Genomic DNA, 72,089 nt, shown 5'->3' on the forward strand with positions numbered 1-72,089 from the left:
AAAAATCATGCAGATCAACGAGGCCATAGGTGAAATGGCCAACTGGTATGTTGGAATAGACCACAACCGAGTGCGCATTGACATTTTAACCACCTACATCAATGCTGCTGACTGTTACGAGGAATTCGAGAGGAAACTGACCAATATACAACTCGCGAAAGATGGTAGGCTAGATTTACATAGCCTCGTCACGGGAAGAATTCTCCAAGACACCATTCAAAGGACATTGAGGCACATCGGTCCAGACTTTGATATACCCCGAAGGCAACGAGAGCCAAGTGACTATATCTTTCTGGACGGTGAACTTGTCATCTTCGGGAAATTCCCCATTCTCGAAAAGGATGAGTTTCACCTCATTCACATAACACCAATTCCCGTTGCAGTGGAAAACGGCACATTCATCGTGCCAGAAATAGAAGCAGACACAATGGGAATCGATTTCAACAAACAGATTTACTTCACATTAGAGGATGGACACAATCAGTGTTCTCCTATCGGTTCCGGGAAATACTACTGTGACTACTGTAGACTAAGTCTCTTGCACAACCTGGACCAGAACCCTAATTGCGTAATCGACGAAATATATCATCGACACCCAAAAACCAAATATGAGATGACAGCCGTACGCTTAGAGGGGACGTTGTGGAAGAGGTTAGCAATGGAAAACACGTGGCTGTTCATTGCTTCACAACCTACGTCCGTTGCAGTTATCTGTAAGGGGCATCGAGAAGAGAAGCTGCTGAAGAATGCTGGAATTCTCCGGATTAAAGAAGGCTGCATTATCAAAACCAAGAGGCAAACCCTTCATTCAACGATAGAACACCATATGAAGGCTTCTGCTACATACATTAAGCCTTTAGAGTTTGCAGTCGTAGAGTCTTCCGGACTCAGAAAGATCGCTATAATTGATCCGAAGCCAATCATCAATGGGCAGAACTTATTCCACCAAGCCAAAAATGTGGAAGTGCCCGAACCACCAACATACGGAAAAGTTATAACCCATCCAGCCGTGAGCAGTGGATCCGTCTTGCTCATCATTAGTCTACTTTGATGGATATCCCGGAAGCAGTGGAAAAGGCTCTGGAGCAAATGCCACAAACCAAAGGAAACACTGGCCGAGAAGTTTGGAAAGCTGCGGATTTCTGAACCAGCTCATACTGCCCCCGGCCAGGATGTTCATACTAGTGAGCAAAGAGAAGGGAATTTATTAGCCCCTTGCGGTGCAACGACGAATTTATTAGCCCCTTGCGGTGCAATGACAATTGACACCGCACGGGCTTTCCTCTATGACGCGCGCGGCTACTTGAGCCATTTGTTTTTCTCTTCTCTTTGCTCATCATGCACTTTTTTAAATAATTTTCCCACAATAAAAATGGATTAGTTAGCAAAATTATTTGTATATAAACCCGAAATTTTGAATCAATAAATCACTTCCACTTCCACAATCAGATATTCTGAATAATAACCATATTAGCCCTCTTGGAGGACATGTGGGTCAAAACAGACTTCTTAAAAAAATAAAGGAGTTGTATAGATGGAGAGGAATGGGAAAGGACATCGCTGAGTATGTCAAATCTTGTGAATCATGTCAGCGTAATAAAAGTAGCGTGTTGACTAAGGAACAGATGGTACTAACTAGTACTCCTTAAAGTAGTTTCGATATAGTATCAATAGATACTATAGGGCCATTCATTCGATCAAATCGATGTAATAGGTACGCGTTAACAATGCAATGCGATTTGACGAAATTTATTTGCATTGTAGCAATACCTGATAAAGAGGCCAATACTCTCGCTAGAGCATTTACTGAAAATTTCATACTAAAATATGGAATTATGAAATGTATCAAAAGTGACATGGGAACAGAAATTGTAAATGAAGTATTCCATAGAGTCTGTGAAATGCTTCAAATAAATCAAGTAAATTCCACCCCGTATCACCATCAAACTCTAGGAGGTATCGAACGAAATCATAAACTTTGAATGAATATCTAAGATCCTATATCAATGAACATGGAGATGATTGGGACAGTTGGCTCTCATATTTTGAGTTTTGTTATAATACTACGCCTACTGTTCATAATTATTCACCATTTCAGCTGATATACGGAAAGGAAGCTCGCCTACCACAAAATCTAACGAATGATAATGTACAACCAATTTACAATTTTGACTTATATTCCGCTGAATTACAGCATAAATTACAAAATTCGTGGATTTTTTTCAGAAAAACTTTAGATAAGGACAAAATTGTATCTAAAAAATACTATTATAGGAATGAGAATCCTATTAATTTCTCAGTTAGTGATCTTGTTTTAGTAAAAAACTTTAATAATAAAAAATTAGAATCTCTATACCAAGGACCATTCAGGATAATAGACAGAATGGGAGTCAATTCAAAGATTATGAACTTAAATAATGGTAAAATAAAAATGGTACATAATAACTTACTAAAATTATATTATTCTAATCAATAAAAAAAACATAAACTTAAAAAAAAAATAGTATTGAAAAAATAGTATAATATTATATAATAGTTATGACAAATCTATATTCATTACATCGAATTTTTACTCTTATTCACCTCTATTATTATTATATATACAAGAAATATAAAAAAAAAGATTTGAGTTTATTAAAATTATATGGGTAAAAAAAAACAAACATTATAACAAAAACAAAAACATCAAAAAAAAATTATTAATAATCTTTTTTTTCCTTTTTGGGGGGAGGTGTTGTATATGGATATATGTGTGTGTGTGTGTATGATCGATGTACCTTGCACTCAATCAATTAATAAATGAGTATTACACCGACCGTCAATGGATAAAGTTGTTTCATTAAAGTGCGATCCCGACAGTACTTCTACAAAACACAACGGTCATCAAGGCAACTGGGAACTGTCTCATTTAAACCAGACTAACTACTCTAAGGACTACAATGGAGATGACATCCAAGGCGACATCGAGTTACATCAAGCCACTAGCCTTGGAAACCAGAAAACTCAACACCACCATCCATAAAATTAAGGTCGTGGACATGAACCCTGAGATGACGATTGATCCAACTATCCAGTTCGAAACCAACACGAGCAAGGCATTTATGTTACATAAACTATCCCGACATCCTGGTTTTACCATCTTCAGTGCAATCATAGGATGCGTTGCTCTATTCACCCTATGGCAAACTCGAAAATACTGGAACAAACTTATCCTACGGGTACGGAAGCAATCTGAGACAACAGAAAAGGGAATCAGCTTAGCAGAACGAATCAACCGGCTTCGCCAGCATCGCTCTTCACCAGTTTCGCCCGGCCAAGATGTTCAGACCTGAACATGAGGAAGTTAAAGAAAAACTTCGAGGAACTATATGAAAGGTTATTTAAAGATTGCACAAGTACTAACAAAACATACACTCAATTAAATTTAGGTAATCCACTTATCACTTCGTCACTCATGAAGAAGAACGAGTAAGTCTTTCTCTTATACGTGAGGCAGGGATTTTGAGCGCATTTTCATTAATTCGCTCAGTAACTACCTCACAATCACTAAGAATATCACTGTAGAGCTGTTGTGACGCATTTTGTGGATCACAACTCGGTTTTCAAATATTCACGATCGCGCTGGTTCTTTCGTGAAATATCAAGAAGAGACATGATAGATCATGTCTAGCGCCGCGAGAGTTTTCTATCCAATTATCCTTACGAAATTTATAGCCCAGAGACAAAGTAACATTTTAAGCCATTAGGCAGGTGTTCGTAAGATCACGATGGGCGAGATATGAGTGACCAAAAAGGGGATGCATTTGTTGGCTTAAGCAAACAAAGGCATCCTCTATTCCTGGAAAACTCGTAAAGTGGGTGATCTATGGTGACAAGCTTTTAAGATTACTTTCTCTTCGAGACGGTCGTAAAATAAGAGCTCGCGCCAAGAAAGCCATAAAAGCCCGAAAAGAAATAGGGACAAAGATAACAAAGATCGAAAAGGTGTGTGGTCCTCGGTCATCTTAATTAAGCATCCCCTTTCTTAAGGATATAGAAAGTGTTGGAGAAAACTCTAGAGAAAGCGAAAGTGGATAGTTGGATATTTTTATAGGCACTTAACGATCGTCTCCAGACGATCGTTATCTAGAGGTTCGTCCTGAATCACTAATTGGACACCTTCCCACGGGAAATAATGTCGAATAGAATTAGGGTGCGAGTGGAGGATTTTAGTATAAAAAGAGTAGCTAGATTCAAGAGGTTGGTTCAGTCACTGTGTAAACGTAGCCCATGCCATTGGGCAGTGTAATAATCTTCCTTAATAAAAAAATATAGCAACTCAAAAAAATAGTGTATTGAGGAAACATCATCATCTGGATCCGGAGGCAACAAGGTGGCCTCAATTGGGGTCACCACAGAGCAAACAGCTCGTAATCTTTTTGGCAACACTGGACTCACCCTATACAACCAAATTCTTGAGCACCCACTCTTCCACTCTATACCTTGTCCTCTACCTAACCGTCTATAAGATCCATCCCCTATACACTGCCTTTTTCCAGGACACCCTCTCCTGTCCATCTAAGCTATTGAAGAGCCGTTATATCAGCCTTGTATTTGGACAGGACATCGGCTAGCTGCTGAGCAGCTCCAGCTCTGTACAGAGTGCATTCGTTCCAGGTGAAGTCTTTTAAATCGTTGTCCGTTTTTGCTTTGCTGGGTCGTCGACGTTGGCTCAATCCGTATCCGAGGCTCCTTCTGTCTTTCTGAACAATCTTGCTTTTACGGGGAAAGGTTGTCAGGCCCTCGCCCAACCCTCTCTAGAAGGACCAGATCCCTTGTTCGTCTGCCCCAGATTTGTGACATCCAACTGGGGTTGGTTACCCAATCTTCCGTCACGCATCTGGGTGTGCCGGGGTCTACCAGGCATCTCGCCCTGTTGGAGGTGAACATCCGAATTGAGGGGAAGATGCTATACGTTACGCATTCACCCCCTTTAGACCCCTCTATATTTTACAGTTAATAAATATAGGAACCGTTCCAAGGCAATCCGGTGTTGGAGAGCAACCTGGAGCTGAAAGTTCTGGATAATTTATTGCTCGAGGGAAACTAGGAAATAGAGGATCAGAACAAATTATTTATCAAGGACATACGGCTAGTTCGTTTAACTGTTCTCATTCTTATTCTTCTGAGGGCGTTACAGTCAATCACCCAAATATTCCTGTCCCATACGATCTAAAAACTCCAGGAATGGATTAGGATGAATCTGAGGTGCAATGCAAATTTTAAAACTCATATATAATTACAAAAAGCCTGTGGAATTGGCAATTGAGGCACATCATTAAGAAAAAAGATATGAGCGTAGTACTAATGTTACCGCAGATGAATATGTAATTACCCGACTTTAAGGGTTACTTTCAATGAGAAAACTTTATCATCTTAGAATTTTTCTAGTAATAGAACTAGTAAAATAATTTACTTTAATTATGAAATAGTTCGACAAAAAATATAATTAAAAAGTTTTTGTCACACCAAAAGTGTGAAGTAATTAAATAAAGGTGAGACTCTTATCACGAAATAATGGTGAGGAGTCTAAGCAACGCAAAATTTCAAATCAAATCGTGGGACAATTTAGGCACCAAGAATAAAATAATATAATAAGAGTGGAGCCTCCGAAAATATCAGTCACAACATTGCCTAATTACAATCTTTCGAGGAAAAAATATAAAAGAAGGTGAACTAGAAGGAATAGTCAGTCTACTCTCAACACCAGTTGCGGATGGGACATTCGAGTAGGGCGGCTGATTGCGGAAGAGGTCTCGACGATGGAACTTAGAGAGGTTTTTGGACAGACAATCTTTCGCATCTAATTTTTATATCTTTTTAGCCTGCCAAAAGATTTTGATGGAACTTTCAAATTGCCATTCAAAGTATTATGGATATTTTCTTGTATTGCTTTAATAGTGGATGGTGAACAGTGCTTAATAATTGCCTTTCTCATCTCTTTCGGGGCATCTTTAAGCGTGTATAAAATATATTTGTTTTCCATCAATTTCTGTAAAGGGTTTTTCGAGCTCTTCTTCTTCTTCTTCCTCACTACCTTTGTTCGTGTCTCATGACTATTTAAATCTTCTTCAGTTCTAAAACAAGTTCTAAAAAAGTTTTTGTTGAAAATATTTGTACGCGGTGGCAGCCAAAATCCCGAAAGTCAAAATCCCGAAAGCCAAAATCCCGAAAAAGCCAAAATCCCTAGAGCCAAAATCTCGAAAACCAAAATCCCGAATTTTTAAAATCCTGAAAGGGATGAAATTATATGGAGGAAAATGTTTAGAATAATTTCCAAAGACACAAGAAATTTCCCTTTACCTCCAGCAAGCGCGAGTGCAATCGTGGGAGTAGCTATGTCACTTTTAAGTATTCGGGATTTTGGCTTTCGGGATTTTGGCTTTCAGGATTTTGACCGGGACCCATTTGCACGGTATCTGAATATATTAGGTGTTTCCAGATTTAAATATATCATGAGATAGCGGAAAGGTTGCTTAGTGCATTCCATATATACACTAAGAAGATAATTTGGATTTTCAGGATGCAAATGTCGGGCCAAAGAAAAAAATTGAGATATATCTCGAACATTTTTAAATATCGCAATGTATTTCGCATTCAATTATGTTGTACGAGAGAATTGTGATTGATAAAAAATATTTTGGTAAATAAAAATTATTGATATATTTTTATGATGTGACTCTTTAAGAAAGAGATCACAGATGCGCGAATCATATTTTTTATATGTCATCAAATCATCGATAACAATTAATATTGGGGATTTATCATTTGCCCCTATTTTGTCCGGAATACCTTTATATACTTTAGATTGGGATTGTCGGGAGATCTCCTACACTTACACTACCGTGCTCGGAAGAGCACCAGAGTACTGTCTCGAAATCTGTGTCTGTTAGCTTCCTAAGATTTCTTAAAATGTCTGTGAAAAATGTATACTTTCCACATACCGAAGGTCCCGCCAAAATAATTGAAAAAGGGACTCTGAATCTAATCATCTTGCAGGGGCTGATGTGGGAGTGTTAGCTCACCTATAAGATATGGTGAAATACACCTGATTAAACCCAAATTGCTCAGATAATACTCCCTTGGATTCTCACCCACCTATTAAATATAGTGAAAAATACCCGATAAAATCCTAATGTCCAATAGCTTCTCCCTCTCTCTCATACACACCTGATGGAAGATAGAAAAAGAGATTAAATGCCGGAAATCCGGGCGAAGGGCGAAAATTTTCCCTCCGAGTATTTGCAGAGGCTCTCGGAAAGCCTAAATGCCAAGAAAATCCTGGAGCGACTGCGCAGTGGGGCCTCAATCGAATCGACGCCACAGCCACAAATTGCCGCCAAAAGTTCCAGACTCCAATTTCCTTTGTCTGAACGCCTCGTGCAAATTTTCACCACAGGTTCAGTCGATTAAAACTCGGTTCGCGGAAACCTCGTATTTTACATTTCGTATTTTACATCTTCGTATTGCACATTTCGTATTGCGGAAACTTCGTATTTCAGCACATTTCGTATTTTACCATTTCGTATTTCACATTTCGTCTTTCATACATTTTGTACAAAAATTGAACAATTCGTCTGCCATACATTTCATACAAGCATATCAACCAATAAAATAATAGAATTGTAGTTTTATAAGGTCAAGGGCGCTATGCGCCTCGGGTCTAAGTTTGAAGTCGAACATCATGCTTTTTAATTATTCATTTATTTAAAATTTTTATGAAAATTTCCAACTGCTTCAGCAAATATTTCAAATTTTACCACCAAGTCTGAGAAATATTGGTAAATGTTTACAATATGCTCTTAAAACCCATTTGAGCCTTTTATTCATAACTTTATCAAGACATTAGATGGAGATTTTATAAAAGGGAAACGTGACCATTAAAATGGATTTTATAATAATTCCTTAAGTTTTTTTGTAGATATATCTTGTGTAGCCGGGCTTTTGCCCTGAAAGATTCCTTATGGAGACCAAAGCTTTTCGCGGCCAATTGCCCAGCACCGCCCAGGCTCTATGCCTCCATCCGATCTCTTCCAGGCCATGTTACCGACTGACTGACAGTTATCTCTTGTCTTATCTCCTGTTATCCTGTTAACCAAGGCCAAGCTCACAGACGACGAGCAACCGAACCAGTAAAAGGCCTTGCTTGGAGCGGGAGGCGGGAAATATGAAGTTGCTGCGAACAGGGAAGGGATAGCCGAGCCATTGCCCTTAATTCGGGTCTACCCCCAGCAACGAAAGTTCCCTGTTTGAACACCATTCAGCAAACGCGTTCGGAACAGGGTTCGCTTCAATGTAAATCCTTACGGCGTGGGAAAAAACGAACGCGGTTGAAGCAATAGTTCTCCTTGGTGGCCACCACTTTCGGAACATTTGGGAGGCCGCGACCGTCGGGAAATGTGGAACAGGGAACTCTTTCGTTGCTGGGCCGCTCAGACCTTGCCGATGAGGGCTAAAATTTTTCCTAAACCAGGGCGTTAATTAATGGCTCAATGCTGGGTCCCCTTACCCTGTGTCAGACGTGTCGTTTTTATTTTTTTTTTATTTTATATTCTTTTTATTTCTTTCGTTTTGTTTTTCTATATTTTTGTTTCCGTGCCTTTGGTTTTTTTCATATCTGAATGCGGAATACGACGAAGTTGAAAGAAAATAAAATTCGTAAATTTTACTTTATATAGAAAAATTTTATTGCTAAGATAGTGAAAACTGAAAATTTTGAGAAATTCCGCGCAAAAATTTAATTATAGATCGGTTCGAATAGTCGTTTACGACTACTTTAATGCAATTTCCGACAGCCGCATACTTTTTCTTGCACGGATTTCATTAAAAAAAAAATGTTTGGCAAAAAAAACGTAATATATAAATAGGCTGCAGTTTTATGTGATAAAAAATACAAATTTTTAAGTGTTAGAGAAACTTTCCTCCTGATAGCGAAATTGAGCTCGGCCATTGCCGCTCTGAATAAGGATAGGGAAGTGAGCGTGTATGACAGCCTGCTGATGACAGCTGCGTTAGTGTGCGACTTTGAGAATGCTCAGTTGTTTGCATGCGAAATGCTCCCACATTTTCTTAGTTTTTCGATAATTTCTTAAGTTTTTGTGAAAAAATAACATTCAAATGTGGAGGTAAAATCCACTTTTGCCCGCCCTATAGGCAGAACTGGGGCTTGCTCTCGCTTGCTCGCAACCCCTCCTCGCTTGTTCCCGAAACTAATCTGACTGAATGGGCAGTATAAGAGAACTCCTTTCTCGAACTTTTAGAGAGAATGTCTTCTTCTTCTTCTTCTCTTTATTGAACGGGACGTCATCCATTGGATGGTTTCCCGTGAAGGAGAGAATGTCTTCTTCTCTCGCTGTCTTGTGATCGACTAACACTGAGGGTGAGCGAGGATCGAACCCAGCAAGCGGCGCTAGCCGGCGATGATAACATCACAAAAGGGAAGAATGCCACAAGCGAGAGATTTTAAGCTTTAGGTGTCGGGGGAACTACCACACAAAGTCCTTAAAACAAGTAATTTTTTAACATATAGTGATGAAAAACTAGTGAAAACAGTCCAAGAAATGATTAAAATCGCTAAAAGAACGAAACATAACCTAAATTTTGAAATGTCAAATGGACTCCGATATTTTGCTTTGAAAATGGGGCCTAAGTTATTAAATGGGGCTTCGAAATTGGTAAAACTTGGTTCTGTGATTCATGTCCAATTAGTCTTCAGTGATTTTTGCTCGAAATCTAGTCAATTTTTAATAGTTTTAACGAAATCAAAATGCACGGTATCAAAGGACGAAATATTCACTTGGACTACCTCTATCACATATCCAATAATAATAATACAGAGCGGCAATGGCTCGGCTATCCCTTCCCTGTTCGCAGCAAATTCATATTTCCCGCCTCCCGCTCCAAGCAAGGCCTTTTACTGGTTCGGTTGCTCGTCGTCTGTGAGCTTGGCCTTGGTTAACAGGATAACAGGAGATAAGACAAGAGATAACTGTCAGTCAGTCGGTAACATGGCCTGGAAGAGATCGGATGGAGGCACAGAGCCTGGGCGGTGCTGGGCAATTGGCCGCGAAAAGCTTTGGTCTCCATAAGGAATCTTTCAGGGCAAAAGCCCGGCTACACAAGATATATCTACAAAAAAAACTTAAGGAATTATTATAAAATCCATTTTAATGGTCACGTTTCCCTTTTATAAAATCTCCATCTAATGTCTTGATAAAGTTATGAATAAAAGGCTCAAATGGGTTTTAAGAGCATATTGTAAACATTTACCAATACTTCTCAGACTTGGTGGTAAAATTTGAAATATTTGCTGAAGCAGTTGGAAATTTACATAAAAATTTTAAATAAATGAATAATTAAAAAGCATGATGTTCGACTTCAAACTTAGACCCGAGGCGCATAGCGCCCTTGACCTTATAAAACTACAATTCTATTATTTTATTGGTTGATATGCTTGTATGAAATGTATGGCAGACGAATTGTTCAATTTTTGTACAAAATGTATGAAAGACGAAATGTGAAATACGAAATGGTAAAATACGAAATGTGCTGAAATACGAAGTTTCCGCAATACGAAATGTGCAATACGAAGATGTAAAATACGAAATGTAAAATACGAGCTTTCCCAATCCCTAAAACTCACTATTAGGTGAGATTCTTAACAATCTCACCTACTATAATCCTAACAAAATTTCATGTCGTCCGATCGACCTCAAATTTGGCCAAAATGTGTTTCAGCACTTCCTGATCACGAATATATATGTGGCTAATTTACGTTCCCGGCCGGCCGGCCGGCCGGCCGCTCTTTGGAGCTTAATAGCTCCTAAACTAAAAAAGATATCGACTTGAGGTTTTCGGCAAAGGTTATATATCGGGTGAAAATTGCAACTTGGTGCATAGACCCCCCACCCCCCACCCCTCCTTCCGACATTTTGAAGACCCCCCTTTTTTTGTTTTCTCAATAGCTCCGCCCCTATGGCATTCAGCGGACTCAAATTTTAGTATGTTATAGCTGGGCCTTAGAGCTTTCCATCAATACCAAACTTAAGGCCCCCGACCCCCCTGACCCGAGCTATAAGGGTCCAAAAAAAATTTCTTAAAATGGCCATAACTCCGGTTCTAATTGTCAGAATTTAAAAAGTGAGTGCTTTTTGGAAAGCTCTCGTGAAATGCCACTTCCCCTTCTAACATCGCAAGTTCATAAAACCACTGCTAGGGGCGCTTTTTTTAAAAAGAAAATTTTTAAATCTTAAAAGTTAAATAACTCAAAAATTCCATTGTGCATCGGGCTGAAAATTTAGTATGTTGTAGCCGTTGATTATACCTATCAAACAAAAAAAACCTTAAGTCGATCTAAAACCCCTGACCCGAGCTATAAGGGGTCAAAGTTCGAACATTGACCGGCCTCTATCTCCGGTTCTAATTAACATAGCGACCTAAATTTTACCTTTTTGGTTTCGTCTCGATGAGCACTTTCAGATGGAAGTTCAAAAAGTCACCACAGGTGGCGCTGTGATAGCGTCAAAATTCATCGAAATTCAAAGTCACTTTTCTAAAAAACGGCATTGTGCAAGTTAATGAAATTTTAGTATGTTGTAGTCCAGTCTAGGACGTTTCCAAAATGGTGCGTAAGTGCGCTGTGGTTTCAATAGAACCGGAGATATGAGGGGTCAAAGTTCACGAAATTCAAAAAATCATATCTCCGGTTCTATGTGACCGATTTTGATGAATGAGGGCTTAAACGAAAGATCTCACCAAATGCTACAACTTTCTAGAATGTTTGAACTTCGTGGGACCAACACCAGGGGCGCCACAGTCGAAAAACCAATTTCAATATCACATAACCTCAATTATCTCGACTGTCGCTGAACCGATTTTGATGATTACTTCAACATAATTGTAGAGGACATTTGTCTCTATATTTCGTCCATACATCATTTTCCGCTCAGACTACGCTATCACTCCGATTTTGCCGTTTAAGTGTGAAAAAATTGATTTTTCCCATAATAACGCTTTGAAATCACTCAGATGCCAATTTTACTGCCTCTACTCCACCAAGACACTTAAAATAGGGTTTTAAATGGAAAGTCCCATAGAACACAACAATTCTTTGATATAGTTGAAGTTCAACAAATGACTACTTGGGGAACTCTGATGGATGAAACAACGAGTTAAGAAACAAAAAACCTCGATTATCTTGGCTTCTGAGTAATCGATGAGATCATGTTCTATAGAAAAATTATAGAGAACATTCTGGTCTACATTTCACCCATATAACACTTTTCTGTCAGTTCATCCAAATCCTTGACATTTTGGTTCAAATACAAAACTTGTATAATTTCACGAATTTGATTCAAGATAACTGAATGGCGTCTCCCTACTTCAGCATCAAATCGTATTTGCATGCACTCCGAGTTAGCTCACGTTAAGAATCTCACCTACATAAGCCGGTTAGGATTATCTGTCCCTTTTGTCCCTTCACCAGTTTTATTTTCACAGTCCCTTTTTTCCACCACGTCATCGCACACTTCTAACAATTTCCTTTAAATTTTCTTTTATATTTCCCACACAAAAAAATGACTTTTCGAGCACAACCAAAAATTTGCAAACTTCTTCACAGCCATCAAATACATAAGAAAAAGACCCGCTAAACAGCTGATTATATAGGGCAAAAAATATGAAAGAGAAGGGAGCATGGATAAAAGAAATTGTTTGGATAAAGCTCCCTTTTTGAACTCAACTGACTTATTTAAATTAACTGAATTTTAAAGTGAAATAGAATATTAATTAAATGAATTAAATTGACTTGAAATAAATTGAAATTATTAAATGATTCGAAAATAAATTGAAATTAATTATTTAACAAATTGAACTTAAGCAGAATGCTTAACAGGGAGTAATACTTAAAATTTGTGTCATGTCCTATTTATAGATTTTCCACCTTTTACAATAAAGCTCAGTGTTAAGAGAAGAAAATCGATGATAAAATTCAATGCTGAGGGAAGACATACTGTGAAAAGAATGGAGTTCCATTGAGAAAGGGGGAAATTAAAAGTATTGTATTTTATGCAAAATTTATGCACTTATTTCATAAGGGGGCCGGTGATTTTTCCTCTACAAGGGTAAAATCATCATCACGCCAATCTGCCTGTTGAGAAGGTACACCGGTATCCACGGCTCTCACATCGAAACGGGCTTTTGTGTAGCGGTTGCACATCAGCTGCATCCCCTGGAAGAACAGTCCCCATTTACTAGGCTGTATGGCCGAAATAAAATTGTCGCACAAATCCCTTGAAAATGATTGGGGCAACCAGACATTTTGTCCCATTGTAAATGTATCGAGGACCTATTCCTCGAAACGGGTTGTCCTCCGCTCCATCCTTTCAATTGAGAAATATTCTCCCACCGGCAGTGAAGTGGCCGATTTGGTTGGTGGAACAGTATTAGCCCTGGTAAAAGCAGCTTTAAGATCCTGTGAGAAAATGAAATCATGAACTCACCATAGATATAAAAAGGATATTTAAGATATTGAATCTTACCATTTTTTTAAATTGAATAAGTTAAAGATCTAGAGATGTAGCTGGAGAATTGAAGATTGTCTTGTCCCTTAGATGGCCAGATGAGTTAATGAGCTTCAACACATATTCAGTTTACAAGAAACCTGGGTCTCTATGCACATTTGGTAAAATAATTTCTTTCCCATGAAAATTCATTTGGTATTAAATTTCGCCTATCTTAGCTGAAAAAATGCTAAAGTTCACGATGAGGTCAATAATTTCACCATAAAGAGAAATATTGTGAAATTATTTTTCGTCACCATTTGATTTTTTTCCCACCAAAAAGTGCAATTAAATATGTGTTAACACCTGCGACTTTTCCCAGGATGATCATTATGGTCTTAGCACGTCGCTACGTGCCTATATTCAAAACTAAGAATGTTCTCATGGGAACTTTATAGGATAATCCAACTCAATTTTTATATATTATAAGGTCAATTTTATTTGGAAGCTCAGTAATAAATCGATCATCAAAGAAGAAGCATCTTCTTATTATTGCTCCACCACCTTAATTAATTGTGCAAATCGCCATCGAGGAAAACAGAGTGGGCAAAAAAATCCTCGAGATTTGAACCGGTGCATATTACACATGCGCGAGGTGAACTTGATCGTCTTTTTCCTTTCTGTGTCTCCCAATCAGAGTGCATTATTTCTATTGTCGCTTCGGGGGCTGTCAGAGCTGTCCAGCGGAAAAGAATTTTACACAACCCCTCAAAATAGTCCTCATCAGTCATACCATCCGAGAGGTTATACAAAAGCAGTTTTATTTTCTGCTTATTTCATAATATAACACCGTTTTCTACTGCTTCATAGATCTTTTTTATAATTTCACTTTGCAGGGGCCATGCATCACATTCCTGTAATAATCAGATCAACTCATTTATGGATTGCTAATAGTAGTAGTAGTTGCTAATACGATGCCATCGTGTGAGGACGCTTGTGGTTTTTGTGACCGATCCGTGCGAGATCGTGAGAAGGCGTCAAAGTCAATTCAGTGCAAAAAGTGTCAAAAACCTTATCACATAAAATGTGGTGGGTTGGATGCCAAAAGATATGCTGAAATAGTCTCTAAGGGCTTCTCATGGTATTGTGATAGTTGCAAGAGGCAAAGTATGAATAAAGACAATAATTTGCGCGCCAAGTCTGTGTCTGATGATACAATACACGACTCATTCCTCGAAAAATCGTCAGAGGATATAATACTTGAGGAGCTTCAACAAATCGACAGCAGACTAAGTGTAGTGAAAAAAACTGTCAAGAACCGCGAAGAAGCTGGAGCGAATGAGCCCTCGGATGAACCTGACAAGGAAAAGAAATGGAAGTTGATCAGTAAGAAAGTCGACGATTTGAGGAACGAGATTTCCACTCTGCAAAAAACCATACGAGATCAAAATGCAAAAATTGCACAGTTAGAGAACTCGATTGTGCAACAATGTGATGATAACGAAAAGCTAAAAGCTGAACTAGTTTCAGTAAAAATATCTCTCGAAATGGACAAGCAGAAGAGGAGGACGGGTGATTTCATTATCTGTGGACTCCCAGTGGAAACTACAATAGATCCAGAGCAGGTTTTTGATAACATGTGCTCAAAACTCAGCATTGATGTGAACACTCTTTCTAATATCAGACCGTACTGGAAAGTAATAAAAGTTGAGAATAATGCAGTGAGGGAGCTAAAGTTGGAAGTAAACAATCTCGATTTGGGAATAACAAACATGATCATCAAAAAATACAGACAGACGAGGAAGAAAAAAAACCCTCTCGTGGCTGGTGATCTAGTGAATGAAGGAGGTGCAAAACCAATTTATATCAATGAGTCACTCACAGGCTACTTCCAACTGCTATACAAAAAGGCCAGGGATATGAGAAGAAAAGGACATCTAAAATATGTTTGGACGAGTGGGGGAGTGCTTCTTGCGAGAAAGGAGGAGAAAGGCAAAGTTTTTCAAATAAAACACCAAAATGATCTGGAAAAATTTAAACAGTGATCTCGATTGCAGTTTGAAACTTACTCATGACCCAAACATTGAAACTAATAAGGATATATATGAAATAGTGCTAAGAAAAGGAGCCTGGAACTTCGTGTATTTAAACGCAAGAAGTGTTAAAAATAAATTGGATGAAATACAAACCCTTACAAAAATTAGTGGAATAAAAATTGACATTATCATAATTGCAGAATCTTGGATAAAAGTGCATGAGGAAAAATATATAAAGCTACAGGACTATGACTTGTATAACGCAGGAAGAAATGAAAGAACAGGTGGTGGTTCGTCTTTATTAGTTCATAAAAGTATCAATAGTAAAATAATTTCGAGTTATTGTGATGAAAAAAATAGTGTTTTGATAGTGGAAGTAGGAGAAGGAGAAAAATGGAACATTGTTTCAGTTTATAGACCACCGGGCTACAATAAATCTCAAATTGAAATCTTTCAAAATATTTTAAAAACAGAGTGTGAGAAATTGAAGGCTAAAAAAACGCTAATATTCGGTGATTTTAACATAGACATCAACTCTAATGACAAAAAGATTAAGAGTGCAGCTGAAGAAGTCTCTAATACACTTATAAAAGAGGGATTTATTTTGTGTAATGGTGGTCCGGCAACTAGACTTCAAACGAATGCTCTACTGGATCATATCTACACCAATGAAATAAATTTAGAAATGGATCTTTCCTATATTGAAATGGACATTTCTGATCATATGGTGATAGTAGGAGCGTTCGGAATAGGGAACAGTGAAAACGCTAGTGAAGATAATAATAGAACTTGTCAAATTAAAATAATAAATTATAGTAAAATTGTAAATAGTCTAATAAAATATCCTATAAAAATCGGTGATAGTGACCTAGAAGGAAAAACTACTCAATTTTTAAAATCTATTCAAAACCTACAAATAAATAATACAAAAGTGATTGAAACTAAAAAAAAGGATAATGAAACATGGATTGATAATAAATACAAAGATCTAGTTTTAAGAAAACAAGTGTGGTACGGGAAGTGGAGAAAAGATAAACAAAACACTACCTTAAAAATCGAATACCAGTATTGGAAAAAAGAGGCTTAAAAGTATAAAGAAATATGTAAGTCAAACTATTACAATAATAAATTTCAGAAACATAAATATGACATTAAAAAATCCTGGTCTACTCTAAATGAATTAGTAAATAACCAAAAGAAATCAAAAAACGTGATTAAAGTTATAGAACATGCAAAAACAAATTCTAATAAAATTGAAATACTAAATAATATAAATAAATATTTTGCAAATATGGGAAATAATCTTATAAAATCATATAATACTATTACAATAATAAAATATGTGGCTCCAGTTTGCAATGTGTTTAGATTCCAAACAATTACTGTTAGGGAAGTCGACAAAATAATTTCAAATCTAAAAAATACTCAATCAATGGGTCCTGATGAGATAAAGACGACAACATTTAAAAAGTGTGTAAAAATGTTGTCAAGAGACATATGTACAATTGTAAATGACAGTTTACATGCTGGAAAGGTGCCTTTAATGCTAAAAAGTTCGGTGATAACGCCAATTTACAAGGGTGGTGATGAAAATGACTGGTCTAACTATAGACCAATAAATGTCATCTCAGTTATGGCAAAAATTCTTGAAGCAGTAGTAGCGGAACAACTGCGTCACCACATGGATGTACAGCAGATCCTTTCCAGACACCAGTATGGCTTTCGCCCTAACTCATCTACGAATGCGGCACTGTATGATCTAGTGAGTGAGCTACAGGGAGCTAGGGACTTAGGAATGGAGGCTCTTGCAATATTCGTGGATATACGCAAAGCCTTCGATTCTGTTGATCACGCAATCCTATTGCGTAAGCTGCACAGATATGGCTGTATAGGTGTCACGAAGGACTGGCTACGAGACTACTTGTCAGAAAGGAAACAGCGAGTGCAATATGGAGATCTGGTGTCTGCAGAAGTCGTTTGTCCGGCAGGTGTACCACAAGGAAGTCGGCTGGGCCCCATACTCTTCACACTTTTTATAAACGATATAGAGGAAGCTGGGTTCCATGGAAAACTATTTGTTTACGCAGACGATATATGCATATTAAATATAGGAAGAAGCAAAGAAACTATATTCGAAAAATCGCAAAGTGATCTAAATAAACTCAATGCATGGGCAAGTGCAAATAAAATGACAATTAACGAACAAAAAACTAAGTATATGTATTTTGGGAAGAAGGATATTGGTGCCAAATTAGAATATAATAACAAAAATCTTGAAAGAGTATCAAACTTTAAATATCTAGGAGTAATATTGGATGATAAGCTATGTTTCGAAGAACATTTGAAAAGTCTCATAAAAAAACTATCGTCGCTGCTAGGAACCATAGCAAGGAATAAATACAGAGGTATTCCTAAAGATATTAGGCGTACAATATATCATTCTTTGTGTGAGCCGATTTTAAGCTATGGAGCTCAGATATGGGGATGTGCCAACAAAGATATGTTAAATAAAGTCAGTAGAATACAAAATAAAATTGTTAAAATAATTTTTAAGTATAGGAGACTCACAAAATCTGAAACTTTGTATAAAGAACTAAAGTTACTTCCAATTAAAAAAATAATCAAGGTACAACAAATATTACACATTCACAAAATAAAACACAAATTAATTCACACACAATCTAATTTACTAGAACTTGCACAAGATAGTAGAAGACAGGGAGATATAATAAATATTCGACCTAGGACTACAAAATATGGTACTAAATCTATTTCATTCAACTCAATAGCTAATTACAATAACCTTCCTATAAAATTAAAAAGAAATTCTGAAGAATACACACTAAAGAAATTTAAAAAAAAACTGTAATTGAACTTATGTAAAAGAAATATCACACAAATCTATACAAAATTAAAACTTATGGTGAGTTTTGTATAGCCTTAAATAGGAACAGCATTGTATCTTTAGGCATGAAATAAACTTCAAATTGAATTGAATTGATTTATTGGCTCCGTACAGTAATAACCTCTCGATGAGCAAAGCCACTCTAAGGCCAAGCCAAATCTGTTTGAAAATCTACCGGAATCCTAAAGTGTAAGTTCATATACCCGCCACTTTAGCGCTGATTGTTCTGCCATTTCCAATTTGGATATTCTTGACACTTTAATCGTCAATAATGTCAACAACAGTGTAGAGGAAAGCACTCTCCCTTCGAACCTTTACACCTTTGTATAATGTAAATTTTCTTTTACTTTCCTAAGAGACATGCACATTTCTATTAAATATTAGTTAGCTTATCGTCAATTATTGACAATTACGTGATAATTAATAGTAAATATTTTAGGAAAACTAAGAGAAATTCACATTATTCACACGTATGAATGTTAGAAGGGAGAGTACTTTCCCCTACAAATACTTGCTGCAAAAAAATGAATTTTTGTGTAGTTTTGTGGAATTTCAGGATGACAGAACGTTCTAATCGCAATGCCATTAAAAGCCAGTGATAAGCCTAAATGGGCTTATGGTACGTGTGATTCTTTCATTGAAAATTCTGATTGGGGGCAAATTTGAAGTCCAGATAAGCTTATGTTAGCTGAGATTCCATACAGACAACCTCGAAATGCGTGCAACTCGAGGTTCATTGCAAATTGGAAACCATGCTTATGCGATTGCCAGTGGAACTTCAGAAGTAAGAAGTCGACACAGTTGTGTTAGTTTCGGCCGTCGAAAACTGTTTGCTCAAGTATTTTTTGCCAAAAACCTGCAAAATGAATTAAACAATGGAAGTATAATAAAAGCAGTGAAAGTAAAGAAAACTTAGAATTTGAGTGATTTAGTGATGGTTCAAGAATATTCACAACATAGTCATGGTACAACGATTACGCAAGCTGCTCTTTCCTGGAGTTCAAGCAGTTAAGATAAATTATTTGTTTTCACTGCAAAATTAAAATTTTTTCCGTGCCTTAACCAAAATAAGTTTTCTTAATTGATGGCGGATGAGGTTCTATACAAGATGTATTGCATTACTCTATTCGTACAATCCTCGTATGGTAATACATGTCCACACGACAGGAACGCCTTGGACACATCATTAGAGAAGCATATCCATATTATCTGTTGAATGGAGGACTGAGCTACATCTGAATCGATGACACCATGGATGAGCACCTGACACAGCTCCGAAAAACTTTCTTCAACAGTAGTCCTTCTACTGAAGACATTTAGCAAAAGATGCTTTTTTTGATTAGGAGTTAAAATGGTGTCGCTCCGCAGCATTTCCTCCAAATTATTCATTAACAAAGTGTAGAGGATCGGAATCTCACATCCTTTGAGGTGTTCGATGAGTTCATCTAGTGTTTCTTCCACGACTATTAAAGTCACCACTTCACTGCGGATCACAGTGGCGCAATAGGTAAGAGCATTGGCTCTTGGGCGAATGAGATCACTGACTCAACTGTCACAATTGTGAGTTTGAGTTCTACCCGATGTAAAGGATTTGAATATCTGACATAGACAATTTTCACATGTAACAATAACATGCGATTTTGCCTAACAACTCCGGGAGGATGGAAAAATGCATCTGCATTGCAGGGAAGGTGCTTCTGGGCGGTCAACAACGGGCTTAGTAGATTCGTCCACTACGAGAATTAACATTGTAAAAATGATTACCTTGTATATCTCAATATTATTAATAACAATTTACCACACCACTTTCACTTTTGCCGTTAGCAAAAAATTTGACCAGCCGATATTCAATTATTTGGCGCGATATCTTCGTAATTTACCGGTCTGAGAGTGGAACAAATCTAATATCTTTTTTCAGAATTCAACCTCATTAATCATTCAGGATGTCTACCAATGGTGGAGAATTTAAAACGGATTAAATAATAAAAAAGTGTTAGATGTCCATTTACATACAGACTAGACGCATAAGTCGTCTCAAATAATATTCCGAAAAAATATATTGTTGTGGATGGGATTTTAGAAGTGAGGCAGCTGAGGTTCTTGCTGAACTTGAGGACGGACAATGCACCACTGAAAGCGGAAACAGTCAAAAAACACTCAACTCTCTTCTTAGTAGCACTTATTTATTATCGAATTTCGGTAGGGGGCACAGCCAGTTTAGATGTCAATGTCAATTTGACGTGTGATACAATTTTATTGGGTAGTGTTTGTTTACAAGTTCCAAGATTGACAAAAAAGGGATGGCAAAGCGTCCGAGGCTTTGCGAGCTGCTCGAACTCCCGAGAAAGAGCTCTCCCTTATATACCTTTTAGCAAGCTTTCTGATGTATAGAAAATTATTGTCGAATTTAATTTGTCTGTAAATCACCACAAAACCATCTTGAAGTTGAAAATTGTTCAAGAAGAGGGTCTCAAAAAATCATTAATCTTTTAATTAATTATTTGAACAAATCGGGTGAAAATTAAGTTTTAACCTTCAATAATTCAAGATGGCGATTTTTCCGGTGAAAAGTGTCTAAGGACGAAATGTTCAGCTGGACTACCTCCATAACATATCTAAAAATGAAGGAAATCGTCAGGGCCAATTTTTTTTTTAAATTAGAAAAACCTCATTTTTTGCCTATTTTTGGGGGATAGGGAGCGTATGAAGGGGGAGGGGGTAAAAACAAAAAAAATTACGTTCGAGGTAATGTCATTTGAGGAGGGGTCACCGAAGACCCGAAGTTGATATCTCTTACCGTTGATTTTTTATATGGGTCAGAAGACTGAAAAAGTGCGAAAAACAGTATTTTTAAAAAAGGGCTATTACCGTTACTTTCCCGATCCATCACCGATTGTGACCGATGCAGTCGGGTTCAGAATTAAAAGATCTTTCAAAAATGTCCAAATTTGTCCAAATCCGTTGAAAATTAGGCCCTCTAGGGTAGTTGACCTTTGACCTTGAATAATTCAAGATGGCGATTTTTCCAGTGATAGGTGTCTAAGGACGAAATGTTCAGCTGGACTACCTCCATAACATATCCAAAAATGAAGGAAATCGTCACGGCCAATTTTTTTTAAAATTAGAAAAACCTCATTTTTTGCCTATTTTTGGGGGATAGGGAGCGCATGAAGGGGGAGGGGTAAAACCAAAGAGATTACTTTCAAGATAATGTCATTTGAGGTGGGGTCACCGAAGACCGGAAGTTGATATCTCTTACCGTTGATTTTTTATATGGGTCAAAAGACTGAAAAAGTGCGAAAAACAGTATTTTTTAAAATAGGACTATTACCTATACTTTCTCGATCCGTCACCGATTGCGACCGATGCAGTCGGGTTCAGGATTAAAAGATCTTTCAAAAATGTCCAAATTTGTCCAAATCCGTTGAAAATTAGGCCATCTAGGGTAGTTGACCTTTGACCTTGAATAATTCAAGATGGCGATTTTTCCGGTGATAGGTGTCTAAGGACGAAATGTTCAGCTGGACTACCTCCATAACATATCCAAAAATAAAGGAAATCGTCAAGGCCAATTTTTTTGAAAATTAGAAAAGCCTCATTTTTTGCCTATTTTTGGGGGATAGGGAACGCATAAAGGGGGACGGGGTAAAAACAAAGAGATTACTTTCGAGATAATGTCATTTGAGGTGGGGTCACCGAAGACCGGAAGTTGATATCTCTTACCGTTTAAATTTTTTATATGGGTCAGAAGACTGAAAAAGTGCGAAAAACAGTACTTTTAAAATAAATCTATTACCGTTACTTTCCCGATCCATTACCGATTGTGACAGATGCAATCGGGTTCAGAATTAAAAGATCTTTCAAAAATGTCCAAATTTGTCCAAATCCGTTGAAAATTAGGCCCTCTAGGGTAGTTGACCTTTGACCTTGAATAATTCAAGATGGAGATTTTTCCGGTGATAGGTGCCTAAGGACGAAATGTTCAGCTGGACTACCTCCATAACATATCCAAAAATGAAGGAAATCGTCAAGGCCAATTTTTTTTTAAATTAGAAAAACTTCATTTTTTGCCTATTTTTGGGGGATAGGGAGCGCATGAAGGGGGTGGGGGGTAATTTGGGTAAGTTAGTTCGATAGAATGTATTGACATTGTGGGGGGTCACCGAAGACCGGAAGTCAATATCTCTTACCGTTTAGCAGCTAGAATTTTGCAAAGTTGAAAAAAAAAGTCGATTGTGAAAACTGCTCTCTCTTGGAGTTCGAGCAGTTAAAAGGTGATTAAGTGGCTCCGATCTGTGGGGGCCTGTTGATTTTCCTGGTGAGTTAATTTCCAGACTCCAACTCCGTCCATTGCCGATCCCCCTCATCCAGGGAAATGTGGAGCACGTCTTCTGAGGTAGAATGCTGTTCAGCAACTGCTCCAGGAACCCCGGACTGGGATTGAGAACCGAGGGAGCCCAAGCCCACCTGTACCAGGGGAACCAACCGGGCACTGCCACAACGCGTGGAAGTCTCTAGATGCCCCTGCAGAAACAACACCCGAAGTTTCTGGCGCCGGATTATGCGACCAGCGCGACGAGTTTTTTGGAGGACGCGCCGAAAAGGACAAACTTTGTCATCTTCCCAGAGAGGCCTCGGAGGCAATATTCGCATTCAATGGGGCGGCGGGGAAGGTGGATAGAACTGCGTCCACTACCACAGTAGTGGCACTCCGGACTCCCGAATTGGCGCAGGTGATTAGAGTCGCCAAATCTGAACTGAGCACCGCCGAGGGGCTACTCTACGCTCGGGGTAGTCAAGAGACGTGCACCCTAAGGGTTTGTCTGACCTCCCTGAGCTCCGTCAGACGACCAGCAATGCCTGCTTAGATGCGGATGGAATCTTGGGCGCGATACCGGTAAGGATTACTGGGAAATAGGGGTCGTACCCGTGACCTTGGTGGCCTGACACTGGTAAGGGGAACCAAGAGATGCACCTCTAGTCAGGACAGGGTAAGAAAAAAATGGGGTGTGGGGGATTTTATTTACTGGGAGCAATTGAGAGCGTCATTTGTAATTGCTGCGCCGCAGAATGCCCTAAATAACCAGTGTGGGTAAATAATTACCACTACTCACTTCTCGATTTTTAGTTCTCCTGGTAGGGGAACGGGAGTTCGAGTATACTCAAAAGAGGCAGATAGAGGGCAATGGCGATCTAGTCTATTGTGTTCTAGTCTATCTAGTGTCTATCTGGTCCAAAAACCCAATTTGCTGTGCCGGAACCTTCCCCAAATGATCCGGCACAACAATATTCTCGGATGTTTTCTGCGAAAAATTAAAAATTTGTCTGATTCATTTTTGCCTTACGGTGTTATCACACTAGAAAATTTCACATTGAAAAGTTGCTCATTAAAACTTCTAGAACCACTCGAAATCGCTGATTTAGCCAGGACACATTGCTAGAATTGCTCAATGTCACGATGGCACACGGGTTGTCAGATGAGTGTTTTTGTTTTTGAAGCATTTCAGTCGTTTGAGTAAAAATGTGTGATTTTAGTGACGAAGAGGAAGTTATCCTCCTGTACACTGCTTTTGTGTCGTGCAAAAGGACCCGCAAAGGGAAAAGAAGGAGGATGTGGGCGAGAGATTGGCTTTTAACGCGACCTTCACATGGTTTCGTTGAAAATCTTTATGACAACATCGCAAGTGGAGATTTTTTTGGACACAATGATTTTTTCCGGATGACTTCGGAGGAATTTGAAGAGCATCTTCAAATCGTAGGGCCATATCTACAAAAGAAGGCGATTTGTGACTCAATTTGTCGCAAACGGATTGAAAACTATTAGATCGGCTGCCTCTATTTTTGAATTCTCGACATATTTGTAGTCCCAAATGACGGATTCTTGATGTGTAGCCTCAATCAATTCCGCCACCATCTCATTTGACCACGAAATCCTAGAAGTTTATGAAGGAATATAAAATGTAGATCGAACACATTTTTGTTTAGCTTTTTTCTTACTTATCCTCTTCACGGATCTTTTTCAATGCCTTTCGCCCTTTCATCTCCATCTCGTTTACGATAAATTGGCACTACTTTTAATCACAATTTCATCACTAATAAACTGGTGGGAGAGTTGTGGTGCAGAAACTACCCGAATGACTGCAATAAAGTAGTACCAGATGCAAATGTAATGAGCAAATTTTGCTCATTATTTGCTCATTAGTTATCAATCGTATTTATGCTATTTTAATCTATTTAAACCAATTTTTGTGACTCGAGTCTACTTTTTTATCACTAAATGAATCGATTTCTAAAAGTTCTTGAAGAAAATTGCACAATAGGGCATATATCAGCAACAATTGATGTAAATCACATGAAAATTTTCATGTGAAATTCTCTAGTGTGATACCACGGTTAGATTTTCTCACAACTAATAAAAAAATGGACAAATGTTATTATAAGTAAAATAACGATACAATTAATTTATACCATTGATTATGTTTCATAGATGATGGCATGGGGGAAATATTCACATGTGTCAATTAGCAGATAATAATTCGTATGATTGGAATATACTGGACAATGCGCGAGTGAAGAATTGTCACCTGGACCTGGAAGTACAGAGAGGTGAATTTTATTCAGCTCTAAGCGAGCAAAACTTTCCTCTTTAAACTGACGCATGCCAAATGTGTCCAGATCCGCGAGGTGACCACCAGACAGAAGAAAACCACCTAGTTTTTCCCTGCAACAAATTTATTTTAATGATTTCACAATTACTTCTCTTTTTCAATGTGAGCTTTTGTTTTCTTGTTTTATTTTTCATGAGTTTGTTAAAATGTTTTCGAGGTTATGTATTAATGTATCGGTTTGAGAGCAGTGTGAATGTGAAGTTCATCGTGATAATCTTGAAAACTATTTCACTATTCTTCATGTAGTTTCAGTTTATCAATGTAGCATCCTTCTCCTCTTCTCTTTTCCTTGTTGCACCTTCTTTGAAGAAATTGTCTCCCAATTTAGCAAATGAGGAGACTATGGATAGGTTGGAAATCTATTTTGGCTTTCTCTCCATTGTGAAGTGAACAGTGGTAAAAGCTCAGAGAACAGATGAGTTTATGTTTTTTCTGTTTATTTTTTATTTTTTCAACACAGAATACAATTTTTTATCTGTTTCTCCTCTCTGCGTCTTTTTGTAGGCGGCGAAGGGTAGCTTTTAGCTGTCGGAGTTTGACTAGCTTACCTCCTCGCCTCTTGTTTTTCTTCGGCCTAGGATTATTTGTCTGGTTTCCTGTTGCCTTAAGGTTTTGAAAAAGTTACAGAGCTGGGGCCCCTTCTAGTTTGATCACCACTTGTTGGGCTGGTAGTGGTGCTTGGCTGGTGGATGATAGAGTGATCTGCCGGTCGTATCCGGGTTGCAGATTCACTTGCAGATTTTCTAAAAATGGCCTATATGGCTGAGGCCAGTGTGGGACTTGGCTGTGCCGTGGAAAATCCCTCTTTGGTGGCTGATGGCGTCTCTGATGGTGTCCACTGTGTCGACGTGCACTTGGTGGATGTCTGGCCTTTGCCTCTAGCTCCTGGAGTGGAGAGTTGCTGACAATCTTCTCGTCTGGCGAAGACTGCCTTCTTGGAATGGTATTGGCTTTTGGGCTCCCTGGGCTTTCCCTCTTCCGTTTGAGATACTCTTCGATGGAGATTCTCTTGAGTTTCTTCTTCGACTGCAGTTTTTCTCCCGGGGTACTGACAACTTTCCGGGAGTTTTCGAGGAGCCACTGTTGGACTTTCTTCTTGGTCTCCTCCGCCTTATGCTGCTCGTCTGATGATTTGTTGGTGTTTGGTGAGTCCTCCTTTGGTGTCTTCGACCCTTCAGAAGATGCTCCGGTTTTGTAGCTCCTGGCCACTGGTAAGAGATTTGAAATTGTATTAGTTAAAAAAGTCGAAGGACCATGTCCAAGCCATGATGTAAAAAGAAAAGGTGACGAAAAATTGCTTCTTCTTCTTCTTCGAAATTGCCACAATGGCGGATTTTGGTCGCTTTTTTCATCAGTTGCTTTTAAAGTGACAGCATCGACAGCATGCAAAATGTAAACAAACATGTGAGAGTGAAAAATAGTGTTTAATTGTTAATTAATTGTGAAATTGTGAGGTACTTGTGTATAAATTTACGAAAAGTGAGTTTGCAAATTTGCCTTGATACAGTAATTGTGTTATAAGCGATGAAATTTTATGTTTTTCTGTAGGAATGTCTACATCATCAATACGCTGTTGTTTTGGGAACTTCCAGGAAAAACTAGCGCTAATTAACCTCAAGATTAAGTGGAAATTGTCCTTTATGAAGCCCTTCTATTGTATTCACGAGCATGAGGTCAACAAGTGTCCAAAACTACATGAAAATGTCGCTCCTTCTTTTTGAGAAGACAACACCGCATCCAAATCCAAGTCCCTCCGTCATCAGCCTCGCAAAGTCAACGCCAGCACTACAGCCTCCAACAAGTTCAGTCCAATGATCAAGGGCTCCTGGACATCTCCCAGAGTCACTGCTTCCCCTTAAGTCCCATCCACTCAACTGCCGATGGAGTACCCTCACCGCGAGACACGGAAGTGTGGGACATAGTCCCTGCCGCCGCCGGAAAGACCATCGAAGGAAGGAAGAGCTGGGATTGAGGAGTGGAATTTGGGAGGATGTATAGAAGGAAAAGGAAAATAAAGGATTTCGTATCACCATAGGTATGTAGAAAAGGGATTTCGCTCATTTTATCACTTATTTTAAACATTATGTTATTTTATTATTTAGTGCTGGATTATACGACATGATACACAAAATCAATTTAGACGCTGAACTGGAAGTGGGAAGTACAAGAAATTTGAGAACAAGAGAAGGCGAGAGGATCATCAACAGGATTTCATTCCATCTCGGAAGAATACGGTAAGACAGTTAATTATTTGTGGGGATTTGTATCATTTTTCGGCGTATATTTTTGCGAAATTCACGTATTTTTCTTCAAGAAAAGTTAAATTCTCTAGTCATCGTACTCCGCTAATCAATTCAAGATTTTGTATTTCCGATCCTACAAGCAAAAGTACAAGACGAGGATAGCAAACTAGTCATTTTATCATTCGATGAAATGAAAACAAAATGCGAGATTTGTTATGATGTCTCCGGTGATTGTGTGTTGGGACCTCACAGCTATGTGCAAGTCATCATGGCAAGATCTTTATTGGGCAACTGGAAACAGCCCGTATATTACAATTTTGACCAAAAGATGACCAAAGAGATATTATTCTCAGTGGTCAAAAAGTTTGATGAATTTGGGTTTAAAGTGATTGCGATCACCAACGACATGGGTGGAGGAAATAGGGGCCTCTGGAGAGACTTAGGCATATCCGCAATCAATCCCAAGTAAGTTTTTTTTAATGTTTAATACCTATATGCAAATTTTCCAATTTATTAATTTCGAAGTGCGAGCATCCAGATCCAGAGTTGAAAGCACCATCTGGTTTCTCGAAAACAATTTTAGTTATTGGAATACCATAAGGGTTTATTTTGTTTTCTTTTCCTATTTTGCTTAATCAGCTTCCGAGTGGATGATATGGGTGAAGAAATATTCGTATTTCCGGACGCCCCGCATTTGTTAAAACTAATCCGGAATCATTTTCTCGACAAAGGGCTAATGTATAAAGGAGTCCTAGTCAACCAAAACCCTATTCGTGAAATGATTCAACAGACCTCACAAAACGAATTAAGAATTGCTTACAAAGTGTCTGAGGAACATCTCACAGTGAAAGCTGCTGTAAGACAGAAAGTGAAGTATGCAGCACAGTTATTTTCCCGATCAGTTTATGCTGCCCTTATACATTTAGGAAGTGCAGGGAAACTTCGATCCCCAAATTGGCGAGAAACTGCTGAATTCATTAAATTAGTAAACGACTGGTTTGATTTACTAAATTCTTCAGTGCCATACAGGGATTCGAGAGAGCGTGTTCACGCATATTGTGCGTCTCCTGTTCAAAATCAGATCCTTACCGAGATGAAATCGGTAGCAATAAATCTTTTACGGAGAAAAACCAAATTACCATTCCAAAATGGTATTATAATGTTTTCCAACGCATTACCTCTGCTCTACCAGTCAGTGCGCAAGACACACAATGTTCAGTACATATTAACTTCTCGATTAAGTCAAGATGTACTAGAACACTTTTTCTCCGTTGTTCGTAGTATTGGAGGTCTGCACGATCATCCCCATGCACTTGAATTCAAGTATCGCTTCCGAAGGTTGCTTATTTCATCAAACACTGAATCAATGTCCAGGGAACGAAACGTATTGCCGGATAAGGGCTGTTCATCCAACTTTATAACATCTTATGCTAACAGTCCAGAAGTAATCGTATCGCAAGAAACATTAGCAGACTTTGCAGAACCAGAAAACACAGAACACCCAGAACAGGATCACGAAGACAACGCGGACCCCAGTTATGTGGAGGACAACGTGCTGTGCCTTCAAGAAATTCAAGAATGTGGGCTAGAATACATAGCAGGGTACGTGGCTTTTAAGAGACGAGGAACGGAGGTTTTAGGTGAGTTAAACAAAATTAAAAGAAGTATTGAAATAAGTTTAATTTTGTTAATAATTTAAATATTATTAAATTAGTTTTCTTGGTCTCCCCCAACTACAAAACTCAAATAGATTACAATTTGGTCATTTAATTGTTATTCCTTTTGTGAAGTTGGTTAAACGTTATTCAACAGTTAAATTAAAGCGCTGCTACTTGGGTCTCGGAAATATTTTACGCTTTTTTTGCAAATTGTATCTAAAACTAATTTCATTAATTGATTTCAAATGTTTTTGGTAAATAATTTTAAAAGATTTTAACTGAATGGCACTTAAAAATTTGTACATACTGAAAGACTATGATTAAAAAAAAGCCAAGAACTTATTATGATAAACAAGTTATTTCCTACTTCAAACTAAATTAAAAAAAAATAAAATTATTTAACATTATTTTTCAGGATATCCCACTTCCCAACATGCTGGTGTAAACAGTAGATGGATTCAACTGTTGTCAGAGGGTGGATTGTACTGTCCAACGGACGATTTTCTTGCGCTGGTGTTCGTTATGGAAAGAATATTTGAAAAACACAACCCCACAGATGGAATAAGCAAATCTGCTAACATTTTGCAAACACTCATAAGTGAATCAACCTCCTCACCTTGCTCGGAACAGACCAGGAAACTTTTCTTCCGAACAAGAATATATATCAGGATTAAGTATTTAAATTCTAAAATAAAGGCATCTCAAACTCAAGTCCAAGGAAAAAAGAACAAGAAAAAAATGGTTAAGATTATTACGTGAGACTGAGCTATTGATGTTCCAAATTGTTTCTAATTTTTTTTTCGAGATCAGCAGAAACAAAATTTGTGTAAATATTGTAAATAATTATATACATTTATACATAAAATGTATATATAATACTTATTTTTAATGTAACTAGTGTAAATATTGTAAATACTGTAAATAAATATAATTTTCGTACATTCATCGGAAATAAAAAATTGATTGTTAGAAAAAAAATTTACTTATTTGTCGATTATCCAATTCTACATTTTTTACTTTTATCTAAAAACACTGAGAAATGTGTGATTATTCACCTTATTCGCGACTCCTAAGAAAATAAAAGCCAGTTTTTCTTTACATTTATAAAAGGCTGAATCAATGAAATCAGAATGTCGTGTTGACATTGCCTTGCAATGTTTTCTCATGTATCTACTTTAAAATCGCTAATAGATAATAAATTTGTGTTTGGAAAGTGTATTTTTCTGATTTTCAATAGTTTTTTAGAAAATTACCAGAGCGACCACCTTCAACGAACAATATTTAAAAAGCGACCAAACGACGCCATTTTACATGCTGTCAAAAATTTTCGTCACCTTCTTTACTTACACCATGTGTCCAAGCCCTGACTTGTAGCAGAGCTTAGCCTAGAGGAAGAATCCTTTCCGAAACGTTCAGAAAGGCTCCTTACTCTTTTGCGTAGCTCACGAGGCTGTAATTAAATAGTTGCCGGATAAGTCGTTCCCCTGGCGTCCACAATTGGACAGCCTCTAGCCTCAAGTATAGGGCTATTACTGCCACTTGAAAAATGGCAACCTGGATGCTGCCTCTCCGGGGAATCTAAAGGGTTTCTAGCCCTTCTGACTTGGCTGTGGTGCGCCTCCTTCGTCAACTATTTAATTCAGCTCTACGAGAGCTTCTCTGCACCTGCCGCTTGTTAGGCAAGTTTTAGCTGGGGCCGATGTCTTGTTGGCACTCAGGATGGTTCCGCCGAATCTAGGCCTGTCCAGGAGAATAATTAAGCCCTGCTTATTATTTGGCACTTACTTGTTTGTAGCTGCCGCTGATTCGTGGAGTAAAACTCTGTTGAAGCTGGCTTTTTCATTCTGATTTATTTTAACAAAATTTCTACCTTTCATACAATTCTAATATTCCCACTTCAGATTTGATATTTTTTAAACAATTTCTGTTGTGTTTTGGTGACATATTGACTTAATTTTTCCTATTTACAAAAAATTGCTGATGAATTGCTACATTTTTCCATGTCGTCTTTCACCTTTTGCGGGTGACCTAGTTCATTAATAGTTATTTAACTTTTAATTGATTTTGAATTCTGATATAGCAAATCTATTTTTAAAGAACTTAAAAATGATTTGCCATTGATCCAGGGCTTCAATTTATATCCTAAATACGTTAATTTTGTCCTAAAAGATGTGCAATTTTTAAGTTTTCCTTGCACATAATGTCATAAGTGATACGACTTTTTTTTTATCAATATTAAAAAACCTATACATAATATTTGAATTTTATGGATGAATCCTAGGATTTGAGGTTTTTAGAAGTATTCTAGTATAAGTCTCATCCCAGGATTCGTTCAAGAAATATGAAAATTTTGACGATTAAATAATAAGAAGTAATATTTTCTGTTTAGCCCTGAGCAATTGACAAAGGTAAATTGAAGATATTAAGTAATCCTTATGGTCCTTAAAGGACGAGCCTCCTTGTCCTACTAATTAAGGATATAAAAAATGCAATGAGACCGGTCTTGTCCTTTAAGTCCTTGTAGTTGAGCTGATTTCCTAGCCATTTCTTAGAGACTGCAATTGATCAGCAATGAGCATGAACTTTAAATAACTCTTTTAAAAGTGTTTTGAAGGAGATTTAGAGTCTGAAGGACTTACAATGATGATCTCCTTTACAGAATATTTAAGAACTATTTTAGTTATAATTTATATAGGTTGATATTCTTGTTCATCCTGAACAGTGCAAACAAATCATAATTCATTTTATTAAAAACTATTGGTAAAGAATGTTACCTGTGATATTGAGAGCTGCGATAAGTGAATCTGTGATATTATCTGATGATGGAATGTGTATGCAAACCTGTGATAATGAATGATATGATTCTGCGATAAGTGTCTGAGATAATACCTAAAGGAAGTCCTGGGACAAACCTCTGACAGATTTATAGAGATTAATATTCGGCGAAAAAGACCGATTTTCAGGTTTCTCTGTTCAAATATTTTATTTCACTTATAAATTAACACTAGGTTAACAAAATTGTAATTAAAACTTAATTGTAAATTGCCTTATGGCCAAGATAATGTGTGATTTCTGTGTGTATGATGAAAATGAGTGTTGATTGATGGTGAATGTGATGAGAAGAGAATTTTTCACGGTGTGAAGTTGTCTGAATGTTGAAATTGGATAAGTTATGTGAAGTTAGGTGAGTGTGTTTTTTAAATTTTAGTGAAAACCAACTAACTCTTTAATATTTCATGGAGCTTCGTCTCCATTCTCCCCTGGCAGAACCTCCTGGTTTTGAACTTCATCTGGAAGACGAGCCAAACGAGTGATGGCTCTTGTGTAAATTCCAGTTTGTGTGTTTGACCTTGGCTACTCGTACGTGTCCATCACGTCCGGGATGTACATCGATGATGCGTCCAAGAATCCATGATAGAGGTGGAACGTTATCCTCAAGGATAACCACGAGATCATTTACTTTCAAGTCCGATTGCTCGTGCTGCCACTTTCTGCGTTGTTGCAATTGTGAGAAAACTTCGATGCGAAAGCGACGCCAAAAGTGTTGAACAATTTGCTGATTCCGTTGCCATTTGTCCAATCGGTTTTCTGGCAATGTTGTAATATCGTGTTGTGGTAAAGCATTGAGTGGGGCACCAGTGATGAAGTGACCTGGCGTCAATGCGGCGAGGTCTTCTGGGCTTGAAGAAATGGGTGAAAGTGGTCTAGAATTAAGGCACATTTCAATTTCAGCTAGAACCGTTAGCATTGATTCTTGTGTCATTGGTGTGTTTCCAACGATCCGATAGAAATGTCTGTTAAAGCTCTTCACTGAAGATTCCCACATTCCTCCAAAATGAGCGCTCCTTGGTGGAATAAAATTGAAGTTGACTGTGGCATTTGCTGCATGTTTAGCAATAATCTCCTGGCTGGTTTGAGTTGATAAAACTTGCCGAATCTCCTCAAGCTGCTTTTGAGCTCCAACGAAGTTTTTAGCGTTGTCACAGTAGACATCCGATGGCCTACCTCGTCGTGCGATGAAACGCCTGAATGCCGCGAGAAATGCATTTGTGGATAAATCTGTTACAAGCTCCAGGTGTATGGCGTGAGTAATCATGCACACAAACACTGTGACGTACATTTTCACTGATGCATTTCTCTTGAGAGGTGTCTTAATGAGGAAATATCCACAAAGGTCTACTCCCACTTTGTCAAATGCTCTTGTGAATCGTTGTCTATAGGGAGGCAAATTTCCCATAATTTGCTGCATGGGTTGTGGGTGGCATCGAAAACACTTGACGCATCTACGACGAGCAGCTTTTGCAACGTCCAGTCCTCTGAGAGGCCAATATTCCTGTCTGATCGTGTAAAACATGAGCTGCGGACCTCCATAGCAGGTTTCACGGTGCACCCTGTCTGCAATAAGCTTTGAAAATGTATGTTTATTTGGCAATATTGCAGGATGTTTCTGAGAAGATGAGATTTGTGCATTCTCAATTCTGCCCCCCACACGTAGAATGTCTAGCTCATCCATGTATGGACACAAATCTTTGATTCGAGAAGTGTTTGACAGCTTTTGTTTCCCTTTTAGACGTCTGATGTCATCAGCACAGCATTCAGCTTGAATGGCACGAATTACTTGAATGTTGGTGTCAGTGAGTTCTTGGGAGGTTAATGGGCCACAAATGATGTCCTCGCCATGGATACGAGAACGGAGATTGTGGAAATATCGACGCCAGATTGACAAAGTCCTGATCATTTTTGAGTGTGATGAAAATTTGTTGATGATTGTCCAAAAACTATTTCGACTGGTCACTGCACAAACGACTTTCTGCTCTAATTCAACCTCTGACACTTGAACACTGGGAATTTCACGTTTTTCCTGAAGTTTCTTTGTATTTGGGCCACTCCACCACAAAATATTGTCCTTCAGCTTGCTTGGGCTCAATCCTCTTGATGTAAGATCAGCGGGATTGAGGGCAGATGGCACATGAAACCAATTTTCACGAGGTAAAATATTTTGAATTTTTGACACTCTGTTTGCCACAAAAGTTTGCCACCTTTTGGGCTCCGATGACAATCAACACAATACTATTGTAGAATCTGTGAAGGCTGCAATCGAATCTACACGCACTGTTAATGCAAATTGAACACTATGAAGGAGTTTCATAGCCAAAAGGGCTGCACACAACTCTAACCTTGGCAGAGACACTTGCTTTAAGGGTGCGACGCGAGTTTTTGCACATAACAATCGACTTGTCAGCTGATTGCCAGAAACTGGGTCAATAGCCTGAAGGTAAATACATGTCCCAAAGGCCTTTTCGGATGCGTCACAAAACACTGACAGCTTCACGAGTTGATGAGGTTGGTGAGCAGAAGTTATGTGACGAGGAATCCGGAACTCCATCAAATGTTTGCAAAACAGTCGTGTCCACAAGTTCATCGTCCCAATCGGCTTTGACAAGCCAAAGAGATTGCATAAGAATCTTTGCCTGGATGGTGACTGGTGCCAACAATCCGAGAGGGTCAAAGATTCTTGACATTTCTGAGAGGATGACTCTCTTGGTGATGGTTTGAGAAGATGAAGAAACCTTGAATGTAAATTCATCACTAACGGGATTCCATTGCAGGCCCAATGTGGTGATAGTCTCTGTAGATGAGAGATCCAGTGGCTCTGTGATCTCTCTTTCGCTGAGGGGAACATTTTTGAGTGCTTCTGAGCTATTGGACATCCACTTTGATAGTTGAAATCCTCCTTTGCGCATATGTAAATTGATCTGAGACTGCAATTCCTGAGCTTCAGCAACTGTTGGGCTCCCGGAAATGAAATCATCTACATAAAAGTCACGGGAAGCTGCTGGTTTTGCCACTGGGAAATTATCACCCTCTTCCTCCACGAGTTTACTGATGCATCTCGTGCTAAGATAACTGGCACTTCCTGTCCCATAGGTCACAGTAGACAGCAAGTATGTATTCATGGGAAGATGTGGTGCTTCACGCCAAAAAATACGTTGCATATTTTGATCATCTGAGTGCACACGTACCTGTCAAAACATCTTTTTGATGTCTGCTTTTACAACGATATTATGTTCTCTGAACCTCAATAAAATTGCAAAAAGGTCATCCTGCGTTTTGGGCCCCACCATCAGTACGTCATTCAGAGATACTCCGCTGCTTGTTTTGGCAGATGCATCGAATACCACCCTTACTGGTGTAGAGGATGATACTTTGAAGACGGGGTGATGAGGTAAGTAAACAGGTGGTCGGTCTGAGTGATAGGTTTCCGGAAGAAGACGCATGTGACCGAGACTTTCATATTCACGCATAAAAGCAACATATTTCTCCCGAAGATCTGGATTGCGCTGGAGCTTTTTCTCGATGCAAAAAAACCTTTTGAGAGCCAATGTTTCTGACTTACCCAGTGCTTCAAGATTGTCTCGTAGTGGGAGTCGCACGACAAAACGACCATCTGAATCCCTGGTTGTGTGTTGTGTGAAATGAGTTTCACACAATTGCTCTTCCTTAGACAAAAGCTTTTCAGGCATAGGTGGCTCCTCTACCGTCCAAAATCGTTCCATTTGCTGGTGAAGAGTATCTGACATGTTGAGAGAGCAGAGGCAAGTAGACACACAGGAACTCGCGAATGCAGATGTAGATTCACAAGGGGTGCTTCCGGCTATAATATAACCGAAAGCTGTCTCTTAGAGGGTTGGTGATTCTTCAAAACGTCCAGAACGGAGCGCCTTCATAAATACTTCAGCTCCCAAGAGCACATCAATCCTGCTGCGTATATTATACTCGAAATCTGCAAGTGGAATGCCTGCAGGAATATGCCAAAGCACCTCAAATGTTGAACTTGGCTGATCATCGACGATGGAATCAAGTACTATGAAATCCAAGTCCATTGTGAAATTCCCATCTTGAGATGAGAATGTAAAATGAGTGGAATTATTGGATGATGTTTTATGCTGTCCAATGCCAGAAACTACAATTATTGCCTTGAGGGAGTGTACGAAGCTTACTCTTCTGTACAAATGAATTTGTCACGAAATTAGTCTGGCTGCACGAATCGATGAGAGCTCGACACTTGTGGAGTCTGCCGTCTCCTCCCTTGACCATGATTGTTGCTGTAGGTAGTAAAATTTGCTCGGAGATGACCTTGCGCTGGAGATTACTGACCAAGCTAACTGGCACTCCCCCAGAGGATGAAGGAACTGGATTGATGGGAGCCTCTGGTGGGACCTGACTATTCTCAGAAGGTACTACAAGGGCATCATGAAGCAAAGTATTATGCTTCACCTGACATTTGCGACAATTGGAACTCTGGCAAGCTTCTGTAGTATGGGAATCTCGAAGACAATTCAGGCAAAGTTTAGCTTTCTTGACTAGCTGAAGCCTTTGAGCAGGGGTTGCTGATTGAAACTTTTGACATTGGTAGCTGTAGTGAGCTCCTTGATGACACATCTGACAGTTCTTGATAGACACTGCTAGAGCTGTCTTGGAAGATTTGGATGGCTTGGCACCCTTTGAATTTCCATTTTGCTTCTCACGATTCGAGCTGTTATTCTTCTTCATGGATGCTTCCACTGAGTCGCATCTTTTCTCCAAAAAGTCCAGGAACTCATCCCAAGAGGGAACCCCTGACTGTGGAAATTCCCTGGTCCAGAGACTGTGTGTCTCATTGTCCACCTTCCGGAGAATGTAGTTGATCAGCCAGATATCACGTTCTTCGTGCCCCAAAGTTTCTACTGCGTTGATAGTTTCCAGGCTTGTGTTTAGTAGATTCCTGAGAAGAATTGGATTGTTATCCGGAACCTTTGGCTGCCCAAATAACATATCGATGTGAGCAAACAAAATACATTGTTCTTTGTTGAAACGTTCAACGATGGCATCCCATGCTTTTTCGTAGTTGCCATCCGTCATCGGCAGATGCTTAATAACACCTCTTGCTTGTCCTTCAATGAGACCTCTAAGGTATTGGAATTTTTGCACATTTGACAGTTCATCATTCTCATGGATCGAGCAAACGTAGAGATCTCTGAAGGATTGCCATTCTGTATAATCGCCTGAAAACTTGGGGATATCCAAATCAGGAAGTTTTGCCTTCTTGGAATGACTTTTCTCCCTCTTGGACAGTGCATCAGCAATGACTGTAGTCAATTTACTGATTTGATCATCATTGTTTGCAGCCTGTGGTGGCGTAGGCTCTGTCTTAAATGATTTCAATAATGTCTTGATCCTAAATTCGGCATTGACGACTCTCTCGTTGAAATCCATAACCTCATTTTGCTCGGCCAAAATGTCGACAGCGTTTTCCGGATCAATGAGTTTGATCCAAAATGGATCAATGAAGTTTGCATTTGCTCGTGCAAGAGATTCTAGACGCATTTCCAGGACTGGTGCTGTAGCTGATTCCGCATCCTTGTCAAGAAATTGCTCTATTTTCGTCAATGTCGCTTTGGAGACACCACGCTCAACATGGAGTTGAGAGATTGACTTCTTTGGGGGCATTTTCCAAGAACGCTTTATTGAATGAAGTATGAATCACGTGAATTTACTGTAGGAGCCGATGAGGCTCCCCCGTATGCAAAACGTTGAAGCTGCTGTGTCTCCGGAACGTCAGCACACGGCGTTTTAAATGTCCAGATTATAGGTGCTGGAGCGTCTTCAAAACGTCGGGATGGAGCTGTTGTCTCCTAGGTGCGTGATTCGATCCTCGAATGCCCAGATTGTAGGTGCTGACGCTGCTTCGTAGGACCTTTCCTCGAAGGACCATATGGTAAAGAATGTTACCTGTGATATTGAGAGCTGTGATAAGTGAATCTGTGATATGATCTGATGATGGAATGTGTATGCAAACCTGTGATAATGAATGATATGATTCTGCGATAAGTGTCTGAGATAATACCTAAAGGAAGTCCTGGGACAAACCTCTGACAGATTTATAGAGATTAATATTCGGCGAAAAAGACCGATTTTCAGGTTTCTCCGTTCAAATATTTTATTTCACTTATAAATTAACACTAGGTTAACAAAATTGTAATTAAAACTTAATTGTAAATTAATTGTAAATTGCCTGATGGCCAAGATAATGTGTGATTTCTGTGTGTATGATGAAAATGAGTGTTGATTGATGGTGAATGTGATGAGAAGAGAATTTTTCACGGTGTGAAGTTGTCTGAATGTTGAAATTGGATAAGTTATGTGAAGTTAGGTGAGTGTGGTTTTAATATTTCATGGAGCTTCGTCTCCACTGTACAATGTCTTCATCCTCATCCACTATGATCCAGGAATTTGCAAATTTTAGAGAGCAACTCTTGGATTTTCATCCTTTGCTCCTTACCATCATCACATTTTCACAAGTCCAAGACTTTGTGAGAGTCTTTCAAATTCATTATCAACATTTTTCGCGCGCTGTTATACAATTATCACTGGAAAGTTGTTGACATTTGAGTAAATTTAACCTAACTTTTCTCGCGCCACGCATAAAAAATTGATTTATATTATATTAATTCATTATTTCCCTTAAATTAAAAGGTGTTTGTCAATAACTTTTCATGATAAGTCGAGGAAAGTATTAAAATGAATTTTAATTTACAGGAAAATTGATAAATCAGGTTAAAACAGAAATATTTTTGAACACATATTTTACGCTAATTTTACAATAAATACTCATTTATTTGCAGATAAAGAGCCTTTTTAAGTTTCAAAATTAATCTAAATTAACAATATTCTTCATTTTAAATTATTTGGAACATTTTTTTAAGTAAATGTGAGAGATGAAAATGTTGAGTTTATTCATTTATCAAACTCAACATTTTTGCTCAAACTCACACAATTTTACTCACATTGAGTTGAAACTCAACTCACATCGTTTGAGTTGCGAGCGATTTTTTCGAACAAAATATTCTCAAATTGAGAATCTCATTCTCACATTGAAATTGTAAAATTCGCTTGCAGAACAGATTGTTTTTTCTTAAGGTTACTGATCAATGATTTTGAAAAAGCCCTCTTCTTGGTAAATTTTCAATCTAGAGATGGTTATTTGATTATTTATAGACCAATTTAATTCAATGTTAAACTGATATACATTCGAAAATTTAGCAATACCCAGCGAGCACCAAATGCTAACCGATTGCAATTCAGCTGAAAATATGCGTTTTTTAGCTGAATTTTGCTAAGCTTCAATGAAAATTCGCGAGGTAGTACCATTTTCATATATTTGGTTAGCAATTTTTGTTCGGCGAATGCTGACCGGTCAGCACATTTTGCTGATGGATTCAGCAAAAATGTGCTGAACACCCACATTTTTTCAGCTAACTGTTCTCTCTGGATAAAGCTCTTTCTCGGGAGTTCGAGCAGCTCGCAAAGCTTCGGACGCTTTGCCACCCCTTTTTATTCATATTATCTAATTTGATAACTTCGTTCTTTGTTCGATCCAGAGTTAAAGAGAACGATGATTGAGCCAAGTTTTTGAACTGAAGTCGCTTTTCTAACCGATGTGTTGGGGTACCTAAATAAGCTCAACCTAAGTGTGCAGGTAAGTAGTTTTCATGCAATCGCTCTTTATACTATTCATTACTGTGTGTATGTATACAAAGTAAATGAACTGCGACGAACAATGGTTCTGTTTATTCTTAAATTACAAGATTGCAATTTTTTTTCATATTACAGAAGACGATATTTGGCAACTGGTTTACCAAATGTGGATGCAAAATATTTCCATAGTTCTCATGCTCTCTTTTTTAAACATACTGTAAGATTTTTTCTATTTAAAATTTAAGAATGCACTGGTTTCCTTATTAGTGTTCCTCAATATAACCAGGATCCATGTACTGAGCTACGGTTTGCAATAGAAAAAGTTGCAAATATTTCCCTGTCCTCGTAAAAAATAAAAATAAAAAAAAATAAAAATTTATCGCAATTAGATGAGATTTAACCTGTCATAATCGACTTTCGAGTTACGAAGTCTAACTACAGTTAGTTGCTGTTTAGTTGCTTCATCCTATATGTCACAATATTTTTTTTTTGATAGTTTATTTATTTATTTGTATATTTACCTATTTATTTACTTATTTATTTATTTATTTATTTATTTATTTATTTATTTATTTATTTAATTATTCATTTATTTATTTTTATTTATTTATTTATTTTGTTTAAGGGCGATAATCACGATGAGTTTAGCCACCTTAAGAAAGTGGATAAATTCTTAGAAGAGCTGGATGAAATGGCCAAAGAACTTGCCAGTGGAAACCTCGAAGTACTCCCATCGTGCCGCGAAATTGAGGATGGAGATTTTTCATCTTTAGTTACAGTATTAGATGATCTCCATCGCGATTTCTATGTAGAATTTCTCACAAAATGTGAAGGGATCCGTGAATGTTCAAATAATGATAACACAGAGAGAAGGAATTATCTATCTGCCTTTCCAACCAAATATAGGTACAAATGCATTTTGCCCAAAAACTTTCTGAAAAATGGTTATTGTTTTTTTTTTTTTTTTTTGAAGTGAATACTTTGATAAGAACTGTAATATTTACGTATTCTAGTGTTTGTCAAAAAATAGTTCTTAATTTCCAGTTTAATAATACCTATAATAGTGACCTATTTCTTTTTTTCAAAAAGATGTGAGGCTGGATTTTCCGCAATGAAACGGATCAAATCAGCTAACCGGGGAAGATTGACTGATAGGAATCTTCTGGCGAACCTCAGACTGGCTTTTTCAAAGAAACCTGTACGCGAATTGTTGGGGAATATTCGCGACAAGTGTTAGTTAATTAAAGGTGACTTTTCTTTATGTGCCGACGGTCTGAAATAAGGCATATACCAACTCTTATTAGTTAAAAGTAAGCAATTTTTCGTGATGACCTGCTGTGAAAAAAAGCTTTAAGTAAGACGTGCAAAGAACATTGTGATAATCTGCTGTGAAAAAAAGCTTTAAGTAAGAACTGGACAGAACATTGTGATAACCTGCTGTGAAAAGAAGCTTTAAGTAAGAAGTGCACAGAACATTGCGATAACGTGCTTTGAAAAGGAATTTTAAGAAAGAAGTGAACAGAACATTATAATGACAAGCTATGTGAAAGAGAGCTTTGAGGCAGAAAGGAAAGAACTTTTTGAGCCAACGGCATGTTAGAATACAGAAACCGACGTATCTTAGCTTACTCTTTGTGGTGATGTGCTGTTAAAGAAAAAAGAGCAACTGTTTATAGTGGAATACTTTCGGCAACGTCCCCTTTCAAAAATCTCATTTGTTTGAGAAAAGCAGTCGCTTTGTGCTCATATCTTGTTTTCAGACAAAAAACAACTTCTAGTAACGACCTCTTTGTGTCGATGCGTTGTTAGAAAAAAGACAGCAGCTCGTGGATCTGCGCGCCAGGAGGCCGCAGATGTTTCACGCGAGATAGCGCCACTCGCGGTCGATGAGAAGTCGGTGAGACGCGGTCATCTTGTGAGAGAGGGGAAGGGAGAAGGAGAGACAAGTCAGTAGCGCAGCAACAGTTAATGCGCAACAGCTCAGAGAACGCGTGTCTCAGGAAATTAAAATTTGCAAGTCATTTTTCATAATTTTTAATTTGTTGATATTTAGTTGCGAAAGTAAAGAGCTTGAAATACAAAGAATCTATTGAGTTCTTCGCCGGCAGCAGCCCCCCGCAAAATTTCGGTCATTCAGATCCGGATTGGTTGGACATATACTCATAGTTCTTTGGTATTCTTCAGGTATAATTACATCATCTCAGGGTGTCATAGATTGAGGAGGTTTCATGCAGTTTCATTTAATACATACAGGTAAAGCAAACAAGGGTGAATCAGCTCACAGTCAGGGAGATTCTCATGCAGGTTTATTGCATATATTCAGGTAATTCATACCACCATTTCCTGGTCCATCGATCCCTTGTGGATCACGCCTACTAGTACAGTCCTACGCAAGCCAACACGTGGCTTCCAAGAAAACATAACCTCACATCATGGCTTACAATTTGGAACTGCTTTTTGCACAAGTGCAGTCGCTGTATGAGACAGCCTATGCCCTCAAAAAGACAACTATTCTGGACGGTGATTTGTTAGATGATGTGGAGGGCAAACTCCAGTGCTTGTGGGGTGTTCAGCAGGGATTTACAGCAGCAAACTCTGCACTTCATCAGCAAGTTTTGAGACGTGAGCAGACGGAAAAGGCTCAGCAAATGGCTACAGATTTCTGGAAGATCTGCACAGAGGTTGAACTTATTCTCAGGACTTATGTGCAGAAGATTAAGCGTCACATGGGTGAACAGAAACCAGTTGGAGCTTGTCAAGAGTCTGTGGCAGATACAGTCAAAGAGCTTATTCAGGAGCATAACGAGTCAATAAAGGTTATTGCAGACTCAGTGGCGAGCGCAATCAGTCACGGACAATCAGGTCAGTCCAAGGCCAAACTTCCATTGCTGCAGTTACCTACTGTGGCGAAAATACATACAAATCTGATGATAAAAGGAATCATGAAGTTACATCGTCCTCGAAGAGATAAAAGAGGACTTATAAATATTGGTGGAGATATATCAAAATTTTTATTTGGAACTATGAATCAAAACGATTATGATGAAATACAAAGTGTCATGGAAAATTTTCGAAATAATTCTAATACTTTGATCAGAAAAACAAATATGCAATTATCTATTGTAAAATCCATGCTCAGTGAACTTAATAGAACCGAAGAAGCTATAGACACTGCTGTACTCCAAGTTCATGATTGAAGAAAATAAATTCTCAAACACTGAACCTTTCTTGATTTTCACAATTTTATTCTCTACGACGTTTCGAGGATGGATGTCCTCTTCATCAGGTCTACAATTCAATTGAACAATTTTTAGAAAAAAACACTTCTAACAAAAATATTTCTTATGAATTTTCTTTTCTTACATCGAATATGGCAGGGAAAATCACGTACAGGTGGGAGTTGTTACACTGCACTTGAACTTTGATCACAAATTGATCCGTGATGTTCACCATTCGACTGGCCGACACAGAATGAGCTCTCCTTTGAGGTCAATTTTCATCACAGCTGTGAAATCCATCTTCCCTTGTTGCATTAGTATGTTGTTGTCTCTTTTTTACTCGTTGTAAGAGCGAGGTGTGGATGGTGTTGATCCCTTCTGTATCAGCTTTTCTGTTGATCGTGTGTTGTTTGTGTATGTGAATGTAGAGCATCTCTAAATACTCAAGCCTTCTGTTGTGCTCGCACTTGTCCAGAATTTCAGCTGAATCAAACTGAAACCGGTGCTGCATTTCTCTGGCATGAGTCACCAGGGCTGTGGCGTCACTTCTTTCTTCTTGATTTGGGTTGATCTAAGTGATGCTCCTCTTGTGTTGGTAAAGCCAGTCTTTTAATCTCTGCGTTGTTTTTCCCACATACACCTTATCACACTCACATGGGATGGAATAAACAACTCCACTTTCCATTAATGGGTCAATTTTGTTTTTGAGATCAGTGTGCATTGCCGAATTTGTGTTGTTGCATTTAAATGCTATTTGGAGATTTTGTGTTTCGGTGCAAAAGATTCTCTTAATCGCATCACTTAATCTGGGGATATAAGCAACGACTCCTGTATATGTACCATAGACTAAAGGTAGAGGTTTGAATGTATTCGATAGTCATTTTTAAGCGCTTGGATTGGTGCGGTACTGGTCACGTGACTCTCCCTCTTTTTCTTTCTTCTCAATTTTGCCGCGCGGTTGAATTTAAATTTCAAAACATTTCCTTCTTCAAAATCAAATACTTTAGGAAAATATTCGATATTCATCTGCAATATGATGGACCAGGAAAAAGAAGAGAGAAATTACGAAATTACATTAGTAACAGTTTTAGAATATATAATCCAACCCAAAAAATACAATATTTCATATAGAAGAAGTACCATTCTAAACAGTCATTGCAGCATAAACGATGTGAAAATCACGTTCATAAAATACTCTTATATTTCATAATTCCTTGCTTTTAGTTGTAAAGTAAAACATATTGAGCTAATGTTACAGATATGCAGCTGTGGAACTTAATCTTTCTAATATTGATTCAACATGTTTATAACCGTTGCGTTTAAATTTGGCGCGAAATAATTGTCAATAATTCAGAGCAAATCTGGATATCATTCTCTACGTTTCCCGCTTTTTTGTCAATTAATTCACTGATAATTGTGAAGCTATAAAAACGATTGCATTGATCACTCGATCTCTCATTATCTTTTATTAAGTGCTATCAGTGTGTTCATTTGTCGCCAAAAAAAATTGTCTAAAAAGTATTTGAATAGTTCAAAATTTGTTAAATCAGTGTAATACTGTGTACTCTAAATCTAAACATTAAATGTTATGTTATTAAACTTGGAAGTGAATATTTAGTACGATTTTTAGTTATTTTGTTAAAGAAAATCTTGCAGTTGATAGACTGAGCGTCCTCAATCATATCATTGAGGTCTTTGTTCCTGATATAACAGTATAGTGTTTGATGGGTCATCCAGAGCAATTTTTTCAGGCAGTAAGAAATATTTCAATAATGAATTTAAATGGATAAATGTAGAGAGCGGACCAAAAATGTCACATATTCTATTGCTAAGCATAGGATATTGCTAAAGCATAGGATATGTGCCATTTTCGCTCTGTCCTCCACAAATATTAGTAAAAATGTCTACAATTTTTTTTCATTCTATTGCAGCTTTATCACTTCATTACAACATTTTATTACACTCATTCTTCATCTTTAATTCGAGAATCTCTGCTCTGTACCAAGTAAGATTATGATCTATAATGATCGAGGTGAAATACTTAATTTTTTTTAAATACTTTTACAGGCTTGTGCTTCTTTGCTTCACTATACATTCACTTGTATTTCATCCTTCATTCATTGATAAGAAAGGTAAATTTCTTTAGATTCTGGCTAATTAACCCTTTAAAAACGTGACACTTTTTAGCGACCGAAAATCAACAATAAAAATTAAACCGATAAACAAAATTTGTGAAACGTTTTACAACCTTGGAAAGTCTAACAGATTCTAATTCAGTGTTTTTTTTTTGCTTCCATAAACGTTAAGGAAAAAAACAGACCAAAAATTTAAATAGTTTTTCTGGCAATACTCTTTATGATTGTGCAATTTTGTTTGATGTTTATATTAATACTCATATAAATAGAAACGAAGCAAAGTGTTTTTGGGAAGTAAGTGAATTAATGAATTGGTTGCACCTGGATTCTTTTTTGATGCGGATTTTTAGTTTTTTGATATTTTCGAAAATTCAAAATGAAATAGTAGGTGAGATTGTTAAGAATCTCACCTAATATATCTTCGGTCCTAATAATTCGGTGGTATTTTTTTCGAATTCGTATAGTGTCAATAAGTCGCGCTATATAATAATTCAAGGTAAATTATTCAAATTGATACGTAATTTCCTCTATCTCCTATCTTGAAATATTTTACATAGTCAAAATGCCTCGTCGTTGCTCCGTGAAAGGATGTAAGAGCTACAAGGACAAGATCATAACATTCAGTTTTCCGAATGATGTTGAATTGAAGCAAAAATGGATAACATCTATGGATCGTCCACAATTTACTCCTTCAAATTATTCTGCAGTGTGTCTCAACCATTTTACTCCATCTGATCTGGATAAATATCATCGTGTGGATGGATGTTCAACTAAAATTCCACTAAAAGTTATCAGGTTGAAAAAGGATGCGATTCCATCAGTGTTCCAAAATATTTTGCGATAAATATCAGGATCCAAAATATTTTGCGATACTCCAATCTACTGGATTTTAAAATTGAGAAAGGCGCAGAGACAGAAGTACCGGAAACAAATGTCAGCAGTTACCTACATATCCTGGACACCAATTATTTGGATGAAGCAGAATATAATGAATCAGCTAATATTTATGTTTGTGGATATGCTGCTCATGCTTATTTTAAAAAAAAAGTTTGTGATTTATGTAAGGAGTTTGTGTATGATGGCATAGGTGTTAAGATCGATGATGATTTTTTTTAATGAAATGCAAAGAGGTGGTTTGAAAGTTCCCTCAAATCTTTTGTTAATATTTTTTAAACATATGTGTGCAATTTTTCAAGCAATTAATCGTTCAGAATTAAAACATGAATTCATGATTGAAAGAAACCAAAGAATAATTTTAAGAAAGCTTACAATGATAAGTATTCAAGAAGAAACTGAGTTTCCAAGTGGAATTTGTGATGCTTGTGAGAATCCTGTGATAAATGTTTTTTTATTCAGTGTCATGTAATTTAAGCAATATTGTATTCAAAAATTTTTCAATTTTAGTCAGTGATGAAATTGTAAGTAAGAAGCGAAAAATACAGAAGTACTGAAAATTAAAACGTCTTTAACCAAAAGCAAAAAGCATTGTCCTCCTCTTTTTCTCATCATCATCTCTTTCATATCATCGGCGTGTCGAGCGAGTGAGTGGGGTGAGTAGCAATCGGCAAAAGTCGTTGGGCTTCGAGATACCTATCGGCGACTGGATATGTATGAGTAAAATTTTCTACCTTCCGTCTATGATAATATGAAGGAGTCGTTGATATAAGTGATCGATTTGTAGATGATATCCGTGTTGGTATCCACATTTTGGGTCGTATTGTGAGCTGTTTGTTGTCCAATGTGTCTATTCCATAGAATATTGATGAGTTTTGGCGGGAATCCATTCACTCTGAGCTTCGAGAAGACGATGTCTTTCACATGTTCCTTGTTGGTAGTTGTGAGTTTGTCGACTCTTTTTATGAGGCCAATAGCGGTACCTACTTTCTGTCTCAGAGGATATTGTGAATGGAAATTCAACATTCTGTCTGAGGCGATGGGCTTTTTGTACTACATTGTCACGAGATTTATGGGTTTTCTTATGACGAACGTATCCATATAATAATAATAATAATAATAAGTTTATTGGTTCATGCCCAGGATACAGAAAGTAACATGTAGGACTATACATGTTACTTGTTTGGGGGCGCCATTCAGTTATCTTGAATAAAATTCGTGAAATTATACAAATTTTGTATTTAAACCAAAATATCAAGGATTTGGATGAACTGACAGAAAAGTGATATATGGGTGAAACGTAGACCAGAAAGTTCTCTATAATTTTGCCGTAGAACTTGATCTCATCGATTACTCAGAAGCCGATATAAGCGCGGTTTTTTGTTTCTGAATTCGTTTTTTCGACCAGATCGTCCAAAGTGTTCATTTGATGAATTTCAACTATATGAAAGAATTGTTGTATTTTGTAAGACTTTCCATTTAAAACCCTATTTTAAGTGTCTTGGTTGAGTAGAGGCAGTCAAATTGGCATCTGAGTGATTTCAAAGCGTTATTATGGGAAAAATCAATTTTTTCACACTTAAACGACAAAATCGGACAAATCGCATTACCTCATTGAAAAATGATGTATGGACGAAATATAGAGACAAATGTCCTCTACAATTATGTCGAAGTAATCATCAAAATCGGTTAAGCACGTGTCGAGATAATTGAGGTTATGTGATATTGAAATTGGTTTTTTGACTGTGGCGCCCCTGGTGTTGGTCCCACGAAGTTCAAGTGTTCTAGAAAGTTGTAGCATTTGGTGAGATCTTTCGTTTAAGCCCTCATTCATCAAAATCGGTCACATAGAACCGGAGATATGATTTTTTGAATTTCGTGAATTTTGACCCCTCATATCTCCGGTTCTGTTGAAACCACAGCGCACTTACGCACCATTTTGGAAACGTCTTAGACTGGACTACAACATACTAAAATTTGATTAACTTGCACAATGCCGTTTTTGAGAAAAAATAGTTTGAATTTCGATGAATTTTGACGCTATCACAGCGCCACCTGTGGTGAATTTTTGAACTTCCAGCTGAAAGTGCTCATCGAGGCGAAACCAAAAAGCCAAAATTTAGGTCGATGCGTTAATTAGAACCGGAGATAGAAGCCGGTCAATGTTCGAACTTTGACCCCTTATAGCTCGGGTCAGGGGTTATGGATCGACTTAAGTAGTTTTTTGTTTGATAGGGATAATCAGCGGCTACAACATACTAAAATTTCAGCCCGATGTATAAAGGAATTTCTGAGTAATTTAACTTAGAAAATTGAAAAATCTTCCTTGTAAAAATAGCGCCCCTAGCGGTGGTTTTATGAAATTGTGATGTTAGAAGGGGAAGTGGCATTTCACGAGAGCTTTCCAAAACGCCCTCACTTTTTAAATTCTGATAATTATAACCGGAGTTGTAGCCATTTTAATAATTGTTTTTTGGACCCTTATTGCTCGGGTCAGGGGGGGTCGGGGACCTTAAGTTTGGTATTGATCGAAAGCCCTAAGGCCCAGCTATAACATACTAAAATTTCAGCCCGATCGATGCCATAGCGGCGGAGCCATTAAGAAAACAAAAAATGGTGGTCTTCAAAATGTCGGAAGGAGGGGTGGGGGTTGGGGGGTCAATGTACCATATTGCAATTTTCAGCCGATATTTAACCTTTGCCGAAAACCGCAAGTCGATATCTTTTTTAGTTTAGGAGCTATTAAGCTCCAAAGAGCGGCCAGCCGGCCGGGAACGTAAAATAGCCCCCCCCCCCATATATTCGTGATCAGGAAGTGCTGAAACACATTTTGGCCAAATTTCAGCTCGATCGGAGGACATGAAATTTTCTTAGGATTATAGTAGGTGAGATTATTAAGAATCTCACCTAATACATGAAGTTAGGGAACACCATTCTTTTACACATTTTTAATACGCTAACATTTTTAAGCCCCCCATATATTCGTGATCAGGAAGTGGCGGAACACATTTTGGCCAAGTTTGAGTGCGATCGGAGGACATGAAATTTTGATAGGATTATAGTAGGTGAGATTGTTAAGAATCTCACCTAATAGATTTTACTACTCGAACTCTACGGAGAGAGCAGTATAATCCCTCGATTTTTTCACCTTCCAAAATTTCCACCTTCCACAATCCTGAGACCACTTTTCTCAAAAAATCCTCGCGTTTTGGAGGATTTCTGGGAAATGTCGTCACGCTGTTCGTCCGTCTGTCCGTCCAGCTGTCACCAACACTAGGGGACAGAACGGTTAGAGATGGTGACTCGAAACCTAAGGGAGACTTCCCCCATAAGTTGACCCAAGGATCGTGAACATATCCCTCATTTTCCCCCACCCTCCCCTTTTCACAAAAAACCATGTTTTCTTTCAGGTTGGTACAGAAATTTAAAAAAAAAAATTATTCTATTTTCTTTTAGGGAAAGAACCACTACATTTTCCATCATCTGGAAAAAGTATATGGTCTGATTGAAGATTTAAAACTCTTGAAGATAGAGCTGCTTGATGAAAAACTCCACGGCTTTCCTTTCTGCAATCAAATGAAAAGTGAAGGTGCCGAAAATTTCCAGTAATATTCTTTTGTACTCGAAAGTCTTATACAAGATTTGGAGAAAACTTTCAGAAAGTTTGACTACTTAAAGGAGTATGAGGATGATCCATTAGAAAAGAAAAAAAACTCATGTCTGTCCTTCCCACCACCTACAGGTATGTAGATCCACGCAGTGATTGAATTATTTTGAAATTTTGTTTTTTCTATTCAAAAGTGTAGGAAAAGCGTCAGAGCTTTCTGCAATGTTTGAACTCACGTAAAAGAGCTCTACGTAAATATTCGTATCATAGAAATTTCGTGTGAATAGGGGAAAGCGCGCTACCTTCGGACGACTCAAGCTTCGGACAATTCAATTAGGTGAGATTCTTAACAATCTCACCTACTATAATCCTAACAAAATTTCATGTCGTCCGATCGACCTCAAATTTGGCCAAAATGTGTTTCGCCACTTCCTGATTCCGAATATATATGTGGCTAAGTTACGTTCCCGGCCGGCCGGCCGGGCGGCCGCTCTTTGGAGCTTAATAGCTCCTAAACTAAAAAAGATATCGACTTGCGGTTTTCGGCAAAGGTTATATATCGGGTGAAAATTGCAACTTGGTGCATAGACCCAACACCCCCCACCCCTCCTTCCGACATTTTGAAGACCACCATTTTTTGTTTTCTCAATAGCTCCGCCCCTATGGCATTCAGCGGACTCAAATTTTAGTATGTTATAGCTGGGCCTCAGAGCTTTCCATCAATACCAAACTTAAGGTCCCCCTACACCCCTGACCCGAGCTATAAGGGTCCAAAAAAAATTTCTTAAAATGGCCATAACTCCGGTTCCAATTGTCAGAATTTAAAAAATGAAGGCTTTTTGGAAAGCTCTCGTGAAATGCTACTTCCCCTTCTAACATCACAATTTCATGAAACCACCGCTAGGGGCGCTTTTTTTAAAAAGAAAATTTTTAAATCTTAAAAGTTAAATAACTCAAAAATTCCATTGTGCATCGGGCTGAAAATTTAGTATGTTGTAGCCGTTGATTATACCTATCAAACAAAAAAAACCTTAAGTCGATCTAAAACCCCTGACCCGAGCTATAAGGGGTCAAAGTTCGAACATTGACCGGCCTCTATCTCCGGTTCTAATTAACATAGCGACCTAAATTTTACGTTTTTGGTTTCGTCTCGATGAGCACTTTCAGATGGAAGTTCAAAAAGTCACCATAGGTGGCGCTGTGATAGCGTCAAAATTCATCGAAATTCAAAGTCACTTTTCTCAAAAACGGCATTGTGCAAGTTAATGAAATTTTAGTATGTTGTAGTCCAGTCTAGGACGTTTCCAAAATGGTGCGTATGCGCGCTGTGGTTTCAATAGAACCGGAGATATGAGGGGTCAAAATTCACGAAATTCAAAAAATCATATCTCCGGTTCTATGTGACCGATTTTAATGAATGAGGGCTTAAACGAAAGATCTCACCAAGTGCTACAACTTTCTAGAATATTTGAACTTCGTGGGACCAACATCAGGGGCGGCACAGTCGAAAAACCAATTTCAATATCACATAACCTCAATTATCTCGACTGTCGCTCAACCGATTTTGATGATTACTTCGACATAATTGTAGAGCACATTTGTCTCTACATTTCGTCCATACACCATTTTCCACTCAGACTACGCTATCACTCCGATTTTGCCGTTTAAGTGTGAAAAAATTGATTTTTCCCATAATAACGCTTTGAAATCACTCAGATGCCAATTTGACTACCTCTACTCCACCAAGACACTTAAAATAGGGTTTTAAATGGAAAGTACCACAAAAGACAACAATTCTTTGATATAGTTGAAGTTCAACAAATGACTACTTGGGGAACTCTGGATGAAAAAACGAGTTAAGAAACAAAAAACCTCGCTTATCTTGGCTTCTGAGTAATCGATGAGTTCAAGTTCTACGGCAAAATTATAGAGAACATTCTGGTCTACATTTCACCCATATAACACTTTTCTGTCAGTTCATCCAAATCCTTGATATTTTGGTTTAAATACAAAATTTGTATAATTTCACGAATTTGATTCAAGATAACTGAATGGCGTCTCCCAACTTCAGCTACAAATCGAATTTGCATGCACTCCGAGTTAGCTCACGTTAAGAATCTCACCTACATAAGCCGGTTAGGATTATCTGTCCTTTTTTTCTCTATGTTTCTTATGGATTTCACCCTTAGCTCTTTTCTAAAAATTTGAGGCATTGGACTAGCTATTAAAATATAAAATTATAATGGGACAAATTCATTTATAACACATTGAAAAAAATGATTTGTACGAAATATAAATCATCCGAAGGTAGCGCGCTTTCCCCTACTGATTACATATTTAAACTGTTTTATAAATCATCGAAAAACTACTGTGAAATTAATATTAGTATTGGTACATATATAATTCAAGTAAATTAAAATTGAATTAAATGTAGTGGACGACTTATAACCTTGAACGTGTTGAATAATTTAAAATGGCGATTTTTATCATCATAATTGTGAGTGGACGAAATGTTTGCCCGGTCTAGTTTGGAAATATATCCGAAAGTGAACCAAAATCTTTTGAGATTTTTTGGGAGGTCACCGAAGTTCGGAAGTTCATATCTCTTACGGCTTTGCATCTAGGGCGGTGTGAATTGGGAAAAATGCATTTTATGTATTGCTCTCTCATGGAGTTCGAGTAATAAAATATTTTTTAATAAATCTGCCATGTTTCAACTAATTGTTTTATTACGTCTTATACAGTTGCGAAGCAGTATTCTCTACATTGGGACAGTTAAAGTCATCTTGCAGGATGCGGTTGTCTGATTCAAGACGTACTGGAAATCTCAGGCTGCCTTTACTAGACAGTTATCCAACTGAGTCTTGCACAGAAAGCATCCAAATACCCAAGTGAGGTCAACAGTCAAAACATAAAACGGAAGTCATTTTAAATTTAGTATTATTGTTAATCAAAGTTTGAACCTAATTCAAATAATAACAATATTATGAGTAAATATAGGAATTTCAGGTTTATTCTGAATTAAAAAAGTAAAATTTTATATTATTTTCTATAAAATATGAAATGCTACGAATACTACTACTAATATTGGTCAGCCTGGTTAATTTCAAGGAAATTTAAAAATATAAACAAAAGTTAATTCTTTTAATCGGAGTGGGAGGTATCCACAAATAACCGATTTAAAATGAATAAAAAATTACAATTTCAATCATACTCATAGGACTCATTTTGCGAATCACTTCCAATTTTGCGGGCCACTCAAGTTTGTGCTTCTTGGAATTTCACTACTTTCAATCAGATATTACTACATTTTAGCGTGTTCAACACTGCCTGTTACTGCCGAGCAAATTTGAAGAGACACGACTTCTTTTGTTGAGTGCTTTATTGGAACTGACTACAATATTTGGCATGATTATATCTTACAAATTTTGCTTACTCTAAGAAATGACAAATTGCTTAATTTATAAAATATTATTTAGGTGATACAGGCTGTATCACTACATGCCTGTCCCCTTATGAAGGTGTGTGACACACCCGAAAATATTAAGTATATTATGGATAAAAATTAAATATTATTAATATGGTTATTATAATTTTTTGTCATAAAAAGTTAACATTTTTTGCTCTTTTTTGTATATAAAAAGTAATAGTGTTTTTTCTCTATTTTTTTAGTAAAATAATAGAAATATTAAACTTATATTTTTCTTTTAATTTTTATTTTTATATGTTTTTTTATCCAATGTTTTTTTTTTGCTTTGATTAAGTATAACAATATATTTAAGACTGACCCCATTAGTTTGTTTCACATTTTTTTTTTGTTTTTCTTACGATTTTACGATATACATTATGATCAAACACCTTTTGGTTAATTAATAAGCAAGATCTTAAAATTTAATGTTTGTTAGCACCGTTCTTGCTGAGACTTCTGGAACACACTTACTACTGACACTGCACTTATAGATGAGTAAAAAATGGCCTTTTTGGCACGAAAAAATTATCTGTTCACTTGATCACGTGGGTTAGAAAACCTTGGGCGATAGTATATACTTGAACGCTTATTTGACACCAAGGCATAATCGGTTTTTACATTGGCATTTCAAATGGTGAAGGTGGTAGTTCATTTTGCTCCGTTTCAGTCTTTTAAACACCACTACTGCATTTTCGTTTCCACACCTTTTTGAGAAAATAATATGCAATGCCAATAATTACCATCACAATTATAATTTCAATTTGTTACGCTCATATTTGAAAAGATATTTAGGCCCCTGCCAGCAGAATCAGAAGGAGAATATTCTTCTACTGTATCATCATCACTTGTATTGATAATATATGTTTGCCGTTGGGCATTTATCTTTTCCATTTTTGCGGCAATGGTGGTGGCAGCGGCAGCGGCAAGGATGGCAATGGCAGCGGCGTCGATGGTAGTGACGGTGGCAGTGGTGGCGGTGCCGATGGCGGTGGCGGAGTATAAGTACTATGTCTTTCACTTACAAGTGGCAGACTGAAAGCAACCTGAAGCCGAATTTTACAATATCAAATATGAGAATAAGATTTTCAAATGTGAGAATCCTATTCTCAAACTCACACTACTGACATTGATTTGAGAACGTTTTGTTCGAAAAATCTCATGCAACTTGCACAATGAGATGATCAGAGCAAAAGTAGACCGTTTTAATAGGGAATGGCATACAATGGAGACCACTCTTGCTCTAAGCGTCTCCAATGTGAGTTGAGTTTCAACTCAATGTGAGTAAAATTGTGTGAGTTTGAGCAAAAAAGTTTGAGTTTGATAATTGAGTAAACTCAACCTTTTCATCTTTCACATTTACTAAAAACAAATATGTTCAAAAACATCTAAAATGATACTATTTATTATTTTTTATGAATATTGCAATATGATTGAGCATCTTCTTGTGCGATTTGCGTGCGATTTTTCGAACAAAACGTTCTCAAATCAATGTGAGTATTCTGAGTAGTGTGAGTTTGAGAAAAGGATTCTCAAATTTGAAAATCTCATTCTCAAATTTGATATTGTAAAATTCGGCTACTGGTTCAAAAAATGTTAACGAATAAAAACACACGGAAAACACACAGATTTTCAGAGTAAGTGCGACATAGTAATTTCTCATGCAAGGAATATATCTTAAGAACATATAATATGTTACAAATGTACGAGAAAAAATATTTTCTTACTTTAGGCGAAATAAATCCTCTTGTAGCGTTTACGTGCGGTGGCCCTGCTGACAGGACAGCAGTCTGTCCTCTCGGAACATGCATCACACGCATAAATGTGACCGCAAGGCATAAACACCGCATCGACCTCATCCCCGCAGCACACTCTACACTGCAGTGATATATCTGACTGAGGTGACTAGGGGCTAATTAGAGATGGCGATGGTGGTTGAGGAGGTTCGTGGAATAGTATTCCAGCCACCGCACCGCCGCGATGCACTCCGGCACATTAATACCTGTACTGAAGAGATAACGCAGAATTTGTTCTTTCTTGCGCCTCGACAGTACAGTTCCGCTTATCACAGCAGCCTCGATCTTTTTAATGATCGTATATTTAAGGGAGTATATGTGACACCCATTTAACAGCTTTATTAACTCTTGTACTCTTTTTCCTTGCACAATCCATTGGACCATGTCGTCAACGCTCTTCCCTCTCGCGTATACCCTCACAAATTTTTTAAAATCACACTTTCAGTTATAGTGTTGGCACTGTTTACACTTGAAATTTTTGATCTGAGATTTTTTTTTTAATCTCCGATGTTTTATCCTCTGAAAAACGAACAGAACTGGATAATTTTTCAACATTAAATCTATTTAAGTAACTTGTTGGATATTCAATAACGATAGCCAACATATCGCTTTTTTCTACATAAGAAAAGTGTGGATGTCCATGCAGTTATCATATTAATGAATAAATGAGCCATAGCTCATGGTCTTTATCAAATATCGTCCAAAATATACTATCACTCAGGTATCGTATGGGAAATAGAAAATTTAATCTAAAACAATTTATAAATTAAAATTTCATTATTATTGAAGACAATATGTTTGGTCGTGAGACAAACCTGTGAATGAAAATGATGCAAATGGATTGTAATAATTGCTCGTAGAACTTGGATGGCTGGTGGATCCTTACTCACCTGTGAGTGTATGATGAGGAATTGAATGATGTGAGAACGATTGTTCCCAGCCTGGATCCTAAGGGATCTCTACGAACAAACCGGTGTAGGGAACAAATGATTGTTTAGAATTTAACAGTGTAACAAAAATGCTGAATTGCATTTAGGATGTTTATAAGACTTCAGATTTGCACAGATTCTGAGTCAGACTATTTAAAATAAAAAAATGGCCAGTGATAAGCCTAGATAAGCTTATGGTAGCTGAGATTCTTTACAGGTGACCTCGCAATGCGTTCATTTCGAAGTGCTTGCAACTCGGAATACGTGAAAATTCGATTGTGAGTTGAATTTTGGGGGTAAAGAATCGCGTCGGGTAAACCGTTTTTGTCGGCCGAAATGAATAAAATTGACTCGACGCGATTCTTTACCCCCAAAATTCAACTCACAATCGAATTTTCACGTATTACGAGTTGCAAGCACTTCGAGATGCACGCATTTCGAGGTCACCTGTAAAGAATCTCAGCTACCATAAGCTTATCTGGGCTTATCACTGGTTTTTAAATAATCTTTTGCATTTCAGAACCGAATTTAAGAAGGCTGACTACTTGACGCCATATCCGTACAAGAACAAGAAGCCCACTTTCTTAGAGTGGTCGTTAATGTGTAATGTTAGCTGAGGTTCTTTACAATCTCAGCTTTTGTGGCCACAGGTGAAATGCGACCGCGTCAGATCGGGCCCAAATTTTGGATATAGACAATTTGACACTCATAGATCACGTATATCATATGCGCCAAAAATCGATTTCCGTGGACGTCCCGTAACATCCGTCCGTCCGTCCGTTTCATTTGATGTTTTTAAATTCAATAAATTATGGTAATTTTTCTTCGCAGTATTTGTCTTTTTTATTGATCAGTAAGTTTAAATATTAAGTAAGATTGTTAATAATCTCACCTACTATAATCCTAAGAAAATTTCATGTCCTCCGATTGAGCTGAAATTTGGCCAAAATGTGTTTCAGCACTTCCTGATAACGAATATATGGATGGCTAAAAACCGTTCCCGGCCGGCCGCTCTTTGGAGCTTAATAGCTCCTAAACTAAAAGAGATATTGACTTGCGGTTTTCGGTAAGGGTTATATATCGTATGAAAATTGCAACTAAGTGCATTGACCCCCCACGCCCCAGCCCCCAACCACTCCATCCGACATTTTGAATACCCCCCTTTTTTGTTTTCTCAATGGCTCAAGCTCTATGGCATCGATCGGGTTCAAATTTTGGTATGTTATAGCTGGGCGTTAGGGATTTCGATCAATACCAAACTTAAGATCCCCGACCCCCCTGACCCGAGCAATAAGGGTCCAAAAAACAATTATTAAAATGGCTATAACTCCGGTTATAATTATCAGAATTTAAAAAGTGAGGGCGTTTTGGAAAGCTCTCGTGAAATGCCACTTCCCCTTCTAACATCACAATTTCATAAAACCACCGCTAGGGGCGCTATTTTTACAAGGAAGATTTTTCAATTTTCTAAGTTAAATTACTCAGAAATTCCTTTATACATCGGGCTGAAATTTTAGTATGTTGTAGCCGCTGATTATCCCTATCAAACAAAAAACTACTTAAGTCGATCCATAACCCCTGACCCGAGCTATAAGGGGTCAAAGTTCGAACATTGACCGGCCTCTATCTCCGGTTCTAATTAACGCATCGACCTAAATTTTGGCTTTTTGGTTTCGCCTCGATGAGCACTTTCAGCTGGAAGTTCAAAAATTCACCACAGGTGGCGCTGTGATAGCGTCAAAATTCATCGAAATTCAAACTATTTTTTCTCAAAAACGGCATTGTGCAAGTTAATCAAATTTTAGTATGTTGTAGTCCAGTCTAAGACGTTTCCAAAATGGTGCGTAAGTGCGCTGTGGTTTCAACAGAACCGGAGATATGAGGGGCAAAATTCACGAAATTCAAAAAATCATATCTCCGGTTCTATGTGACCGATTTTGATGAATGAGGGCTTAAACGAAAGATCTCACCAAATGCTACAACTTTCTAGAAAACTTGAACTTCGTGGGACCAACACCAGGGGCGCCACAGTCAAAAAACCAATTTCAATATCACATAACCTCAATTATCTCGACACGTGCTTAACCGATTTTGATGATTACTTCGACATAATTGTAGAGGACATTTGTCTCTATATTTCGTCCATACATCATTTTTCAATGAGGTAATGCGATTTGTCCGATTTTGTCGTTTAAGTGTGAAAAAATTGATTTTTCCCATAATAACGCTTTGAAATCACTCAGATGCCAATTTGACTGCCTCTACTCAACCAAGACACTTAAAATAGGGTTTTAAATGGAAAGTCTTACAAAATACAACAATTCTTTCATATAGTTGAAATTCATCAAATGAACACTTTGGACGATCTGGTCGAAAAAACGAATTCAGAAACAAAAAACCGCGCTTATATCGGCTTCTGAGTAATCGATGAGATCAAGTTCTACGGAAAAATTATAGAGAACTTTCTGGTCTACGTTTCACCCATATATCACTTTTCTGTCAGTTCATCCAAATCCTTGATATTTTGGTTTAAATACAAAATTTGTATAATTTCACGAATTTTATTCAAGATAACTGAATGGCGCCCCCAAACAAGTAACATGTATAGTCCTACATGTTACTTTCTGTATCCTGGGCATGAACCAATAAACTTATTATTATTATTATTATTATATGGATACGTTCGTCATAAGAAAACCCATAAATCTCGTGACAATGTAGTACAAAAAGCCCATCGCCTCAGACAGAATGTTGAATTTCCATTCACAATATCCTCTGAGACAGAAAGTAGGTACCGCTATTGGCCTCATAAAAAGAGTCGACAAACTCACAACTACCAACAAGGAACATGTGAAAGACATCGTCTTCTCGAAGCTCAGAGTGAATGGATTCCCGCCAAAACTCATCAATATTCTATGGAATAGACACATTGGACAACAAACAGCTCACAATACGACCCAAAATGTGGATACCAACACGGATATCATCTACAAATCGATCACTTATATCCCCAGATTAAGTGATGCGATTAAGAGAATCTTTTGCACCGAAACACAAAATCTCCAAATAGCATTTAAATGCAACAACACAAATTCGGCAATGCACACTGATCTCAAAAACAAAATTGACCCATTAATGGAAAGTGGAGTTGTTTATTCCATCCCATGTGAGTGTGATAAGGTGTATGTGGGAAAAACAACGCAGAGATTAAAAGACTGGCTTTACCAACACAAGAGGAGCATCACTTAGATCAACCCAAATCAAGAAGAAAGAAGTGACGCCACAGCCCTGGTGACTCATGCCAGAGAAATGCAGCACCGGTTTCAGTTTGATTCAGCTGAAATTCTGGACAAGTGCGAGCACAACAGAAGGCTTGAGTATTTAGAGATGCTCTACATTCACATACACAAACAACACACGATCAACAGAAAAGCTGATACAGAAGGGATCAACACCATCCACACCTCGCTCTTACAACGAGTAAAAAAGAGACAACAACATACTAATGCAACAAGGGAAGATGGATTTCACAGCTGTGATGAAAATTGACCTCAAAGGAGAGCTCATTCTGTGTCGGCCAGTCGAATGGTGAACATCACGGATCAATTTGTGATCAAAGTTCAAGTGCAGTGTAACAACTCCCACCTGTACGTGATTTTCCCTGCCATATTCGATGTAAGAAAAGAAAATTCATAAGAAATATTTTTGTTAGAAGTGTTTTTTTCTAAAAATTGTTCAATTGAATTGTAGACCTGATGAAGAGGACATCCATCCTCGAAACGTCGTAGAGAATAAAATTGTGAAAATCAAGAAAGGTTCAGTGTTTGAGAATTTATTTTCTTCAATCATGAACTTGGAGTACAGCAGTGTCTATAGCTTCTTCGGTTCTATTAAGTTCACTGAGCATGGATTTTACAATAGATAATTGCATATTTGTTTTTCTGATCAAATTATTAGAATTATTTCGAAAATTTTCCATGACACTTTGTATTTCATCATAATCGTTTTGATTCATAGTTCCAAATAAAAATTTTGATATATCTCCACCAATATTTATAAGTCCTCTTTTATCTCTTCGAGGACGATGTAACTTCATGATTCCTTTTATCATCAGATTTGTATGTATTTTCGCCACAGTAGGTAACTGCAGCAATGGAAGTTTGGCCTTGGACTGACCTGATTGTCCGTGACTGATTGCGCTCGCCACTGAGTCTGCAATAACCTTTATTGACTCGTTATGCTCCTGAATAAGCTCTTTGACTGTATCTGCCACAGACTCTTGACAAGCTCCAACTGGTTTCTGTTCACCCATGTGACGCTTAATCTTCTGCACATAAGTCCTGAGAATAAGTTCAACCTCTGTGCAGATCTTCCAGAAATCTGTAGCCATTTGCTGAGCCTTTTCCGTCTGCTCACGTCTCAAAACTTGCTGATGAAGTGCAGAGTTTGCTGCTGTAAATCCCTGCTGAACACCCCACAAGCACTGGAGTTTGCCCTCCACATCATCTAACAAATCACCGTCCAGAATAGTTGTCTTTTTGAGGGCATAGGCTGTCTCATACAGCGACTGCACTTGTGCAAAAAGCAGTTCCAAATTGTAAGCCATGATGTGAGGTTATGTTTTCTTGGAAGCCACGTGTTGGCTTGCGTAGGACTGTACTAGTAGGCGTGATCCACAAGGGATCGATGGACCAGGAAATGGTGGTATGAATTACCTGAATATATGCAATAAACCTGCATGAGAATCTCCCTGACTGTGAGCTGATTCACCCTTGTTTGCTTTACCTGTATGTATTAAATGAAACTGCATGAAACCTCCTCAATCTATGACACCCTGAGATGATGTAATTATACCTGAAGAATACCAAAGAACTATGAGTATATGTCCAACCAATCCGGATCTGAATGACCGAAATTTTGCGGGGGGCTGCTGCCGGCGAAGAACTCAATAGATTCTTTGTATTTCAAGCTCTTTACTTTCGCAACTAAATATCAACAAATTAAAAATTATGAAAAATGACTTGCAAATTTTAATTTCCTGAGACACGCGTTCTCTGAGCTGTTGCGCATTAACTGTTGCTGCGCTACTGACTTGTCTCTCCTTCTCCCTTCCCCTCTCTCACAAGATGACCGCGTCTCACCGACTTCTCATCGACCGCGAGTGGCGCTATCTCGCGTGAAACATCTGCGGCCTCCTGGCGCGCAGATCCACGAGCTGCTGTCTTTCTTCTAACAACGCATCGACACAAAGAGGTCGTTACTAGAAGTTGTTTTTTGTCTGAAAACAAGATATGAGCACAAAGCGACTGCTTTTCTCAAACAAATGAGATTTTTGAAAGGGGACGTTGCCGAAAGTATTCCACTATAAACAGTTGCTCTTTTTTCTTTAACAGCACATCACCACAAAGAGTAAGCTAAGATACGTCGGTTTCTGTATTCTAACATGCCGTTGGCTCAAAAAGTTCAGATTTTAGTATGTTGTAGTCCAGTCTAGGACGTTTGCAAAATGGTGCGTAAGTGCGCTGTGGTTTCAATAGAACCGGAGATATGAGGGGTCAAATTTCACGAAATTCAAAAAATCATATCTCCGGTTGTATTTTAACGATATTGATGACTGAGGGCTTAAACGAAAGATCTCACCAAATGCTATAACTTTCTGGAACATTTGAACTTTGTGGGACCATCACCAGGGGCGCCACAGTCGAAAAACCAATTTCAATATCACATAATCTCAATTATATCGACTGTCGCTTAACTGATTTTGATGATTACTTCGACATAATTGTAGAGATCATTTGTCTCCACATTTCGTCCATACATCATTTTTCGATCAGATAATGCGGTCTGTCCGATTTTGTCGTTTAAGTGTGAAAAAATTGATTTTTCCCATAATAACGCTTTGAAACCACACAGATGCCAATTTGACTGATTCTACTCGACCAAGACACTTAAAATAGGGTTTTAAATGGAAAGTGTCACAAAATACAACAATTCTTTGATATAGTTGAAGTTCATCAAATGAACACTTTGGGCGATCTGGTCGAAAAAACGAGTTAAGAAACAAACAACCTCGATTATCTCGGCTTCTGAGTAATTGATGAGATCAAGTTCTACGGCAAAATTATAGAGAACATTCTGGTCTACATTTCACCCATATATCACTTTCCTTTCACTCTATCCAAATCTTTGATATTTTGGTTTAAATACAAAATTTGTATAATTTCACGAATTTGATTCAAGATAGCTGAATGGCGTCTCCCAACTTCAGCTCTAAATCGAATTTGCATGCATTCCGAGTTAGCTCACATTAAGAATCTCACCTACATAAGCCGGTTAGGATTATCTGTCCCTTTTAAAAAGATAGGTTTTCTTATAGGCGTTTCATAGACGTCATTTGGTAGAGGAGGCGGAAGAGCAGGTAGCGAGGGTCGTTCTAGCAATACCGAAGAAGATACAATAGGAATCGGTGTCGAAATCACTGAAGGTGAAATACTGATTGAGGTTAAGGGGGATGCAGATCGTATTTTACTATTACCCAAAGATGACTTCTTTAAGTATAAAGGGACAGATAATCCTAACCGGCTTATGTAGGTGAGATTCTTAACGTGAGCTAACTCGGAGTGCATGCAAATTCGATTTAGAGCTGAAGTTGGGAGACGCCATTCAGTTATCTTGAATCAAATTCGTGAAATTATACAAATTTTGTATTAAAACCAAAATATCAAGGATTTGGATGAACTGACAGAAAAGTGATATATGGGTGAAATGCAGACCAGAATGTTCTCTATAATTTTCCCATAGAACATGATCTCATCGATTACTCAGAAGCCAAGATAAGCGAGGTTTTTTGTTTCTTAACTCGTTTTTTCATCCAGAGTGCCCCAAGTAGTCATTTGTTGAACTTCAACTATAACAAAGAATTGTTGTCTTTTGTGGGACTTTCCATTTAAAACCCTATTTTAAGTGTCTTGGTGGAGTAGAGGCAGTCAAATTGGCATCTGAGTGATTTCAAAGCGTTATTATGGGAAAAATCAATTTTTTCACACTTAAACGGTGATGTGTATGCACCAGTGACGAGGCCGAGGTTTAGGGACTAAAAGAGAACTAGTTTATTGAGTCCAGCCTTTTTATACATTTGGGATACATCACTTTTCCCCCCTTTAAGATTTTGCCCAAACAACTCAAAATTCTAACAACACTGGCTTTAAATGCATGCAATATGAATTTTATAATATTAATTTTTTTCGTATTCGCTCACTGCGTCGAATGACCGGTGTTGTAGGTAAGACCGCTCCCCTGCGTTTCCTCTTCGGTGGTTCCGTAACACTCCCTTGTGGTGGTGTAACGAATGGATCATCTCCATCGGTATTCGGCGGCGGTGTTGCTGGTGGAGGTGTTCTAGGGTGGTCTATTTGAGGTGGAAGATGTGACGTTGGAGCGAAGGTAACTTTCCTGATGAAGGGCTTGAGCTGATCTCTGTGACACTTCTTGTGAGTGCCTCCAAAGTCCACTATGTAGACTGTAGGGCTGATTCTTTTGTGAACCCTTCCTCTTGTCCAAATGCGGCTCAAAGCGTCGAAGTATAATGCTTCTTGCTTCTCTACCAAAGGAATCTTTGATTTCCTTGGCTGCTGCTTCTGCTCCTTGTTCTTCTTCTTGGGAATACTCTTCCTTTCCTCCTTAGACTTCTCCTCCGGATCATTCCTAATCTTCTCCTCCCCCTTTTTGTTCAGAATAGTCCATGTTGTTCTTGGCTTAAAGTTCAGCATCAGTGTGTTTGGTTCCACTCCCGTGACAGAAGATGGCGTATTATTGTATCTGAACAAAAAATACGAGATTTGATTGTAAATACTCAGATTTTTCTTAGATTCATCTATCATGAATTTCTTAAACGCCTTCTTCACAGTTTGTACTGCTCTTTCAGCTGAACCGTTGGACATTGGGTGATAAGGAGGCGACGTTTCATGAAGAATTCTATTCAGGTTACAAAATTTTTCAAATTCCTTCGACTGAAAAGGACTACCGTTGTCAGAAATTATTCGTTTAGGCAGGCCATATATCGCAAAGTTAGCTTGGAGGGCTTCTATTGTGGTCCACACGTCATTTTTTCTCAAAAGTTTGACATCTATTAATTTTGTAAAATCATCAACAATAATTAAAAATATTTTACCACTCCAATGAAAAAAATCTATATGTACTGTGAAGACCCGCTTGGGAGGGGCAGCGACATTAATAAAACACCGATCAGTTCCCCTTGCGAGTACTCTTTATTCTGCTCTCTTTTACTTATTTACAATTTATTATAAGCCAATCAATATGCTTATTTAGCACATTGACTGCTACCTCTACACCTTCCCCGCAAAAAGAAAAAAAATAGACATTTTAATGTGTTATTATTTTTTTTTTTTACATTTTCTGGTATGCTTCTAATATAACAATATTTGGTTTTTTATATACTAAAATTTTGTTCTTGCAATAAATTTTTATTTTAATTTTTTTTTTTTTTTTAGGTTTATATTTATTAATTTTACGTTTATATATCTTACATAATATGTCAATTTAAAACAATAGATTTACTTATGAAATGGAATGGTTAAGTTTTTATGGATAACATATTCTTTATCTTTTATATTTAAAACTACATTTGGATTTTCAACCTTTATTACTTCATACGGGCCTTTGTAAAGGGGTTGTAACTTATTTTCTGGGTTATTTTTTAATAAAACTAAATCTCCAACATTATAATTAACTGGATTAAGATAACTATCATATTTATTTTTTCGTTTTTCTTTATTTTCTAATAATGTATTTTTTACTTCCTTATTCGCCATTTGCAATCTAAACTTTAATTCCTTAGCATAATTGTCTACTGTATAAATTGGATCTACAGAGTCAGATAAAATATTTGAAGGTAAATTACATACTTTTCCAAATATTAATTCAAATGGTGTATACTGTGTTTCTGTGTGCACCGAAGTATTGTAAGAAAAACACCAATAAGGTACCCAAGAACTCCAACTACGCGTATTTTCTTGAGCTTGGATCCTTAAGAATGTACCGAGAGACTTATGGGTGTTTTCAAGGCTTCCAATACTTTGATGATGGTATGGAGTTGACACAACTTTATTAATTCCTAAGATTTGCGCAACTTCATCCATAACTGACGAAACAAATTCAGTTCCTTTGTCACTCGCTATTTCCTTTGGAATTCCATATCGTAAAACGAAATTTTCTACAAAAGCGCGTGCAATAGTGGATGTTTCCTTATTTGGAACAGAATAAGCTTCAACATACTTTGTCAGTTCACACTGTAAAGTAAGGATATAAACGTTTCCTGCATAATCTTTGGGTAAAGGACCTACTGTATCAAGGTATATTTTCTCAAATCCTGAGCTTGCTGTACTGGTGATACACATAGGTTCCTTGACATGCTTTTTATGTTTGTTCTTCTGACAACTGATACAATTACTTACAAATGCTTCAATATCTTTCTTTAATCCTGACCAGAAGAAATATTTTTTCACATTATTAAACATTCTGTTTATTCCTGAATGTCCTCCACTTGGTAGAATATGAAAGTCATGTAGAATGATTTCTTTTGATGCATCATCATTTATAATTTCTGCACTTTTTATAATATTGATCTTCAATTGTTTACAGGCCTGTTTGAGTACAGAATTATTTGATAGACATTGAATTATTTCGTGAAAGCGATTCGAGGTGCACCGGTTTTTGATAATTATGAGCTCATTTATTTTTGAAAGTTTGCATAATTTTACTAAATCTCTCAACGTTTCGTCTTGCGTTAACGTAGATCGAGTATCTAGTTGCAAATACATTTCATTTTTCCCGGGAACGTACACCGCATAACCTTGTTTAGTTTTAACGATGTCGTTTTTATTAAAAATTCGCTTATCAATCTTCGTGACGACTATTAATTCAATTCCATTTTTAGGTTTCTTCAAGATTTCCATAATCTGTGGTCTATCTTCTTTATCTTCAGGATTATTTAATATATTTTGGTCAGTGCTTTTCTTTCTCGTCATGGCTCTGGTTGTTACAAAAATCGATGGATTTTGTAATTTTTTCAAATCATCTGAGTCGATTGTAATTCTAGACAATGCGTCCGCGGTAGCATTATCTTTTCCTTTCACATAAGTGATTTTAAAATCGAACTCTTCCAAAGCCAAGCGAAATTTTGTTAAGCGACTCGAGGGATTAGTCATTCCAAATAAGTATATTAAAGGACGATGATCTGTTAGAATTTCGAATTTTTTACCAAATAGATACGGGCGAAAGTGTTTACATGCCCAAACTATGGCTAGTAATTCCTTTTCTATCACCGGATAATTGACTTCGGCTGGTTTTAATGTCCTACTTGCGTAAGCTACTGGTTTGTCATCTGCGTTTGAGAGTACCGCTCCCAAAGCAAATGCAGACGCATCTGTGCGTAGGATAAAATAACCTTCCTTAGAAAAATCGGGGTATTGAAGAATTGGAGCCGTAATGAATTTTGATATTAACGTGTCAAAAGCTTTTTGACATTCCGATGTCCACAAAAACTGAGCGTATTTTTTCGTTAAACTATTCAAAGGCTTTACTATTTCAGCAAAATTTTGTATGTGGCGCCTATAATAATTAGAAAAAGCCACGAATCGTTTAACTTCTTCTGCATTTTTTGGAACTGGATACGCTTTCAGAACTTCTATTTTCTGTGGATCAGGAGCAATGCCATCTTTTGAAATAATATGACCGAGATAAAGTAACTGTTTTTTCAAAAACTCACATTTAGACGGATTTAATTTCAAATTAAAACTTCTTAAACGGTTAAAAACTTTAAGTAAATTTTGATTATGTTCCATTAAGTTACGTCCGAAAACAACTATATCGTCTAAATAAATAAAACAATTTTCATAATTCAACCCTGACATTGCGATAGTCATGGCACGTGAAAATGCACTGGGTGAAATTTTTAGACCCATTGGAAGACGAGTCATTTGATACTGACCATTACTTGTAGTAAAGGCAGTATACTTCCGACTGTCCTCATCTAATTCAAGCTGATAATAACCTTGAGATAAGTCAAGGTGTGAAAAATAAACTGCTTGAGATAATGAATCTAAAATATCATGAATATTCGGTAATGGAAATTTTTCATCGGCAATTTGCTTGTTCAAAAGTCTGTAATCGACCACAATTCTCCAATTTTTCTTTCCGTTCACCGTCTTTTTTGGAACTAGTAATATAGGGGATGACCATTCCGATCGAGATTCTTCAATAATTTCATCTTTAATAAGTTTTTGTATTTGTTTTTCGATCTCTTCTTTTTGAGCAAAAGGTAGTCTATATGGTTTCACATAGACCGGTTTCGCGTTAGGAATCAGTTGAATATTTTGTTGATATATTTTTGACGGATTTAACTGATCTCCCTCTAGATGAAAAACATCTGCGAATTTGATACAAAGACTTTCAATTGATGGTCTTTCTTCTGAATTCAATTCATCGAAATTTAATATTGATCTCAATTTATTAACACGTTCTGCCGAAAATTTGCTCGATTCGAATTTTGCTACTTCATACTCGTTTAGATCTTCAGTTACCGGAATAAAATTTTTCAAAATTACGTCAGTTTCTTTTGTATTTAACATTCTCACAGGAATCACTCCGTTTTCAGGTTTAACTATACATGCTGCAACAAACACACCTTCACATAATTCTTGAGGCCTCACAATACACTCATTCTTCATATTCACACTGAAATACCTCACAACTTCACATCTAGATGGTATTTTAGTCAGGATTTCATCTTTACTATTTAATTTAATTTGAATATGCTTGTTCAACAACCAAAAATTCAATGTAAAATCTTCAAAATTTATCGTTGCTTTGTTGTCTTCCAAGAAATCTGATCCTAAAATTCCATCGAGATCATCAACAAACTCGTCAATTACATAAAACTTTCTGTCCAGACATATCTTTCCAAATTCCATTCGTAAAATTGCTGATCCATTTGAAACTGTTTCACCTACTAATCCACTTATTTTTATATTATCAAGTTCATTCACTCGCTCGTTCAGCAAAACACATGATTTTACTATGCTCACGGATGCTCCGGTGTCTACTAGGAGTCTCATATTTCTTCCATTCATTTTTACTTGCACAAAATTCATTCCAGTAACATTGAAAATCGTATGGCATTTCTGTTTATTCGCGAAAGGAATGACGGCTGGAAGATGACTCTTGCTGGCTTTGAGTCATATTTTCTTCCTGACCTTCGACAATATAAACTCTCTGGTTATTGTTTTGATTTCTACCACGAGAATTACTTGACTGATTATTGTGCCGATTGTATCCTCGACCTGATCTTCCTTGGCCTCGATTTTGACCACGTCCTTGACCTCGAGAAGAATTATTACCACCTCTTCCTCGTAATTGATTACCATTTCCCTGATTTCCTCTAAAACGCGAATTTCCTCGGTTTTTTCCACCCCTTCCGCGTCCTCGGAAACTATATACTTGAGCTTTTTTCGGCATGGTTTTTTCTTCATCCAATGCACCTGAAATGGCATCTCTCAAGGACTGATAGTTCCTAGCTTTAACTACCGTACGCAGTTCAGTATCCCGTAGTCCATTCGCAAAGACATGGATAGCATTCTTCTCATTCACATTGCGAAGAATTTCTTCTGCGCCGCTGCTCTCTTCGGATTGCGCAATGGTCAAATCGACAAAAAGTTCTTCAATCTTTTTCCCGTAATCTTCAATTGACTGAGAATCTTGGCGCGAGGCTGCTAACTGAGCGGCTAAGGAACATGCAGATTTTTTAGGAATTAAATGCTTTCTCATATCACTAACGAGATTTTCAACTGTAGGGTATTGTTTTGCCAATCGGAGCTTTGCTTTGGCCGAGAGTCGTGTTTTTAAGACAAAATTAATTAAGAGAGATTTTCCGGAAGTTTCGATCATGGAAGAATACAATTCAATAGCATCGATGACTTGTGTCACCGAATCCGGGGTATCGATCATTACCGGAATAAGGTGACCAGCGGTTTTCAATTCGAATTTCTCCATTCTGTTGGTTATTTTTTCTTCCGTATTAGAATCACTAATCTCTAAAAATTCTATATCTTGAAATTTATCTTCTTCTTCAATATCTGATAAATTCTCTTTCGAACCTCCAGATTTTTTCGAGACAGGTAAACTATGTAAAAGCCTTAATGCCAAGCTAACATCTCTTCTAAATTCAAAAACTGCAAAATCAAGTTTGACTTTTTCATTTACTGGCAAAGAACTACTACTAACAGCAGCTTCATAATCAGTAATATATTCCCTTTCAATAGATTCGATCTCTTTTTTCTTATTGATTAAAAATGATTCGGTTACACCTCTATTGGGACCATTCTTTTTCAAATTTGATATAATCACTTTCAATCTATCCCAAGGCATTTAGAAATAATGAGTTTACCAGAAGGGTTAAATTTTTTTTTTATGACCAAAAGAAGAATTCAATTACTTGCAAGACAAATAAACAATTTTTTGTATTCGACACTTAGCTGGAATGACACCCGAAGGCGATGCGCTGACTGAAAATTAGCTGCGTTGTCTTTTCCGCTGCTGCAATGATGCACGGCGAATTTTCCTGAGGAGGTATGATATCGAAGTCCATTGCTGCTCGTGCTGTCTTTGCTGACTGGGTTTTCCGGTAGGTGATCGAAGTCCAATGCACTAATGCTCTATGCTGAATTTTGCCGTGGCTCGATCGCTGATGACATGGCGTAAATTTTTTTTCTGGGTTCAACTGAGGTCACTTTCCTGGATTTTACGATTTCGAAGATGAATTGTTCTTAAGCGATGTTATGGTGATCCATCTCCAGCTTCAGCATCCATTTGATTTAAGGTGCTGTTTCCAACACATTTTCTGCGGACTTCCTTAGAGCCAGCATTGCTGCTTGATGAGCTCCTTTTGCCTTTACACGAGCTTTCCACTTACTGTACATCACATAAAGGACTATTGTGATTATCACCGCAAGGATTACGAAAAGAATAACTTCTATTCTCTGAAGCTTTGCGAGTTCTTCTAAAATCTGCTTATCACATCCCATCACTTCACTTTGTGGAACGATTTCCGCATCAATTTCGTCCTGATGTTTGCAAACTCTGCGGTAGTGATAACGATTGTTACACATTGTCACTTATCAGTCAATTTTGGTCCAAAAATTACACCATGCTCTCATGTTATTTCTTCACTTTTTCACTCTAAATTTCCACTAAGTTCAGTTTTTCGCGACATGATCGCGTATGGCAGGATCGCCATGTGAAGACCCGCTTGGGAGGGGCAGCGACATTAATAAAACACCGATCAGTTCCCCTTGCGAGTACTCTTTATTCTGCTCTCTTTTACTTATTTACAATTTATTATAAGCCAATCAATATGCTTATTTAGCACATTGACTGCTACCTCTACAGTACTCTTTCATAAGGATAAGAAGTACTGGTCCATTTTGTCAGTGTTACATTCCGTGGTCTTGGTGCCATGATTTTTCATGGCACTTTTCACACGCTTGCGCTATCCTCTCGATATCGCTTTCAATTCTAGGCCACCACACGCAACCTCGCGCTATAGATTTCATCCTCACTATGCCATCATGCGCTTCATGGATTACTCTCAAGACTTTCTCGCAAAGACTTGCAGGTATCACAATCCTATGACCCATATAGATGATGCCATTTTCGACCGTTAGGGAATTTAAATGTTTTAAATACGGACTAGTTTTCGGATCATTACTCAACATAACTTTAGAAGAATATCCTTTAAGAACGAAATCTATAATTTTTATTAACGTTTCGTCTTTCGCAGTTGCCTCACGGATTTGCTTTTCATCTAACGCTATTTCTGCCCGAATATCAACAAAATTCAGCAGCGTATCACTAACCCCAGTTACCTCCCTTGATGGAAAACGTGACAGAAAATCAGCATTCCCATTATCAACTCCTTTCTTATAGAGAATTTTTAAATTGTACATGCCTAGGAATACTGCCCATCTCTGAATCCTAGCAGCGGCTACTGCTGAGTTCTTTCTGTCTCCACCAAACAACTCTCTAAGACACTGATGGTCTGTATATACTGTGACAGGACGACCATAAATATAAATGTCAAATTTTTTTACTGCAAAAACTAGAGCCAATGCTTCGCGTTCGACTATTGAATAGTTTTTCTCACTTGGGGACAGAGTAGACGACACCATTATAATAGGTTTTTCAGTTCCGTCAATAATATGACTCAAGACTGCCCCTACACCATCTCCACTAGCGTCCACTGAAATTACAAGTGGCAGCTTTGGATCATAGGGTGTTAATAAGTCGCTCTCCGACAACCAAGTCTTGCTTTCCTGGAACACTTTGTCTAACTCGTCTGTCCAATGAAAGGGCTCCCCCGCTTTCAATAACTTGTAAAGTGGTGCGAGACGCATTGATAAATTCTTTATAAATTTGCCATAATAATTTAGCAAGCCCACATATGCTTTTAAGGACGTCGTGTCATGAGGTGCTTTAGCTTTCTGAATTTCTACTAATTTACTTTTCATTGGTCTTATACCGTCACCCGTTAAAACATGACCTAAGAACTCTACTTCTTTCTCAAACAGCAAACATTTAGAACTGTTAACTTTCACATTAAATTTCTGCAACCTCTCTAAGACTCTCTCTAAATTCTCACGACATTCCTGCTCAGTGTTCCCTCCTACAATTATATCATCAATATATACAGCCGTCAAAGGCAAATCTCTCAAGATACCGTCCATTGTTTTCTGAAAAATGGCAGGTGAGGAAGAAAGTCCAAAGACCAGACGTGTAAACTGAAACAACCCAAGATGCGTATTAATTGACAAGAACTTTCTACATTCCGGAATTACTTCCAGTTGCTGATAAGCCCCTGAAAGATCCAAAGTGCAAAATACTTTTGCACCAGAAAGCTTATTGACAATTTCCTGCAGTGTTGGCAAGGGGTAATGTGCCATTTGTACCACCCGATTAACCGTCACACTACAATCTACACATATCCTAATGGACCCGTCCTTCTTTGGAACGATAACCACGGGGCTCGCCCATTCCGCGGTATCGACAGGTATTAATACACCCACACCTATCAATCGTTTAATTTCAGCCTCAACCTTGTCTCGAACGCCAAACGGTACTGAATATGGTTTATGAAAAACCGGAACACAAGAATCTTTTACAAGAATGATCGCTTGATGATCACGAATTGCAGATTTATCACTTTGATTAAATACTTCAGTGAACTTCTTAAATACAGGGTCATCTTTTACGAGTTTATGTACTCCGGAAACACTTCTAGGTAATTCAGTGAAAAAAGTACGCCAATCAGGAAAAATTATGTCTAACCAATTGCGCCCACAAAGAGGTAAAAATGTTTTGGGACTGTCAAAAATCACAAGAGGCAAATTTTTCACTTCTCTTTGAAT

The 72,089-nt window shown here is 37.6% G+C and overlaps 2 protein-coding genes and 1 long non-coding RNA gene across 4 annotated transcripts in view; 1 reads left to right on the forward strand and 2 right to left on the reverse strand.

Annotated features, from left to right (window-relative positions):
* Positions 1-26,417: 26,417 nt before the first annotated feature.
* LOC129808631 (uncharacterized) lies at positions 26,418-27,471 on the forward strand. The gene is made up of 3 exons (XR_008752433.1): positions 26,418-26,626; positions 26,696-27,182; positions 27,250-27,471. It is a non-coding gene; the product is annotated as an uncharacterized LOC129808631 (long non-coding RNA).
* A 4,863-nt stretch (positions 27,472-32,334) lies between these two features.
* On the reverse strand, positions 32,335-33,786 carry LOC129808514 (uncharacterized). Its single transcript, XM_055858291.1, has one exon. It carries the CDS (start codon positions 33,784-33,786, stop codon positions 32,335-32,337), a length of 1,452 nt encoding a protein of 483 aa, XP_055714266.1.
* A 29,079-nt stretch (positions 33,787-62,865) lies between these two features.
* LOC129808632 (uncharacterized) overlaps positions 62,866-72,089 on the reverse strand; it is a 10,778-nt gene continuing 1,554 nt past the window's right edge. The window contains exons 2-3 of one of the 2 annotated variants that reach the window (XR_008752434.1): positions 63,635-63,736; positions 63,463-63,484 (exon numbers count right to left, since the gene is read on the reverse strand). Coding sequence is in view for 1 of the 2 variants with exons in the window: in XM_055858419.1 (XP_055714394.1) it covers positions 63,421-63,429 (9 nt within the window). In the remaining variant the exon portion in view is untranslated. Of the gene's footprint in view, positions 63,430-63,462; positions 63,485-63,634; positions 63,737-72,089 lie in introns of those variants that run through there. The other variant, XM_055858419.1, reaches the window with a different exon arrangement.

The sequence above is a fragment of the Phlebotomus papatasi genome, chromosome 4, assembly GCF_024763615.1.
Source record: "Phlebotomus papatasi isolate M1 chromosome 4, Ppap_2.1, whole genome shotgun sequence".
In the NCBI taxonomy this organism is placed as follows: domain Eukaryota; kingdom Metazoa; phylum Arthropoda; class Insecta; order Diptera; family Psychodidae; genus Phlebotomus; species Phlebotomus papatasi.

Coding starts and splice junctions, on each gene's coding strand:
- LOC129808514 (XM_055858291.1), bottom strand. CDS start 33,786: ATGATCAGGACTTTGTCAATCTGGCGTCGATATTTCCACAATCTCCGT.